Here is a 72,089-nt window from a genome sequence, read left to right on the forward strand (position 1 = left end):
ATCCAACACCCCCCCCACACAGGCACTGACTCCCATCCAACTCCTCCCTCACACACAGACACTGACCCCCATCCAACACCCCGCTCACACACAGACACTGACCTACATCGAACTCCCCCTCACACACACAGACATTGACCGCCATCCATCTCCCCCCCTCACACACAGACACTGACCCCCATCCAACTCCCCCCTCACACACAGACACTGACCCCCATCCAACTCCCCCCTCACACATAGACACTGACCCCCATCCAATCCCCCCTCACACACAGACACTGACCCCCAACCAACTCCCCCCTCACGCACAGGCACTGATCCCCATCCAACTCCCCCTCACACACAGACACTGACCCCCATCCAACAACCCCCCCACACAGACACTGACCCCCATCCAACTCCCCCCTCACACACAGACACTGTCCCCCATCCAACAACCCCCTCACACACAGACACTGACCCCCATCCAACTCCCCCCTCACACACAGTCACTGACCCCCATCCAACGCCCCCCTCTCACACAGACACTGACCCCCATCAAACACCCCCCCCCACACAGGCACTGACCCCCATCCAACTCCCCCTTCACACACAGACACTGTCCCCCATCCAACATCCCCCTCACACACAGACACTGACCCCCATCCGACTCCCCCCTCACACACAGTCACTGACCCCCATCCAACGCCCCCCTCACACAGACACTGACCCCCATCCAACTCCCCCTCACACACAGACACTGACCCCCATCCAACTCCCCCTCACACACAGACACTGACCCCCATCCAACTCCACCTCACACACAGACGCTGACCCCCATCCAACCCACCCTCACACACAGACACTGACCCCCATTAACTCCCCCCTCACACACAGACACTGACCCCCATCCAACTCCCCCCTCACACACAGACACTGACCCCCATCCAACTCCCCCTCACACACACAGACACTGACCCCCATCCGACCCACCCTCACACACAGACACTGACGCCCCATCCAACCCACCCTCACACACAGGCACTGATCCCCATCCAACTCCCCCCTCACACACAGACACTGACCCCCATCCAAGTCCCCACTCACACGCAGACACTGAACCGCATCCAACACCCCCCTCACACACAGACACTGTTCCCCATTCAACTCCCCCCTCACACACAGACACTGACCCCCATCCAACACCCCCCCTCACACACAGGCACTGACCCCAATTAAACACCTCCTCACACACAGACACTGACCCCAATCCAACTCCCCCCTCACACACAGACACTGACCCCCATCCAAGTCCCCCCTCACACATAGACACTGACACCCATCCAACACCCCCTCACACATAGACACTGACCCACATCCAACACCCCCCTCACACATAGACACTGACCCCCATCCAACTCCCCCCTCACACATAGACACTGACCCCCATCCAAGTCCCCCCTCACACACAGACACTGACCCCCATCCAACACCCGCCTCATATACAGGCACTGATCCCCATCCAACACCCCTCTCACACACAGAAACTGACCCCCCATCCAACTCCCCCCTCATACTCAGACACTGTCCCCCATCCAACTCCCCCCTCACACACAGACAATGTCCCCCATCCAACTCCCAGGACATACAGGCACTGACCCCCATCCAACTTCCCCCTCACACACAGACACTGACCCCCATCCAACACCCGCCTCACATAAAGGTACTGACCCCCAGCCAACACCCCTCTCACACACAGACACTGACCCCCATCCAACTCCCCCCTCACACATAGACACTGACACCCATCCAACACCCCCTCACACACAGACACTGACCCCCATCCAACACCCCCTCACACACAGACAATGACCCCCATCCAACTCCCCCCTCACACACAGACACTGACCCCCATCCAACTCCCCCCTCACACACAGACATTGACCCCCATCCAACACCCCTGTCACATAAAGACACTGACCCCCATCCAATCACCCCTCAGATACAGGCACTAATCCCCATCCAACACCCCCCTCACACACAGACACTGACCCCCATTCAACTTCCCCCCTCACACAGACACTGACCCCCATCCAACCCACCCTCACACACAGACACTGACCCCCATCCAACTTCCTCCCTCACAAAGACACTGACCCCCATCCAACCCACCCTCACACACAGACGCTGACCCCCATCCAACCCACCCTCACACACAGACACTGGCCCCCATCCAACTCCCCCCTCACACACAGACACTGACCCCCATCCAACTCCCCCTCACACACACAGACACTGACCCCCATCCAACCCACCCTCACACACAGGCACTGATCCACATCCAACTCCCCCCTCACACACAGACACTGACCCCCATCCAACTCCCCCCTCACACACAGACACTGACCCCCCATCCAACACCCCCTCACACACAGACACTGTCCCCATCCAACTACCCCCTCACACAGACACTGACCCCCATCCAACCCACCCTCACACACAGACACTGACCCCCATCCAACTTCCTCCCTCACAAAGACACTGACCCCCATCCAACCCACCCTCACACACAGACACTGGCCCCCATCCAACTCCCCCCTCACACACAGACACTGACCCCCATCCAACTCCCCCTCACACACACAGACACTGACCCCCATCCAACCCACCCTCACACACAGGCACTGATCCACATCCAACTCCCCCCTCACACACAGACACTGACCCCCATCCAACTCCCCCCTCACACACAGACACTGACCCCCCATCCAACACCCCCTCACACACAGACACTGTCCCCATCCAACTCCCCCCTCACACACAGACACTGACCTCCATCCAACTCCCCCCTTACACACAGACACTGACCCCCATCCAAGTCCCCACTCACACACAGACACTGTCCCCCATCCAACTCCGCCCTCACACACAGGATACTGTCCCCCATCCAACTCCCCCCTCATACACATACACTGTCCCCCATCCAACTCCCCCCTCACACACAGACACTGTCCCCCATCCAACTCCCCCGACACACAGGCACTGACGCCCATCCAACTTCCCCCTCACACACAGACACTGACCCCCATCCAACTCCCCCCTCACACATAGACACTGACACCCATTCAACACCCCCTCACACATAGACACTGACCCCCATCCAACTCCCCCCTCACACATAGACACTGACACACATCCAACACCCCCTCACACATAGACACTGACACCCATCCAACACCCCCTCACACACAGACACTGACCCCCATCCAACTCCCCTCTCACACACAGACACTGACCCCCATCCAACTCCCCCCTCACACACAGACACTGACCCCCATCCAAGTCCCCCCTCACACACAGACACTGACCCCCATCCAACACCCGCCTCACATACAGGCACTGATCCCCATCCAACACCCCTCTCAAACACAGAAACTGACCCCCATCCAACTCCCCCCTCATACACAGACACTGTCCCCCATCCAACTACCCCCTCACACACAGACACTGTCCCCCATCCAACTCCCCGGACACACCGGAACTGACCCCCATCCAACTCCCCCCTCACACACAGACACTGACCCCCATCCAACACCCCCTCACACACAGACACTGTCCCCATCCAACTCCCCCCTCACACACAGACACTGACCTCCATCCAACTCCCCCCTTACACACAGACACTGACCCCCATCCAAGTCCCCACTCACACACAGACACTGTCCCCCATCCAACTCCGCCCTCACACACAGGATACTGTCCCCCATCCAACTCCCCCCTCATACACATACACTGTCCCCCATCCAACTCCCCCCTCACACACAGACACTGTCCCCCATCCAACTCCCCCGACACACAGGCACTGACGCCCATCCAACTTCCCCCTCACACACAGACACTGACCCCCATCCAACTCCCCCCTCACACATAGACACTGACACCCATTCAACACCCCCTCACACATAGACACTGACCCCCATCCAACTCCCCCCTCACACATAGACACTGACACACATCCAACACCCCCTCACACATAGACACTGACACCCATCCAACACCCCCTCACACACAGACACTGACCCCCATCCAACTCCCCTCTCACACACAGACACTGACCCCCATCCAACTCCCCCCTCACACACAGACACTGACCCCCATCCAAGTCCCCCCTCACACACAGACACTGACCCCCATCCAACACCCGCCTCACATACAGGCACTGATCCCCATCCAACACCCCTCTCAAACACAGAAACTGACCCCCATCCAACTCCCCCCTCATACACAGACACTGTCCCCCATCCAACTACCCCCTCACACACAGACACTGTCCCCCATCCAACTCCCCGGACACACCGGAACTGACCCCCATCCAACTCCCCCCTCACACACAGACACTGACCCCCATCCAACACCCCCCTCACACACAGACACTGACCCCCATCCAACACCCCCCTCACACACAGACACTGATCCCCATCCAACACCACCCTCACTCACAGACACTGACCCCCATCCAACTCCCCCTCACGCAGACACTGACCCCCATCTAACTACCCCCTCACACACAGACACTGACCCCCATCCAACTCCCCATGACACACACAGACACTGACCCCCATCCAACTCCCCCCTCACACACAGACACTGTCCCCCATCCAACTCCCCCCTCACACACAGACACTGACCCCCATCCAACTCCCCCCTCACACACAGACACTGACCCCCATCCAACTCCACCCTCACACTCAGACACTGACCCCCATCCCAACTCCCCCCTCACACACGGACACTGACCCCCATCCAACTCCCCCCTCACACACAGACACTGATCCCCATCCAACACCCCCCTCACACGCAGACACTGACCCCCATCCAACTCCCCCTCACACACACAGACACTGACCCCCATCCAACTCCCCCTCACACACAGACACTGACCCCCATCCAACTTCCTCCCTCACACAGACACTGACCCCCATCCAACCCACCCTCACACACACAGACACTGACCCCCATTAACTCCCCCCTCACACACAGACACTGACCCCCATCCAACTCCCCCTCACACACACAGACACTGACCCCCATCCGACCCACCCTCACACACAGACATTGACGCCCCATCCAACCCACCCTCACACACAGGCACTGATCCCCATCCAACTCCCCCCTCACACACAGACACTGACCTCCATCCAAGTCCCCACTCACACGCAGACACTGAACTGCATCCAACACCCCCCTCACACACAGACACTGTCCCCCATCCAACTCCCCCCTCACACACAGACACTGTCCCCCTTCCAACACCCCCCTCACACACAGACACTGTCCCCCATCCAACTCCCCCCTCACACACAGACACTGTCCCCCATCCAACTCCCCCGACACACAGGCACTGACGCCCATCCATCCAACTTCCCCCTCACACACAGACACTGACCCCCATCCAACTCCCCCTCACACATAGACACTGACACCCATCCAACACCCCCTCACACATAGGCACTGACCCCCATCCAACTCCCCCCTCACACACAGTCACTGACCCCCATCCAACACCCGCCTCACATACAGGCACTGATCCCCATCCAACACCACTCTCACACACAGAAACTGACCCCCCATCCAACTCCCCCCTCATACACAGACACTGTCCCCCATCCAACTCCTCCCTCACACACAGACACTGTCCCCCATCCAACTCTCCGGACACACAGGAACTGACCCCCATCCAACTTCCCCCTCACACACAGACACTGACCCCCATCCAAGGCCCCCCTCACACACAGACACTGACCCCCATCCATCATCCGCCTCACATTCAGGCACTGACCCCCATCCAACTTCCCCCTCACACGTAGACACTGACACCCATCCAAAACCCCCTCACACACAGACAATGATCCCCATCCAACTCCCCCCTCACACACAGACACTGACCCCTATCAAACTCCCCCCTCACACATAGACACTGACCCCAATTAAACACCCCCTCATACACACAGACATTGACCCCAATCCAACTCCCCACTCACACACAGACACTGACCCCCATCCAACTCCCCCCTCACACACAGTCACTGACCCCCATCTAACACCCCCCTCACACACAGACACTGACCCTCATCGAACTCGCCCTCACACACAGAACTGACCCCCATCCAACACCCCACTCACACACAGACACTGATCCCCATCCAATACCCCCCTCACACACAGACACTGACCTCCATCGAACTCCCCCCTCACACACACAGACATTGACCCCCATCCAACTCCCCCCTCACACACAGACACTGACTCCCATTCAACTCCCCCTCACACACACAGACACTGACCCTCATCCAACTCCCCCCTCATTCACAGACACTGATCCCCATCCAACTCCCCCTCACACACAGACACTGACCCCCATCCAACAACCCCCCCACACAGAGACTGACCCCCATCCAACTCCCCCCTCACACACAGACACTGTCCCCCATCCAACACCCCCCTCACACACAGACACTGACCCCCATCCAACTCCCCCCTCACACACAGTCACTGACCCCCATCCAACGCCCCCCTCTCACACAGACACTGACCCCCATCAAACACCCCCCCCCACACAGGCACTGACCCCCATCCAACTCCCCCTTCACACACAGACACTGTCCCCCATCCAACACCCCCCTCACACACAGACTCTGACCCCCATCCGACTCCCCCCTCACACACAGTCACTGACCCCCATCCAACGCCCCCCTCACACAGACACTGACCCCCATCCAACTCCCCCTCACACACAGACACTGACCCCCATCCAACTCCACCTCACACACAGACGCTGACCCCCATCCAACCCACCCTCACACACAGACACTGACCCCCATTAACTCCCCCCTCACACACAGACACTGACCCCCATCCAACTCCCCCCTCACACACAGACACTGACCCCCATCCAACTCCCCCTCACACACACAGACACTGACCCCCATCCGACCCACCCTCACACACAGACACTGACGCCCCATCCAACCCACCCTCACACACAGGCACTGATCCCCATCCAACTCCCCCCTCACACACAGACACTGACCCCCATCCAACTCCCCCCTTACACACAGACACTGACCCCCATCCAAGTCCCCACTCACACGCAGACACTGAACCGCATCCAACACCCCCCTCACACACAGACACTGTCCCCCATCCAACTCCCCCCTCACACACAGACACTGTCCCCCTTCCAACACCCCCCTCACACACAGACACTGTCCCCCATCCAACTCCCCCCTCACACACAGACACTGTCCCCCATCCAACTCCCCCGACACACAGGCACTGACGCCCATCCATCCAACTTCCCCCTCACACACAGACACTGACCCCCATCCAACTCCCCCCTCACACATAGACACTGACACCCATCCAACACCCCCTCACACATAGGCACTGACCCCCATCCAACTCCCCCCTCACACACAGACACTGACCCCCATCCAACACCCGCCTCACACACAGACACTGTCCCCCATCCAACTCTCCGGACACACAGGAACTGACCCCCATCCAACTTCCCCCTCACACACAGACACTGACCCCCATCCAAGGCCCCCCTCACACATAGACACTGACCCCCATCCATCACCCGCCTCACATTCAGGCACTGACCCCCATCCAACTTCCCCCTCACACGTAGACACTGACACCCATCCAACACCCCCTCACACACAGACAATGATCCCCATCCAACTCCCCCCTCACACACAGACACTGACCCCTATCAAACTCCCCCCTCACACATAGACACTGACCCCAATTAAACACCCCCTCACACACAGACACTGACCCCCATCCAACTCCTCCTCACACACACAGACATTGACCCCAATCCAACTCCCCACACACACACAGACACTGACCCCCATCCAACTCCCCCCTCACACACAGTCACTGACCCCCATCTAACACCCCCCTCACACACAGACACTGACCATCATCGAACTCGCCCTCACACACAGAACTGACCCCCATCCAACACCCCACTCACACACAGACACTGATCCCCATCCAACACCCCCCTCACACACAGACACTGACCTCCATCGAACTCCCCCCCTCACACACACAGACATTGACCCCCATCCAACTCCCCCCTCACACACAGACACTGACTCCCATTCAACTCCCCCTCACACACACAGACACTGACCCTCATCCAACTCCCCCCTCATTCACAGACACTGACCCCCATCCAACTCCCCCCTCACACACAGACACTGATGTCCATCCAACTCCCCCTCACACACAGACACTGACCCCATCCAACTCCCCCCTCACACACAGACACTGACCCCCATCCAACTCCCCCCTCACACACAGACACTGACCTCCATCCAACTCCCCCCTCACACACGGACGCTGACCCCCATCCAACTACCCCCTCACACACAGACACTGATCCCCATCCAATACCCCCCTCACACACAGACACTGACCCCCATCCAACTCCCCCTCACACACAGACACTGACCCCCATCCAACTCCTCCCTCACACACAGACACTGACCCCCATCCAACACCCCCCTCACACACAGACACTGACCCCCATCCAACACCCCCCTCACACACAGACACTGACCCCCATCCAACTCTGCCCTTACACACAGACACTGACCCCCATCCAACACCCCCCTCACACACAGACACTGATCCCCATCCAACACCACCCTCACTCACAGACACTGACCCCCATCCAACTCCCCCTCACGCAGACACTGACCCCCATCTAACTACCCCCTCACACACAGACACTGACCCCCATCCAACTCCCCATGACACACACAGACACTGACCCCCATCCAACTCCCCCCTCACACACAGACACTGTCCCCCATCCAACTCCCCCCTCACACACAGACACTGACCCCCATCCAACTCCCCCCTCACACACAGACACTGACCCCCATCCAACTCCACCCTCACACTCAGACACTGACCCCCATCCCAACTCCCCCCTCACACACGGACACTGACCCCCATCCAACTCCCCCCTCACACACAGACACTGATCCCCATCCAACACCCCCCTCACACGCAGACACTGACCCCCATCCAACTCCCCCTCACACACACAGACACTGACCCCCATCCAACTCCCCCTCACACACAGACACTGACCCCCATCCAACTTCCTCCCTCACACAGACACTGACCCCCATCCAACCCACCCTCACACACACAGACACTGACCCCCATTAACTCCCCCCTCACACACAGACACTGACCCCCATCCAACTCCCCCTCACACACACAGACACTGACCCCCATCCGACCCACCCTCACACACAGACATTGACGCCCCATCCAACCCACCCTCACACACAGGCACTGATCCCCATCCAACTCCCCCCTCACACACAGACACTGACCTCCATCCAAGTCCCCACTCACACGCAGACACTGAACTGCATCCAACACCCCCCTCACACACAGACACTGTCCCCCATCCAACTCCCCCCTCACACACAGACACTGTCCCCCTTCCAACACCCCCCTCACACACAGACACTGTCCCCCATCCAACTCCCCCCTCACACACAGACACTGTCCCCCATCCAACTCCCCCGACACACAGGCACTGACGCCCATCCTTCCAACTTCCCCCTCACACACAGACACTGACCCCCATCCAACTCCCCCTCACACATAGACACTGACACCCATCCAACACCCCCTCACACATAGGCACTGACCCCCATCCAACTCCCCCCTCACACACAGTCACTGACCCCCATCCAACACCCGCCTCACATACAGGCACTGATCCCCATCCAACACCACTCTCACACACAGAAACTGACCCCCCATCCAACTCCCCCCTCATACACAGACACTGTCCCCCATCCAACTCCTCCCTCACACACAGACACTGTCCCCCATCCAACTCTCCGGACACACAGGAACTGACCCCCATCCAACTTCCCCCTCACACACAGACACTGACCCCCATCCAAGGCCCCCCTCACACACAGACACTGACCCCCATCCATCATCCGCCTCACATTCAGGCACTGACCCCCATCCAACTTCCCCCTCACACGTAGACACTGACACCCATCCAACACCCCCTCACACACAGACAATGATCCCCATCCAACTCCCCCCTCACACACAGACACTGACCCCTATCAAACTCCCCCCTCACACATAGACACTGACCCCAATTAAACACCCCCTCATACACACAGACATTGACCCCAATCCAACTCCCCACTCACACACAGACACTGACCCCCATCCAACTCCCCCCTCACACACAGTCACTGACCCCCATCTAACACCCCCCTCACACACAGACACTGACCCTCATCGAACTCGCCCTCACACACAGAACTGACCCCCATCCAACACCCCACTCACACACAGACACTGATCCCCATCCAATACCCCCCTCACACACAGACACTGACCTCCATCGAACTCCCCCCTCACACACACAGACATTGACCCCCATCCAACTCCCCCCTCACACACAGACACTGACTCCCATTCAACTCCCCCTCACACACACAGACACTGACCCTCATCCAACTCCCCCCTCATTCACAGACACTGATCCCCATCCAACTCCCCCTCACACACAGACACTGACCCCCATCCAACTCCCCCCTCTCACACTGACACTGACCCCCATCCAACAACCCCCCCACACAGAGACTGACCCCCATCCAACTCCCCCCTCACACACAGACACTGTCCCCCATCCAACACCCCCCTCACACACAGACACTGACCCCCATCCAACTCCCCCCTCACACACAGTCACTGACCCCCATCCAACGCCCCCCTCTCACACAGACACTGACCCCCATCAAACACCCCCCCCCACACAGGCACTGACCCCCATCCAACTCCCCCTTCACACACAGACACTGTCCCCCATCCAACACCCCCCTCACACACAGACTCTGACCCCCATCCGACTCCCCCCTCACACACAGTCACTGACCCCCATCCAACGCCCCCCTCACACAGACACTGACCCCCATCCAACTCCCCCTCACACACAGACACTGACCCCCATCCAACTCCACCTCACACACAGACGCTGACCCCCATCCAACCCACCCTCACACACAGACACTGACCCCCATTAACTCCCCCCTCACACACAGACACTGACCCCCATCCAACTCCCCCCTCACACACAGACACTGACCCCCATCCAACTCCCCCTCACACACACAGACACTGACCCCCATCCGACCCACCCTCACACACAGACACTGACGCCCCATCCAACCCACCCTCACACACAGGCACTGATCCCCATCCAACTCCCCCCTCACACACAGACACTGACCCCCATCCAACTCCCCCCTTACACACAGACACTGACCCCCATCCAAGTCCCCACTCACACGCAGACACTGAACCGCATCCAACACCCCCCTCACACACAGACACTGTCCCCCATCCAACTCCCCCCTCACACACAGACACTGTCCCCCTTCCAACACCCCCCTCACACACAGACACTGTCCCCCATCCAACTCCCCCCTCACACACAGACACTGTCCCCCATCCAACTCCCCCGACACACAGGCACTGACGCCCATCCATCCAACTTCCCCCTCACACACAGACACTGACCCCCATCCAACTCCCCCCTCACACATAGACACTGACACCCATCCAACACCCCCTCACACATAGGCACTGACCCCCATCCAACTCCCCCCTCACACACAGACACTGACCCCCATCCAACACCCGCCTCACACACAGACACTGTCCCCCATCCAACTCTCCGGACACACAGGAACTGACCCCCATCCAACTTCCCCCTCACACACAGACACTGACCCCCATCCAAGGCCCCCCTCACACATAGACACTGACCCCCATCCATCACCCGCCTCACATTCAGGCACTGACCCCCATCCAACTTCCCCCTCACACGTAGACACTGACACCCATCCAACACCCCCTCACACACAGACAATGATCCCCATCCAACTCCCCCCTCACACACAGACACTGACCCCTATCAAACTCCCCCCTCACACATAGACACTGACCCCAATTAAACACCCCCCTCACACACAGACACTGACCCCCATCCAACTCCTCCTCACACACACAGACATTGACCCCAATCCAACTCCCCACTCACACACAGACACTGACCCCCATCCAACTCCCCCCTCACACACAGTCACTGACCCCCATCTAACACCCCCCTCACACACAGACACTGACCATCATCGAACTCGCCCTCACACACAGAACTGACCCCCATCCAACACCCCACTCACACACAGACACTGATCCCCATCCAACACCCCCCTCACACACAGACACTGACCTCCATCGAACTCCCCCCCTCACACACACAGACATTGACCCCCATCCAACTCCCCCCTCACACACAGACACTGACTCCCATTCAACTCCCCCTCACACACACAGACACTGACCCTCATCCAACTCCCCCCTCATTCACAGACACTGACCCCCATCCAACTCCCCCCTCACACACAGACACTGATGTCCATCCAACTCCCCCTCACACACAGACACTGACCCCATCCAACTCCCCCCTCACACACAGACACTGACCCCCATCCAACTCCCCCCTCACACACAGACACTGACCTCCATCCAACTCCCCCCTCACACACGGACGCTGACCCCCATCCAACTACCCCCTCACACACAGACACTGATCCCCATCCAATACCCCCCTCACACACAGACACTGACCCCCATCCAACTCCCCCTCACACACAGACACTGACCCCCATCCAACTCCTCCCTCACACACAGACACTGACCCCCATCCAACACCCCCCTCACACACAGACACTGACCCCCATCCAACTCCCCCCTCACACACAGACACTGACCTCCATCCAACACCCCCCCCACACAGGCACTGACCCCCATCCAACTCCTCCCTCACACACAGACACTGACCTACATCGAACTCCCCCTCACACACACAGACATTGACCGCCATCCATCTCCCCCCCTCACACACAGACACTGACCCCCATCCAACTCCCCCCTCACACACAGACACTGACCCCCATCCAACTCCCCCCTCACACACAGACACTGACCCCCAACCAACTCCCCCCTCACGCACAGGCACTGATCCCCATCCAACAACCCCCCCACACAGACACTGACCCCCATCCAACTCCCCCCTCACACACAGAGACTGTCCCCCATCCAACACCCCCCTCACACACAGACACTGACCCCCATCCAACTCCCCCCTCACACACAGTCACTGACCCCCATCCAACGCCCCCCTCTCACACAGACACTGACCCCCATCAAACACCCCCCCCCCACACAGGCACTGACCCCCATCCAACTCCCCCTTCACACACAGACACTGTCCCCCATCCAACACCCCCCTCACACACAGACACTGACCCCCATCCAACTTCCCCCTCACACACAGTCACTGACCCCCATCCAACGCCCCCCTCACACAGACACTGACCCCCATCCAACTCCCCCTCACACACAGACACTGACCCCCATCCAACTCCCCCTCACACACAGACACTGACCCCCATCCAACTCCCCCTCACACACAGTCACTGACCCCCATCCAACGCCCCCCTCACACACAGACACTGACCCCCATCCAACTCCCCCCTCTCACACAGACACTGACCCCCATCCAACACCCCCCCCACACAGACACTGACCCCCATCCAACTCCCCCTCACACACAGACCCTGACCCCCATCCAACTCCCCCCTCACACACAGACACTGACCCCCATCCAACTCCCCCCTCACACACAGACACTGACCCCCATCCAACTCCCCCCTCACACACAGACACTGACCCCCATCCAACTCCCCCTCACACACAGACCCTGACCCCCATCCAACTCCCCCCTCACACACAGACACTGTCCCCCATCCAACTCCCCCCTCACACACAGACCCTGACCCCCATCCAACTCCCCCCTCACACACAGACACTGACCCCCATCCAACTCCCCCCTCTCACACAGACACTGACCCCCATCCAACTCCCCCTCACACACAGACACTGACCCCCATCCAACTCCCCCCTCACACACAGACACTGACCCCCATCCAACTCCCCCTCTCACACAGACACTGACCCCCATCCAACTCCCCCTCACACACAGACCCTGACCCCCATCCAACTCCCCCCTCACACACAGACCCTGACCCCCATCCAACGCCCCCCTCACACACAGACACTGACCCCCATCCAACTCACATAACCATATTCCAGGGTGCGATTTGACTGCCAGGCAGCAGATGTTCTGCTTTGTGCATACAGTGACAGTATCATGACAACTCTGATGGTCATAGTGGCAAAACAAACACCTCAGAATATATGACCCTCCTTCTGTGCTGTCCAGAATCTTTGATTTTATCTTCCACATCCCTTGAAGCGTCTTCCCCTTACTTGAGGGTGAACATGTCTCTATTTCTTTCAGGGGCCAATCCTGGACACACCATAAATTATCGCTTTGCCTACATGCCTTCAGAGTGCACAATGCATTAAAAGCAGCTTGTATCTGTGTGCCATCTTTAACGTAACGAAATAACCCAAGGGGCTTCTCCAGGCTGTCACAAAGTGAAATCTGACACCAAGTCACAAACGGAGATATTATGGCAGTATTTTGATTGAAGTAATCGATTTCAACTGAGAAGCTGAATGATGTTAGCGTTACTGAAACCCCCTCTATCAACACCCACGGGATTACCATTGACCAGAAACTCCACCAGTCTCGTCACATAAACCCAGTGGCTGCAGAGCGGGGCAGAAGCTAGGAATACTGCAGTGAGTAACCACCCCCTGACTCCCCCAAAGCCTGTCCACCATCTCCAAGGCACAACTCAGGGGAGTGTGATGGAATACTCCCCACTTGCCCTGGATGGTGGCAGCCCCAACAACACTCAAGAAGCTCAACACCATCCAGGAGAAAGCAGCCCCCGCTTGATTGGCACCACACCCACAAGCATCCAATCCCTCCCCCACAGACGCTCAGTAGCAGCAGTGCGGACCATCTACAAGATGTACTGCTGGAATTTACCAAAGATCCTCAGACAGCACACTCCAAACTCACGACCCCTTCCATCTGGAAGGACAAGGGCAGCAGATACATGGGAACACCATCCCCCCTAGAGTCACCATCCTGACTCGGAAATATATCCGCTGTCCCTTCGCTGTTCCTTCACTGTCGCAGGGTCAGAATCCTGGAATTTCCCCCTCCCTCAGGGACATTGTGGGTAAACCCACAGCAGGTGGGGCAGCAGCAGTTCAAGAAGGCAGCTCACCCCCCCACCTTCTCAAGGGGGGCAACTAGGGACGGGCGATAAATGCTGGGACCAGCCAACAACCCCCACATCCCACGACAGAGAGAGAAAAGTAAGATGTTATGGAGTATCTTACAGAATGACACAGAGATTGCAGAGTTTTGGATGGAGATAACTACAGGCAGTGTGATGGACAGCCTAAGGCAGTGTGATGGACAGCCTAAGGCAGTGTGATGGACAGGTTAAAACCATGGCTGCTTCAGGAGGGTTCGCAATGGGCAGTCTTACCCCTAATAAATGAAGAGGCAGGGATTAATTCCATCGGCCCGTATCTGACCAGTCCTTATCAGTGATTTGTGTGGAGTTTAGTTCCATTTGGACGCTACATGGTCAGCGTGGATCAAAGCAAAATTCCACGACGGCCAGGACCCTGAAACAAATTAACGTTGCTATGTTTAGATATTGTTGGTTTGACCTGTGTCAATAAAAGTGGTGCCATTTTGTGGACACAGAAGAACATAGAACATATGAAAAGTACAGCGCAGAACAGGCCCTTCAGCCCACGATGTTGTGCCGAGATTTAATCCTAATGTAAAATATAGTAACAACCTACACACCCGTCAACTCACTGCTATCCATGTGCATGCCCAGCAGTCGCGTAAATGTCCCCAATGACTCTGCTTCCACCACCACGGCTGGCAACGCAGTCCATACATTCACTCCTCTCTGCGTAAAGAACTGACCTCTGACAGCTCCTTTATACTTTCCTCCTAATATCTTCAAACTATGACTTCTCGTACCAGTCAGTCCTGCCCTGGGGAAAAGTCTCTGGCTATTGACTCTATCTATTCCTCTCATTATCTTGTCCTCTCGATCAGGTCACCTCTCTTCCTCCTTCTCTCCGGAGAGAAGATTCCAAATTTATTCAACCTTTCTTCATACGGCAAGCCCTCCAGTCCAGGCAGCATCCTGGTAAACCTTCTTTGCACCCTCTCTGAAGCCTCTGTATCTCTCCTATAGTAGGGCGACCAGAACTGGACACAATATTCCAAGTATGGTCTCACCAGGGGCTTGTAGAGCTGCAGCAAAACCTCGCGGCTCTTAAACTCGATCCCCCTGTTAATGGAAGCCAAAACACCACCTGTAATGTTCTATGTTCTATAAGGGTATGGAATGCTTTGCCTGCAATGGTAGCAGATTCGCCAACTTTAAGTACATTTAAGTCGTCATTGGACAAGCATATAGATGTACATGGAATAGTGTAGGTTAGATGGGCTTCAGATCGGTATGACAGGTCAGCGCAACATCGAGGGCCGAAGGGCCTGTACTGCGCTGTAATATCCTATGTTCCATGTTCTATGTTCATATGCTTTTTTAACAACCCTATCCACTTGGGTGGCAACTTTGAGGGATCTATGTACTTGCACACCCAGATCCCTCTGTTCCTCCACACTGCCAAGAATCCTGTCTTTAATCCACATTCCGTATTTGAGTTTGACCTTCCAAAATGCATCACTTCGAATTTATCCAGGTTGAACTCCATCTGCCATTTCTCAGCTCAGTTCTGCATCCTGTATGAGGCGCTGCAGCCTGCAGTAGCCCTCGATACTATCGACGACACCTCCACCCTTTGTGTCATCTGCAAATTTACTAACCCACCCCTCAACCTCCTCATCCAAGTCATTTATAAAAACTACAAAGAGCAGAGGCCCAACTACAGAGTCCTGCGGGACCCCACTCAACACTGTCCTCCAGGCAGAATACTTTCCATCTACAACCACTCTCTGCCTTCTGTCAGCCAACCAGTTCTGAATCCCGATAGCCAAATCTCCCTGCATCCCATACTTCCTGACTTTATGAATAAGCCTACCATGGGGAACCCTATCAAATGCCTTGCTGAAGTCCATATACACCACATCCACTGCTCGACCGTCGTCGACCTGTCTTGTCACCTCCTCAAAGAACTCGAATAAGATTTGTGAGGCCCCTCAAAGCCATGCTGACTGCCTTTAATCACACTATGCTTTGCCAAATAGTCATAAATCCTAACCCTCAGAATTCTTTCCAAAACTTTGCTGACCACAGATGTAAGACTGACTGGTCTGTAATTGCCAGGAATTCCCTATTACCCTTCTTGAAAAGAGGAACAACAATCGCCTCCCTCCAATCCTCCGGTACGACTCCTGTGGAAAGTAAGGAGGCAAATATCCTCGTCAGCGGCTTAGCAAACTCATTTCTTGCTTCCTGGAGAAATCTGGCCTGGCCCTGGGGACATATCAATCTTAATGTTTTCCAAATTTTCTTGCACCTCAGCTTCATCAATCTTGATCTAGTCAAGACTGTATCCCAGCTCCTCTAAGGTTTCATTTACAACAAGTTCCCTTTCCTTTTGTTGAAAACTGAAGCAAAAATCTCATTTAGGGCTTCCCCTATTTGCTCAGACCCCACGCACATGTTCCCTCCGCTATCCCTGACTGGCCCTACCTTCTCCCTGATCATTCTCTTATTCCTCACGCATGAGTAAAATGTCTTTGGGTTCTCCCTAATCCTTCTTGCCAAGCCTTTCTCGTGGCTCTCCTCAGGCCATTTCTGAGCTCCTTTCTAGCAAGCCTGTAATCCTCTAAAGCTGGGCTAGATCCTTGCTTCCTCCACCTTACATAAGCTACCTTCTTCTTTTTGACGAGAAGATCCTCTGTTCTCGTCATCTGAGGTTCCTTAATCTTACCCCTTCTTACCTGTCTCAGAGGAACAAATTTGTGCATCACTCACAACAACTGCTCCTTAAATAGTCTCCACACATCTGCTGTGCCCTTTCTGTGGAACAATTGCTCCCAGTTCGTACTTCCCAACTCCTAGTCTGATAGCGTCATAATTTCCTTTTCCCCAATTAAATATCTTCCCTCAGTAACTGCTCCTTTCACTCTCCAAGGCTCTGGTAAATGTGAGGCAGTTGTGATCACTTTCACCAAAGTGTTCTCCCACCACGAGATCTGACACCTGTACTGGCTCGTTGCTGAGCACCAAATCCAAAATGGCCTCTCCCTTCGTTGGTCTGTCTACATGCTGAGTAAGGAAACCCTCCTGAATGCACATGACAAAAACGGCTCCATCCAAACCATCTGCACTTAGGAGGTTCCAGTCGATATTGGGAAAGTTGAAATCACCCGTAATAACAACCCTGCTACCTTTGCATTTTTCCAGAATCTGCTCGCCTATGAGATCTTCAATCTCTCTACTGTTGTTAGGTGGTCTGTAGAAAACCCCCAATGTAGTGGCTGTTCCCTTTCTGGTCCTAATACTGGCGCAGTAGACAAACCTTCCTCAACAGCCTTCATTTCTGTAGCTGTGATTCACTTTCTGATTAGCAATGCTTCACCCCCTCCTCTTTTTCCACCCTCCCTGTTCTTTTTAAATGTTCTAAACCCTGGAACATCAAGCAACCATTCCTGCTTCTGTGAAACCCACGTCTCCGTTATGGCCACAACTTTGTAGCCTCAAGTACTGGTCCATGCTCTAAGTTCATCACTCTTATTTCTGACACTCCTTGCATTAAAGCAGACACACTTTAACCAATCCCTTTGTTTCATCGCGTGAGAAACTTCCTTTTAGATTCAATATATCCTGTCACTGTCCCGTCTGCAACCGTCCCCCTCTCAGACATGTGGCTCTGGTTCCCACCCCCTGCCAAACTAGTTTAAACCCTCCTGAATCACACGAGCAAATCTCCCACCCAGGACATTGGTCCCCTTCCAGTTCAGGTGCAACCCGTCCTTCATGTACAGGTCCCACCTTTCCCAGAAGGTATCCCAATGGTCTAGGTATCTGAAGCCCTCCCTCCTGCACCAGCCTTGCATCCACGTGTTAAGCTGCATTCGCTGACTGTTCCTCATCTCACTATCTCGTGGCACCGGTAGCAAACCTGAGATCACTACTCTACTCGTCCTGCTCCTCAGCTTCCAACCTAACTCCCTGTAGTCACTTTTCAGATCCTCAATTCCTTTCCTAGCTATATCATTGGTGCCAATATGTGCCATGATTTCTGACTGCTCACTCTCCCCTTTCAGAATCTTGTAAACCCGATCGGCGACATCTTGGACGCTGGCACCAGGGAGGCAACATACCTTCCGGGAGCCCCGTTCCTGACCACAAAATCTCCTGTCAATCCGTCTAACTATTGAGTCCCCTACCACTAATGCTTTTCTATTTTCCCCCCTTCCCTTTTGAGCCTCAGTGCCAGGCTCAGTGCCAAAGACCTGACAACTGTGGCTTTCCCCCTGGTAGGTCATCCCCACCAGCAGTATCCAAAATGGTATGCTTATTACTGAGGGGAACGGCCACAGGGGATCCCTGCTCTGACCGTCAGTTCCCTTTCCTCCCCCTGACAGTAACCCAGCTGTCCTTATCCTGTGGCTGGGGAGTGACCACCTCCCTGAACATCCTCTTAATTTCCCCCTCAGCCTCCCGGATGATCCCTAGTTCATCCAGCTCCAGCTCCAGTTCCCTAACTCGGTTTTCGAGGAGCTGGAGTTGGGTGCAACTTCCCGCAGATGTGGTCGGCAGAGACATGGGTGAAGTGTCTCCCCCCCCGCCACATTCTGCAGGAGGAACGTGCAACTGGCCTAACGTCCATAATCCGTTACTCTGATAGCCCACACAGAACATTCTTCAGCTCTGATCTCCAGCATCTGCAGTCCTCACGTTCTCCACACGGAACTAAACAAAGGAAGAGAAGGGGAAACAAAGAAACCTGAAAACTTACCTAGTTTACAGACTCTTGGTAGTTAGATCTCACCCACTTAAAAACCTTCCCAGAAGGAGGTAGCTGCCATCTTTGATGCCTGCCCTGAGATGCGAATCAATTCTTGGAAGAGGCTGAACCAGGCCCTGTTTGTGGTTTGGCGGGAACACCCCCTCCCTGCAGCTGAGGGCTTTCCTAAAAAAAAACATTCTGCTTTCATACCCGCATAGGTGTGGGTGCCTGCAGCCGCACAACCAGAGGTGTTGCAGACTAACGCTGTCCAAGGTCCAGGGCTACAAGCTGAGGGACTTGCTAAACCTTGGGACAGGCTAGGAGCAGAGAGAATGCCCACTGTGTCTAGTCTTTCAACCATGGGGCTCTGTTAAGTTTAGTCCACTCTAATGTGAATATAGATCGTTCCTTGTGGTGTTTAGCAAATAATTTTTTTTTGTTGCCACTGAGAAATGAAGTTCCATTGTGAAATGTTGAAGTTCTATTTCCTTTTCTGCAATGTCTGTACTGATCTGTGTGCTGTGGTTATTTACTCCTGGATCATTTATGACTGAAGTGGATTTTTGGACTAAAATAAAAACCTGCACTCTGCTTGAGTATCCCGGATTTAAAGTGTGCCCATGTGTGGACAGTTCCCGGGGTGCTCTGGATCCTTTCCCAAACCTGTCTCTCCCACACACAAAAGAAAACGCTATTTCCTCAGACGACACTTACAGAGCCCACTCCAGATCAACCTTTCGATCCACTCGCCCTCTGCGGGGTCGAATGAAGTGAAGCACTTTGTGCCTTTTTTTATTTCCAAAAGTATTGTTCGCTCATTTTAAAAAAAAAAAAATCTGTAAGTACATATAAATATTTCACAGCAGTTCTGCGCAGTTTTTGCAAAGGGAAGAAAGAATATTGGAATTTGACATTCTCCAAGATCGCAAAAAAAAAACCCAAGGCCATTTTGACTGAAGCAGTGAACTAATTATGTTCATTCTGAGGCACCAGCAGAGTCTGATGACTGAACAGGTCCTTGTTATTCTGCAGCTGAAAGACCTTTTTGCTTTGGCTCTTTCAATTGTGTGCAGTATGGAAGGTGAGGATTATGCAGCAGACTCAGTCTGGGCTTCACCACAGGAAATGACATCATCAACCCAAAGAAACCCAAACACATAAATAGAAAGCAGGAGATTTTAGTGTTGTTTCGCCTGAGGCCCACGGAAGATGTTACCTAGTAGGGTGACGAAACGTCTGGAAGTGAACCTTGCAGCTCAGTGAGCAAACCTGCATCCAGAGCCTCAACCTGAGCTACAAATCTTCTCAAAGTCCGCTCTGCCTGGGGTGTAATGCAAGGCTTCCCAATTATCAATCCAAGCACTGAGGCCTCATCTTCAGCAGGGCGATCATCAGCTCCATGACACTTCTGGTTGAAGAATGGGCTGTATTTTATCTGCGCTCTGCCTTAGTCAATGGGATCAGTAGTGAAGTCATGGGCCCCAGTTGCAAGTAGCCCTTGTCTGCCAGTAACCATCTTGCTCTAGAATTGCAGGTTTTTACTTTGGTTCAAGAATACACTTTATTCATAAATGATCCAGGAGTAAGTAACGATAGCATACAGATCAGTACAGACATTGCAGAAAAGGAAATGAAATTTCAACATTTCTCAATGGAACTTCAATCCAGTTTCAGCAAAAAATATTACTTGCTAAACACCCAAGGAACTACTTACATTCCCATTATAGTAGACCAAACTTAACAGAAGAAGGGCTTATGCCCGAAACGTCGATTCTCCTGCTCCTTGGATGCTGCCTGACCTGCTGCGCTTTTCCAGCAACATATTTTCAGCTCTGATCTCCAGCATCTGCAGTCCTCACTTTCTCCTCAAACTTAACAGACCCCCATTATATCCTGGTTGAAAGACGAGAGACAGTGACCATTCCCTCTGCTCCTTGACTGTCCCAAGGTTTAGCAAGTCCCTCAGCTTGTAGCCCTGACCCTCAGAACATGAACATTGAAGAATTTCAGCATGATGGAAGCTCCCATTCCACCTGCCCTTCAAGACAGTTCCCTGTATTCCATGAGATCTAACCTTGCTAACCAGTCTCCCATGGGGAACCTTGTCGAATACCTTACTGAAATCCATATAGATCACATCTACCACCCTTCCCTCATCAATCCTCTTTGTTACTTCTTCAAAAAACTCAATCAAGTTTGTGAGACATAATTTCCCACGCACAAATCCATGTTGACTTCCTGAAGAAGGGCTTATGCCCAAAATGTCGATTCCCCTGCTCCTTGGATGCTGCCTGACCTGCTGCGCTTTTCCAGCAACACATTTTTCAGCTCTTGTCTTTAATCAGTCCTTGCCTTTCCAAATAAATGTACATCCTGTCACTCAGGATTCCCTCCAACAACTTGCCCACCACTGACATCAGGCTCACCAGTCTATAGTTTCCTGGCTTGTCCTTACCGCCCTTCTTAAACAGTGGCACCACGTTTGCCAAACTCCAGTCTTCCGGCATCTCACCTGTGACTATCGATGATACAGATATCTCAGCAAGAGGCCCAGCAATCACTTCTCTAGCTTCCCACAGAGTTCTAGGGTACACCTGATCGGGTCCTGGGGATTTATCCACCTTTAACCATTTCAAGACATCCAGTACTTCCTCCTCTGTAATCTGGACATTTTGCAAGGTGTCACCATCTATTTTCCTACTGTCTATATCTTCCATATCCTTTTCCACAGTAAACACTGATGCAAAATACTCATTTAGTATCTCCCCCATTTTCTGCAGCTCCACACAAAGACTGCAGTCATCTGCCAGACGTTAGACTGCAGACACCAAACACCAGGCAGATGTGAGTCTCCAGATGCCAGTGAATCATACAAACATCACTTACATGTACTCTCACATGAACCCACAAACCTACAAGAACGCAAAAACACACGCATACAGGCACCTCAAGTTTACAAAAGGCACAAACTAATTTGACACTTTTTAACAATTAAGGTTAACTACAGTTTAACAGCAGAGGCTTAGGTTTATATTACAAAAGATGTGTTCTGGAGACAGTCACTGGACTCGAAATGTTAACTCTGCTTTCTCTCTGCAGACACTGCCAGACCTGCTGGGTTTCTCCAGCAACGTCTGTTTCTATTGGTCTCAGAATCTCCTGTAACCACAGTTCATTGTTTATTCTGAGGTCCAGATGACGCATTGAACAGAGGAAAATGCCATGGCGATCTGACATCACTCAGGATGGTATCAATAAAGCACTTTTTTGCTATAAGGTCACAGAGGAAGATGATCTTCCAGGTCAAAGTTGGGTCAAAGAGATAAGTTTGAAGGCGCACCTTTCAGGGGCAGTACAAGGGCTCAGTGATTAGCATTCCTGCCTCGGGCAACGTCTGGTGGAGTTTGCACGTTCTCCCAGTGTCTGTGTGGGTTTGCTCCGGATGCTCCAGTTTCCTCCCACAGTTTTGCAGGTTAGGGTGGATTGGCAGTGCTAAATTGTCCCATAGTGTTCAGGGATGTGTAGGTTAGGGTGGATGGTCCATGCTAAATTGTCCCATAGTGTTCAGGGATGTGTAGGTTAGGGTGGATTGGCTGTGCTAAATTGTCCCATAGTGTTCAGAGATGTGTAGGTTAGGGTGGATTGGCCGTGCTACATTGTCCCATAGTGTTCAGGGATGTGTAGGTTAGGGTGGATTGGCTGTGCTAAATTGTCCCATAGTGTTCAGAGATGTGTAGGTTAGGGTGGATTGGCTGTGCTAAATTGTCCCATAGTGTTCAGAGATGTGTAGGTTAGGGTGGATTGGCCGTGCTAAATTGTCCCATAGTGTTCAGAGATGTGTAGGTTAGGGTGGATTGGCCGTGCTAAATTGTCCCATAGTGTTCAGGGATGTGTAGGTTAGGGTGGATTGGCCATGCTAAATTGTTCCATAGTGTTCAGGGATGTGTAGGTTAGGGTGGATTGGCCGTGCTAAATTGTCCCATAGTGTTCAGGGATGTGTAGGTTAGGGTGGATTGGCCGTGCTAAATTGTCCCAAAGTGTTCAGGGATGTGTCGGTTAGTGTGGATTGACCGTGTGGGAAAAGACTTTGTCTATTTATCCTATCCATGCCCCTCATAATTTTATCAACCTCCATAAGCTCGCCCCCTCAGCCTCCGACGCTCCAGGGAAAAAAGCCCCAGCCTGTTCAGCCTCTCCCTGTAGCTCAAGTCCTTCACCTCTGGCAACATCCTTGTAAATCGTTTTTGAACCCTTTCAAGTTTGACGACATATTTCCGATGGGAAGGAGACCAGAATTGCATGCAATAGGTGGAGATTATACCCAAAAAACAAGCCACATGGACCTGTGCCTTTGCAGTAAAGCGATGATGTATCACAGGTCCAATCTCATCACATGAAACAACATCAAACTCAGGCTCTACACTGGGTATACAGCCTGTGACAATCACTGCTTCTATTATTGTTCGCAGGTAATGGCAAAATGGAATCCTACCGTGCCCGTGGAAGCTCTACGTTCTTCCCTGGAGTTGATGAGGATCAATATAAGACGGCAAAGGTTTACCAGTGGAATGTATCGAGTGGTATTACAAAGAGTGGATCCAGAATCGGAGTGTGTTGTTTCACGCTGGGGTGACACAACCTTCCTTATTAAAAAAAGTACACTGGTCGCGTTGACGTCTTCCCATCCAATGGATCATTCATCCTTCACCATTTAACTCCTTCAGACTAGGGTCTTTATATACTCTCCATCAACCTACACAATAATATCATTCAAGCAGTCCAGCTATGGATAATAGGTAAAAACAGGGACTGCAGATGCTGGAAACCAGATTCTAGATCAGAGTGGTGCTGGAAAAGCACAGCAGGTCAGGCAGCAGCCGAGGAGCTGGGAAATCGACGTTTCCGGCAAAAGCCCTTCATCAGGACTAGAGGCCGAGTGCCTGCAGGGTGGAGAGATAAATGGTGGAGGGAGGAGTGAGGGGGGAGTCGGGGGAGAAAGTAGCATAGAGCACAATAGGTGAATGGGGGTGGGAATGGAGGTGATAGGTCACCCCCGTTCACCCAGTGTACTCTTTGCTACCTTCCCCCACCCCCCTCCCTGACCTATCACCTCCATCCCCACCCCCATTCACCTATTGTGCTCTATGGTACTTTCTCTCTACCCCCACCCTCCTCTCAGGGTCGGTGTGGACTGGTCGGGCCGAAGGGCCTGTTTCCACAGTGTAAAGAATCAAATCTAAATCTGTTGTAATAAAGACCAACATGTCATTTGCCTTTCTAAATTCTTATTACAGTTTCATGTTAGATTTTGGTGACTTACTGACATGGATAATATTTGAACTACGACACTTCCAAATTTCTGTTACGACGTGGGGTAAACCCTCCTGCTAAATTTAAAACCAGCAACACAGAAAAGATTTATCCCATGTAGTAATCTGTAAAGATTCAAGTGGCCAAGAACTAATTAAAATAAAATTTTAACAACTTCATTTCTTAAAGTATAACAGAAAATAATTAACTAACCTCTCTTCTACCCTCCTTTCTATAATACTAGCGCGATAAAACTCCCAATTAAGATTTACAAAACCACACTTCTTACCACAAAACCAGGCAGCTTTTGGCCTTCTATTTAGATCTTCCTGTGTCATCTTTTCTTCTTCTGAGGAATTTTTGCGTCACAGGTTACTGATCGAAAAGGTACTTTTAAGGGAGCTATTATCAGGCAGTCTGTTTACATGCTGGGCTGGTCAGTTCTCCTCTCAACTGTTAAATTTTCCCTGGTCTTATACCCCTAAAGCATCGGATTGTGTCATTGGCTTTTAAGATTGTCAATATACTAAATTCAAACTGAATTGGGGTTTGGGATATAATTTAAACTCATTGGCCAAATTTCAATTTGTTTTCGTCTCCAGGCAATGAGCTAATTGAGTTGTTTGACTCAGCGTTACATAGATTGTTGCCTTATTGAGAACACTTGGTGCTGTGATCGGTAGTTCTGCTGCTTTTAACTCTCTCAAAATATACCCACATTTCTCATTGTTTAAAAAAAATTCTACATCTCTGTTCTTCCTGCCAAAGTGGATGAGCTCACATTTATCCCCTGTTTCAATTTATTGACTGCTACATCACTACAGCAAGTCAGAGTGTACATCTACAGAAACATTTGTGTGATCTTTCATCTACCATGTGCGAGCCCATTTACTCAGCCTGTCTGAATCTCCCGAAACCTCTTTGTTTTCTCCTCACAACTTGTGCTTCCATCTAGTTTTATGATTAGATTCCCTACAGTGTGGAAACAGGCCCTTCGGCCCAACAAGTCCATACTGAACTACCGAAGAGTAACCCACCCAGACTCATTCCCCTACTAATGCACCTATCATTATGGGCAATTCACCTAACCTGCACATTTTTGGATTGTGGGAGGAAACCCATGTAGACACGGGGAGAACGTGCAAACTCCACACAGACAGTCCCCCGAGGCTAGAATCGAATCTGGGTCCCTGGCACTGCAAGGCAGCAGTGCTAACCACTGAGCCATCGTGCTGTCATCAACTGCCTACTAACCTCTTATGATTGACGTACACGGACAGCCAGTTCTCTTGGTACCTCAGCTTTCTGCAGACTTTCTCCATTTAAGACTTTCTACTCTTCATCTTCACTTCTTCCTGCTAAGGTGTGCAATCTTATAACTGTCCACTCACACAACTCACCTGTATCCATTTGCAGACTCCTTGTACCCTTTTTATCATCAATGATTTTGGCTGCATTACAGCTGGCCCTTTCACCTGTGAAACTTGTACCAGGCATCCGGACAGCCACCTGCCTGCCCCGCGAGGTATGTTTATGCTGGTCAGGCTGCCCATTTACCTGCAGGCCAATTGAAGTTCTTAACTAACTAGTTAATGAGCTCTTCCTTTCACCAGCTTTCAATTTGATGGATGAGCTGGGGTGAGGGAATGGTACTGTTTCCCCCATTCCCCACCCCCCCCCCCCCCCCGGCCCCGATCCTTCAGATCGCCCTTGCAACCTCTTCCAACTCCCAATTTTTAATAATTTTAATAAGACTCCACCATCTGCCATGGCAGCTTTCGAATGTGGGTACCCAGGACATTACCTGAGTCTCTGGATCGCTAGGCCCACCATCTCCCCATTGTTAATGTGTCACTCTCTGCTATCACTGTTAATGTGGAAGGTGAAGAGGGTAGCTCACCACCATCTTCTCAAAGGCAACTAGGGATGGACGATAAATGCTGCCCAGCCAGTGACACCCACATCTTGTGAATGAAGAGAAAAAGCAATTTGGTTTCAGTAACCGCCGTAGGCACCAAGGTATTGTAATACCATCAGCTTGCTCTGAGAGGCACTACATTTCTGTACCAATCTGGTATCTTTGACAAGACGTCAATGAGACAACAGAATCCAATTTATTAACCCGTCAAAAGTTTGACCCGTCAAATCACAATGCTCTTGTTAAGTTGACGAGTAAAAGGATTACTGGCAAAATGGATTAATCCAAGACAGAAAGTGCTGGAAATACTCAGGAGGTCTGGCAGAACCTGCAAAGACAGAAAAATTGATATTTTGAGTCAAATCTGTCTCTTCAAGACCTCATGTAGTGACCCAGCAGCACATTGCTGGAAGGGGTGCGGTCTTGTTGAAGGAGCCATTTCCCTGATGACAGCGTGGCCCCACTGCCAACCCCATTAGTTTGGGATGAGACTGAGGATCCCCACTTTGGAGAGAAGACCAGAAAATCGTACTGGTTTCCCAGTGAACATTCTTCTAACTGCTTTGAAACCGTATCATCACACCCTTCATCGTGTTCCTGACTGTGACTAAACTGACGACAAATTCACGACCATGTTCCTGATGCAACTGTCCCATAAAACTGGTTGGGAAACACTTCGAAGGAGACATTGTGTAAATACATACTCTTCCTTCTGTACACATTTGCTAGTGCTGTGAAGGATAGGTTCAGGGATAGGACAATTCTTTAATGAGTATTTCTCCCTTTCAGATAAGCTATCAGAATCTTCCATATTGAGCACCTCCAGCTTCCTCCATTCAACCATCATGCTGACCTGTAATGTCTCCGGACAGTCTCATGAGTATCAATGGCAGAAAGATGGAGGGAGCATCTCTGAACATCACCGGCTAATAGAAGGGGGGCAAAAGTCTCATCATTCTAAATGCTGGGGAAGGTGACTGTGGGATGTATACTTGCATCGCAATTAATCCTGTCAGCTCTATCCAAGCTCACTATACATTAACTATCGATGGTAAGCTCTGGTCTATGGATGACCTTTTGCCGGTGAAGTTTACACCCTCTTTCCACTGACGGTGGGTTTTCTAATGCGGTCTGTGCACATCGACACTAGCTACGTGGATCAACATTAATATTTGAAATAGAGCATAATCTCTTAATAGAGTGAAGAGATAAAGCTGCATTGTTGGGCCATCTGAGAAAGGATTGTGAACGTCTGTTTTAATTTGATTTACGATTGTCACATGAACCTAGGTACAGTGAAAAGGTGAGTTTTGTCTGTACTTCCAAGAGTTAAGTGAAATTCCCATTCCCAGATGTCTTATTGCAGGGAATGTTTGACGTAGAGACCATTCTTGAAGGGAGAGACGGCTGATATTACAATGTTACAATTTGCAAGTATTACATGCACAAAGTCATATTTTGATGCAGATTGCTGGGAATTCCAGACTTTGATGGTTATTGAAAAAAAAGACACGTTGCAAAGTGGTTGCACTCATCAGGAGAAAGGCAAGAATGCCACATTTCACAGAAACGGTGATTTTTATTTTTTATTTTTTTTTTCTCTTTTTTTTTCCCTTAACCCCCACACTACCACCTAAGTGCGGTAGTGCTTATTTTATCCCCAGCACCCATGGTGTGTGTGTGCAGGTGTGAGACACAGTGAAACGGTGATTTTTATTGGGTGAGAAACAGGATGCTGATTGGTTGGCAATTGTGTGCTCATGGCCAAGGCATTGCCAAAGAGATTGGGCAAGAAGCACATAACCCAAGCTTTAACTTTAACTTTAAACTCAAGTAGGGCAAGTCAAGTTACATTCACCAATCTGCTAATTGACAGTGTCTTCTGAACTATTGGTTGAGTTAAAGAGTATAGTGCTTGGACAAAGTCCCTTTTAGCTGCAGAGGACTGAGCCCTGTATACAAATATAAGCAGCTTCTGGTATGTGCAAGTGAGTCATAGAGATGTACAGCACAGAAACAGACCCTTCGGTCCAACCCGTCCATGCCGACCAGATATCCTAACCTAATCTAGTCCCATTTGCCAGCACTTGGCTCATATCCCTCCAAACCCTTCCTGTACATATACCCATCCAGATGCCTCTTAAATGCTGGAATTGTACCAGCCTCCACCACATCCTCTGGCAGCTCATTCCATACACGTACCACCCTCTGTGTGAAAAAGTTGCCCCTTAGATCCCTTTTAAGTCTTTCCCCTCTCACCTCAAACTGATGCCCTCTAGTTCTGGACTCCCCCACTCCAGGTAAAAGACTTTGCCTATTTACCCTATCCATGCCCCTCATGATTATATAAACCTCTGTAAGGTCACCCCTCAGCCTCCGACGCTCCAGGGAAAACAACTCTAGCCTATTCAGCCTCTCGCTATAGCTCAAACCCTCTAACCCTGGCAACATCCTTGTAAATCTTTTCTGAACTCTTCCAAGTTTCACAACATCTTTCCGATAGGAAGGAGACCAGAATTTCACGTAACATTCCAACAGTGGCCTAACCAATGTCCTGTACAGCCGCAACATGACCTCCCAACTCCTGTACTCAATACTCTGACCAATAAAGGAAAGCATACCAAACACCTTCTTCGCTATCCTATCGCCCTGCTACTCCACTTTCAAGGAGCTATGAATCTGCACTCCAAGGTCTCTTTGTTCAGCAACACTCCCTAGGACCTTACCATTCCGTGTGTAAGTCCTGCCCTGATTTGCAAGTTGATTGAAAAGCTTCAGTTGGTGTTTGGAGTGTTTCTTGGATAGTGGGTGGCACGGTGGCACAGTGGTTAGCACTGCTGCCTCACAGCGCCAGAGACCCGGGTTCAATTCCTGCCTCAGGCGACTGTCTGTGTGGAGTTTGCACGTTCTCCCCGTGTCTGCGTGGGTTTCCCCCCGTGCTCCGGTTTCCTCCCACAGTCCAAAGATGTGCAGGTCAGGTGAATTGGCCATGCTAAATTGCCCATAGTGTTAGGTAAAGGGGTAAATGTAGGGGGATGGGTTGCGCTTCGGCGGGTCAGTGTGGACTTGCTGGGCCGAAGGGCCTGTTTCCACACTGTAAGTAATCTCATCATTTCAGTCAGTGCCGCCCAAGTATGGAGTCCCAATAAACTGGGAAACTATGTTCTGAGATATGAGTTTGGCCTAACTGAGTACCATCAGTACTCTGGCTGGCAGTGACAGCTGAAGGGTTGACTGTTTGATGTGGTCCACCAGTGGTTTGGGTGTTTAGTCTGTGTACTTGATGTTACGCCAGCACTGATAATGCTTAGAGTACATTGTTTGTGGTCTGATAGCAGCATCGTGTAAATGGAGCAAACTCCTGGTGCTGCCGCTGGCTCGTGGTGCAATGAAATGGTTAGTTTCACCTGTTCGATGGTCCTTTTTCTTTGAGGTGCCGCACCCTTCCAGGCCAAGCTGAGGTAGACTGGGCTCTTTTCAGGATTGAGTTACTCAGGTCGTATTTAGCGGTAAGGTCAATCCCTTAGCACTTTGGCAGTGAAACAGAAGTTTGTACACAAAATGTACGTGACAGATACAGTATAAAGTGGATTTATCCACTTTGGTGGCAAAAACAGGATGGTTGATGAATGAATGGCGACAGTTTGGGATAGGGTGAGGTACAGAGAGACCAGGGTGTCCTTCTACACCAGTCGCTGAAGCTTTATTAGTGCAGCAGGCAATGAAGAAGGTAAGTGGTGTGTGGGCCTTCCATAGCGACAGGATTTGAGTACAGGAGCTGGGATGTCCGGCTGCAATTGTACAGGGCCTTGGTGAGACGGCACCTGGAGTACTGCGTGCAGTTCTGGTCTCCTTATCTGGGGAGGGCAGCGAAGGTTTCCCAGACTGGTTGCTGGGATGGCAGGGCTGATGTATGGGAGAGACTGGTCTCTTAGGACCGTCAGCGAATGGAAGTCTCAGATTCCATCTTAACTGGAGCCACTCAGAGACGAGAGGTGTGGTGCTGGAAAAGCACAGCGGGTCAGGCAGCATCCGAGGAGCAGGAGTATCGACGTTTCGGGCATAAGCCCTTCATCACGAATGATGATGAATTATGCCGGAAACGTCGGTTCTTCTGCCCCTCGGATGCTGCCTGACCCTGCTGCGCTTTTCCAGCACCGCAACTCATGACTCTGATCTCCAGCATCTGCAGTCCTCCCTTTCTCCTGGAGCCACTTTAAGTGCGACAGGTGGACGAAAGCACACAATAATTATGTCAACACCAGCCGTGCCCTTGGCATCGCTCCACATCGCGAATCAGCTGGCCAGCCAACTGAGCTAACCATGATTTCAGATTAGATCTGAGTGTATTGAAGAGGTACGGAGATGATTCAGTTATTTTGGCAATACAGTGGTGAAACTTGGCACATCACAGCAAATCATTTTCAAGGGTAAATGAGGCCTAATACCGAAAGCATTACATCAGCTGATTGTGACTGTTTGACACCAGGGTCACGGGGTCTATTAAACTATCAAAACAGCGAGCACATGAAGGTCTATTACAGGAGGGAAGTATTCAGTAAATGGGAGAACCCTTAGAAACATTAATATACAAAGGGAACTAGGCATGCAGGTACACAGTTTCCTGAAAGTGTGAACACTGTGGATAAGATGGTCAAGAAGGCGTATGGCATGCTTGCCTTCTTTGGTTGAAGTGTAAAATTGGCAAGTCAGCTTGTAGAAGTTTAGTCGGGACACGTTTGGAATATTGCGTACATTTCTGGCCGTCACACTGTAATGCTAAAACATTAAATGGGAATATCTCATTTGCTACTACGATCAAATTAAAGTATCCATCAATCTTTCCCATTCAGAAAAAGAAAAAAAAAGGATTCTGGGTAATCCAAGATGGAGGACGGGAAAAATTTATGTCTGTTCGAGCTGCTCCTTTTTTGAGGTATTTTAGGTGCTGGAGGTGATTTCCTCAAATTCCAGGAGCAGCAACTACTGTTTTGTACATGAGCCGCCAGAAGATGTGGTGGAGGCTGGTACATTTAAAAGGCATCTGGATGGGTATACGAATAGGAAGGGTTTGGAGGGATATAGGCCGGGTGCTGGCAGGTGGGACTAGATTGGGTTGGGATATCTGGTCGGCATGGACGGGATGGACTGAAAGGTCTGTTTCCGTGCTGTACATCTCTGTGACTGTAAAAGATTTTGTGCCAACCCAGATGCCGGGGAATCAACTGAATCATTTGCATAATGATTCAGTTGATTCCCCAGGATTAGGGCATTAGCATTTGCACTGTCTCCGAGAATGATTAGACTAGATTCCCTACAGTATGGAAACAGGCCCTTCGGCCCAACAAGTCCACACTGACCCTCCAAAAAGTAACCCACCCACCTCTGACTAATGCACCTAACACTATGGGCAATTTAACATGACTAATTCACCTGGCCTGCACATGGTTGGACTGTGGGATGAAACCAGAGCTCCCGGAGGGGACCCATGCCGATACGGGGAGAACGTGCAAACTCCACACAGACAGTTTTCCGGGGTGGGAATTGAACCCGGGTCCCTAGCGCTGTGAGGCAGCAGTGCTAACCACTGTGCCGCCCCTCTCAGCCTACCACCAGTTAACAAGGTTAAGAACATTCATTGTATAACAGTAAAGGCCTTGGTCTCTGCTATTGATACTCGTTGATTGTCACGGTCACCTAATTAATATGTACATTGCCTTATATGGATGCTCCTCCCTGTAAAATGATTATATAAATCATTAAGCAACTGCTTTTCCAGAGAAGACCGGGAACCCATGTCCCTGTGCACATAGGTGATCGTTCTCTCTCTCTCTCTCTCCCTCCAGGGCCCGGAATAAAGATGAAGGAGGTAAAACTATACTGTGTCTCTGAGCGTTTTGAGGAGGGAAATGGGACAACAACACGACCAAAAAGGACGTGGAGGTTTTGGACAGGGTCCAGAACTGGTTTACCAGGACGTTGCTGTGTTTGGAGGGTATTCTCTCTGAGGAAAGATGGGACAAACTTGGTTTGTTTTCACATGAACGTCAGAGGCTGAGGGGTGACCTGGTAGAGGTTTACCAAATTACAAAAGGCATGGGCTGAATGGACAGTCTTTCTCCTGGGGTAGAAGCGCCAGTTGCTAAGGGACATTAGTTGAAGGTAAAAGGGGTGAAGTTTGAAGGAGATGTAGGAGGGTGGTAAGTGTGTGGAATGTGCTGCCAGAGGTGGTTACAATGGCAACATTTAAGAGGCATCTTGACAGATATGGGAAAAGACCGAGAATAGACTTTATCCAGGCCAAAGGTGTTTTAGTTTGGACAGGTGTTATGTGTCGGCGCTGCCTTCGTAAGCCGAAGGGCCCGTTCTTGCGCTGTACTGTTCTTTCGTTCCTTATGGCCTGGCTTGGGATGAGTCAGGATATTCAATGGCTCGTGAGACATGCCAAACGCAGCAACCCCAGCAGCAAGGGAGAGAGAGCTTCCAGATCCACGTTCCATCTATCCCCTGGATGAAAAGAGCCCACACCTTGTTTATGGTGCAAGGCGAAGATGACATCTTTGAGGTAGATTCCTTCTCCAAATTTCCCATTGTTTGAAGACTTAGCCGCAACGTGAGTGCAACCCTTGCTGACACGCAGCCTGCTACTTTCAACTCCTTCTGTGCCATGGAGCAGATCATCTCTGACAACGGACCACGGCACGCTGGCAAATTACTTCAAGATGCCTGCTAAGTGGGGAGTGGCCAATGAAATCGTAATGTTATGCACTGTCCCCCGTCAAACGGTCAAGAAGAGCACTTGGTGCGTACTATCTAATCAATGATCTTCAAGTCTCAGCGACGTTTTCCTCAGAGCCTGCTTCTTGGGGTTCTGCACCACATCATCGACTGCAGCGGATTATGAAGGCAGCTCACTACCACCTTCTCAAGGGGGGCAACTAGGGACGGGCAATTAAATGCTGGGCCCAGCCTGCGAGGCCGGCATCCCATGAATGAATCAAAGCATAATACAGTTTCAACAATTAAAGTGTCTCTTTCCATTCCAGTAAGTAATCTTTCAAACTTTAGGAGTTGAGTAGTCTTGGCCTTGAGGCGAAACTCGTATTGTCTTCTGCCTGAGGCAGTCAGCTTTCTAAATGCTGCCATTATCAATCCACATTCCTCCATTTTGAGGCCCGTTGAGGCAAGAAGCACTGCTTCAGTGCCTTAGAAAGATCCATTCTGTTGCCCAGGGCTACGTATATTCTAAAAGTCTCTTTTTTTGTGATTTGAGACTGAAACATAGTTCGATAGGATTCAAAATATTCCGCTGTGACAGACGTGATGTTCAGAAAAGGGTTACACCCGAGATGTTGCCTTCTCCCCCTCCTGATGCTGCCTGGCTTGCTGGGTTCTCCCAGCCTCCTGCCTGTCTACTTTGGATTCCAGCATCGGCAGCTCTTTTTGTCTCTGATGATGTACTGTGCAGAAAACATTTCAGCTTAACTTCCTGTGCACAACTTTTACCACAGAAATATCCTTTCAAAACACGTTTTCATAAAAAGCCAATGGTATCAGATGACATGTTTGTAATACTTGTAATTATTAATGTGTAGGTTAACAGCCTCGGTGTTGAATAATTGGTCTAAGTGATGCTGTTGCTTCATGCTTCATGTCTGTCCTTGTGATTGCAACCTTCGCTGTTTGGAACTTGGTGTGCATCAATTGTTTCTTCAGAAATGCAGGTCATAGAGTCACAGAGTCATAGAGTCATAGAGTCAGAGAGTCATAGAGTCATAGAGTCAGAGAGTCAGAGAGTCATAGAGTCATAGAGTCAGAGAGTCATAGAGTCATAGAGTCAGAGAGTCAGAGAGTCATAGAGTCAGAGAGTCATAGAGTCATAGAGTCAGAGAGTCAGAGAGTCATAGAGTCAGAGAGTCAGAGAGTCATAGAGTCAGAGAGTCATAGAGTCAGAGAGTCAGAGAGTCATAGAGTCAGAGAGTCATAGAGTCATAGAGTCAGAGAGTCATAGAGTCAGAGAGTCATAGAGTCATAGAGTCAGAGAGTCATAGAGTCATAGAGTCATAGAGTCATAGAGTCATAGAGTCAGAGAGTCAGAGAGTCATAGAGATGTACAGCATGGAAACAGACCCTTTGGTCCAACCCGTCCTTGCCGACCAGATATCCCAACCCAATCTAGTCCCACCTGCCAGCACCCAGCCCATATCCCTCCAAACCCTTCCTATTCATATACCCATCCAAATGCCTTTTAAATGTTGCAATTGTACCAGCCTCCACCACTTCCTCTGGCAGCTCATTCCATACACGTACCACCCTCTGCGTGGAAATGTTGCCCCTTAGGTCTCTTTTACATCTTTCCCCCTCACCTTTGCCCTCTAGTACCCAGGGAAAAGACTTTTCCTATTTATCCTATCCATGCCCCTCCATGATTTTGTCAACCTCTATACGGTCACCCCCTCAGCCTCCGACGCCTCCAGGGAAAACAGTTCCAGCCTGTTCAGCCTCTCCCTGTAGCTCACACCTTCCAACCCCGGCAACATCCTTGTAACTCTTTTCTGAACCCTTTCATTTGCATGGGACAGGGTTTTGAGCTTCATTTGATGGAAATGGCTTCTTTCCGTCCCTTCATTGTGATTGCCATCTCAACCGTGGGCCTAGCTGAAGTGATTCAGCAGAGCTTCACGTCATTTTAACTTCATTGAATTCACTTCTGGATAATCAGAAGGTTTTTTTTATCATGAGGTTTTTCTGAACCATACGGCCCAAGATTTGAGTTGAATGAGTAAACGGCAAGAAGAATAATAACAGGGAAGCTCCAGTTGACTTTGGTTCCCAGATGAGGGAGGATAACTTTGGTTGGATTCCCAGTTCTAATGGCTATTCAACCTGGATTGAAATTGGTGGAGAACAGTTTGTGGAAATCTAACATGGGGGCTCCTTACTCACTGATGTAAGTGAAAATCGCCTCCTTATAACAAGAATGTGAGGGTTACTCTGAGAAGGCCAGGCCTTGGGTTGTGTTACTGACTGGTGGAGGAGTTTGGTTCAAATAGGTAACAGCTATGTTTGGATAAATGCCAGAAAATGTTCTGCCCTCGAACAATAAATGATTCCTGGTATAGTCCTTAAAGTAGGGAGTTGGAACTGGAAATCTCACACTTGTGCAGGAGTTGGTCAGATGGAGTGATGTAGGTACAGTTGTCACCCCCCCCCCCCCCCCCCCCCTTGGAATGTGGGGAACACATTCCAAGACCTACCGTAGATCCCCAAACCTGTGGATAGGTACAAACCCATTTGGGAAACGTACCTTCTCGGCAGCTTCCTGTTCCCTAGTTCCGGAGTGTTCCCTTTAATATGTTTGTAAAAATCTATACATAGGATTGACAGGCAGAAATAGACAAACATCCCCCTCCCCCGTCTTCTTAACATTAACTTGCGAGCATTTTATAACGTTCCAGTGCAGAAACCGGACGTCTGACCAATCAAGTTTGTATTGAGAGGATTGAGTCGAGAGTGTGTTGCTGGAAAAGCACGGTGGGTCAGGCAGCATCCGAGGAGCTGGGGAGTCGACGTTTCAGGCATAGGCCCTTCATGAGGAATGAGGCTTGTGGGTGGGGGGGGGGGGGGGTGTGGAGACATAAGTGGGAGGGGGTGGGGCTGGGGGGAAGTGAGGGCTGAGAGTAGACTCACTGAGATCCTTGTAGAGCGAGAGAGAGAGAGAGAGAGGAGGAGAACTTCTTCAGGGTAGGTATCTAAGGAAGAGGCTTCCGTGTTTTTCCAACAGCACCCTCTCGACTCTGATCTCCAGCACCTTCAATCCTCACTTTCTGCTAATTGACAGTATTGACCCCATTTTCCTGTTTGCTCCCTGGAATTTTAAATGTCCCTTTGTTTTGGGATTTTACACATCGACCTGAGAGAACGGACAGCACTTTGATGGTATGCTGTCACCTGAAAGACCCAGTGTTCCCTGGGCACCGCACCGGAACATCGAGTCCTCAAGTCTGTAAGTGTGCAACTTGGAAGCATGGCTGACTGAGCAGGAAGTAGGAGCCAGGCCTGGTGATAACCAAGGTGGGGAAGATTCACTGAAGGGAAATAATCTCTGATCAAAAGGCAGATCTTCCTCTTCGGTGCTAGAGTACATGGTTGGCTGCAGTGAACCAATGGATAGTCAGCTTCTCATGGCTTTGTTCAGTGGTAGTGACCCCATCCCTAAGTCAGGAGGCCTAGGTTCAAGTCTCGCCTGCTCCAGACACGAGAGAGAACAGTTCAGAACACGTCAATGAACAATATCCAATCAGAAGGTAATCATTTAAAAGCAAAAATGAACAGACAGCAGATCACAGGCTTGAACATGTGGTGATCCTGTCTTTCACACCCAGGGCAGGCTGTGCTGAACAGTACAATCGCACTGAGGTAGGTCAGTACAGCTGTTGCTGCTGCTCTCTGTCTGTGTCAGCATGATATGTGTGCCCCTGCTCCCCTCTCTCTGCCCCAGCTGCTCTCTCTCTGTCCCAGCTCCTCTCTCTCTGTCCCAGCTGCTCTCTGCCTGTCCCAGCTGCCCTCTGCCTGTCCCAGCTGCTCTCTGCCTGTCCCAGCTGCTCTCTGTCTGTGCCAGCTGCCCTCTGCCTGTCCCAGCTGCCATCTGCCTGTCCCAGCTGCCCTCTGCCTGTCCCAACTGCTCCCTGCCTGTCCCAGCTGCTCTCTGCCTGTTCCAGCTGCCCTCTGCCTGTCCCAGCTGCTCTCTGCCTGTCCCAGCTGCCCTCTGCCTGTCCCAGCTGCTCTCTGCCTGTCCCAGCTGCTCTCTGTCTGTGCCAGCTGCCCTCTGCCTGTCCCAGCTGCTCCCTGCCTGTCCCAGCTGCTCCCTGCCTGTCCCAGCTGCTCTCTGCCTGTCCCAGCTGCCCCCTGCCTGTCCCAGCTGCTCCCTACCTGTCCCAGCTGCCCTCTGCCTGTCCCAGCTGCTCCCTGCCTGTCCCAGCTGCTCCCTGCCTGTCCCAGCTGCTCTCTGCCTGTCCCAGCTGCCCCCTGCCTGTCCCAGCTGCTCCCTACCTGTCCCAGCTGCCCTCTGCCTGTCCCAGCTGCTCCCTGCCTGTCCCAGCTGCTCTCTGCCTGTCCCAGCTGCCCTCGGCCTGTCCCAGCTGCTCCCTGCCTGTCCCAGCTGCTCTCTGCCTGTCCCAGCTGCTCTCTGCCTGTCCCAGCTGCTCCCTGCCTGTCCCAGCTGCTCTCTGCCTGTCCCAGCTGCTCTCTGCCTGTTCCAGCTGCCCTCGGCCAGTCCCAGCTGCTCTCTGCCTGTCCGAGCTGCTCTCTGTCTACCCCAGCTGCCCTCTGCCTGTCCCAGCTGCTCTCTGCCTGTTCCAGCTGCTCCCTGCCTGTCCCAGCTGCCGTCTGCCTGTCCCAGCTGCTCTCTGCCTGTACCAGCTGCTCTCTGCCTGTCCCAGCTGCTCCCTGTCTGTCCCAGCTGCACTCTGCCTGCCCCAGCTGCTCTCTGCCTGTCCCAGCTGCTCCCTGTCTGTGCCAGCTGCTCTCTGCCTGTCCCAGCTGCCCTCTGCCTGTCCCAGCTGCTCTCTGCCTGCCCCAGCTGCCCTCTGCCTGTCCCAGCTGCTCTCTACCTGTCCCAGCTGCCCTCTGCCTGTCCGAGCTGCTCCCTGCCTGTCCCAGCTGCCCTATGCCTGTCCCAGCTGCCCTCTGCCTGTAACAGCTGCCCTCTGCCTGTCCCAGCTGCTCTCTGCCTGTCCCAGCTGCTCTCTGTCTGTGCCAGCTGCCCTCTGCCTGTCCCAGCTGCCCTCTGCCTGTCCGAGCTGCTCCCTGCCTGTCCCAGCTGCCCTCTGCCTGTCCCAGCTGCCCTCTGCCTGTAACAGCTGCCCTCTGCCTGTCCCAGCTGCTCCCTGCCTGTCCCAGCTGCCCTCTGCCTGTCCCAGCTGCCCTCTGCCTGTCCCAGCTGCTCCCTGCCTGTCCCAGCTGCTCCCTGCCTGTCCCAGCTGCTCTCTGCCTGTCCCAGCTGCCCCCTGCCTGTCCCAGCTGCTCCCTACCTGTCCCAGCTGCCCTCTGCCTGTCCCAGCTGCTCCCTGCCTGTCCCAGCTGCTCTCTGCCTGTCCCAGCTGCCCTCGGCCTGTCCCAGCTGCTCCCTGCCTGTCCCAGCTGCTCTCTGCCTGTCCCAGCTGCTCTCTGCCTGTCCCAGCTGCTCCCTGCCTGTCCCAGCTGCTCTCTGCCTGTCCCAGCTGCTCTCTGCCTGTTCCAGCTGCCCTCGGCCTGTCCCAGCTGCTCTCTGCCTGTCCGAGCTGCTCTCTGTCTACCCCAGCTGCTTTCTGCCTGTCCCAGCTGCTCTCTGCCTGTTCCAGCTGCTCCCTGCCTGTCCCAGCTGCCGTCTGCCTGTCCCAGCTGCTCTCTGCCTGTACCAGCTGCTCTCTGCCTGTCCCAGCTGCTCCCTGTCTGTCCCAGCTGCACTCTGCCTGCCCCAGCTGCTCTCTGCCTGTCCCAGCTGCCCTCTGCCTGTCCCAGCTGCTCTCTGCCTGCCCCAGCTGCCCTCTGCCTGTCCCAGCTGCTCTCTACCTGTTCCAGCTGCCCTCTGCCTGTCCCAGCTGCCCTCTGCCTGTCCCAGCTGCTCTCTGCCTGTCCCAGCTGCTCCCTGCCTGTCCCAGCTGCCCTCTGCCTGTCCCAGCTGCCCTCTGCCTGTCCCAGCTGCTCTCTGCCTGTCCCAGCTGCCCTCTGCCTGTCCCAGCTGCTCTCTGCCTGCCCCAGCTGCCCTCTGCCTGTCCCAACTGCTCTCTGCCTGTCCCAGCTGCTCTCCGCCTGTCCCAGCTGCCCTCTGCCTGTCCCAGCTGCTCTCTGCCTGTCCCAGCTGCCCTCTGCCTGTCCCAGCTGCTCTCTGCCTGTCCCAGCTGCCCTCTGCCTGTCCCAGCTGCTTTCTGCCTGTCCCAGCTGCCCTCTGCCTGTCCCAGCTGCCCTCTGCCTGTCGCAGCTGCTCTCTGCCTGTCCCAACTGCCCTCTGCCTGTCCCAGCTGCTCTCTGCCTGTCGCAGCTGCCCTCTGCCTGTCCAAGCTGCCCTCTGCCTGTCCCAGCTGCCCTCTGCCTGTAACAGCTGCCCTCTGCCTGTAACAGCTGCCCCGCCAATGCCTGTAATCTGTGCCCTCATGCCTTTGTCCCCTCTTCAATTTCTATGATTTCAACGTGTGGCCGTGCCTGGGTCCAGGGATCCCGCTCTGAAATCCCTCTGCATCTGTATGGCCCTTTCCTCCTTCTTATGGAGAACCACTGAACGGTTTATAGTGTTGGAGGTCATGGTGTGGCTCACCCTGTCTGTGCTGACTGTGCTAAAAATCACACAACGTCAGGTCACAGGCCAACAGGTTTGTTTGGAAGCACAAGCTTTCGGAGCACTGATCTTAACCACCTGATGAAGGAGCGTCGCTCCGAAAGCGAGTGCTTCCAAATAAACCTGTTGGACTGTAACCTGGTGTTGTGTGATTTTTAACTTTGTCCACCCCAGTCCAACAGCAGCACGTCCACATGCCCGAGAAAAGAGGTGCCCAGTTAAATCCCACTGTTAATTTCTTTGGCCTGTGGCCTGGTTCGTTGCAGCATTTTCAGGTACGTCAAAGAATTGTCAAATGCAGTGTGGGTCTGTGCCTTGACCATCCCTCCAGACAGTGAGTTCCAGACCCCCACAATCCACTGGGTGAATGCTGTCCGTTTCCACCACTTACTAAGTGACCCCTTTGCTCAGGCAACCATGCCTTTTTCATTCACCCGACCGCGACCCCTCGTCACTTTAGGCAGCTCAGGTAGATCTCCCCATAGCTTCCCTCTGATCTAAAGACCAGTCCATCCAATCCGATTAATGATGTGCTTATGATCTTGTATCACTCCTGTAATGTCTCTGCAGGTATTTGATCCTGTTAAAGATGCTGTGTAAATTCAAGTGATTGGTTCTGAATTCATATTGAGTATCTCCCTGATGCGTTTGTTGCTTGTAATTTCAGATGCAGGATGCAGTGTTACCAGTTTGACCTGGAGCAGGCTGGTCCTGTTGCTGGTGATCGGTGGTGTAATATTTTCTATGGTCCCAGCAACATTGTTCTGTAAGTATCAAACACACCCATGATGCTCCTCTACTGGATTCCCACTGATCCGCTGAATCATAGGCATGTCTCGTCGGAAAGGGTGTTGCTGGGAAAGCACAGCAAACCAGGTAGCGTCTGAGGAGCAGGAGAGTCAACGTTTTGGGCATAAGCCCTTCATTAGGAAAGTGGAGGGGAGGGGAAGGGGGCACGAGAGATAAGTGGGGGTGTGAGGGTGGGGCTTGGGGGCAAGGTAGCTGGGAAGGTGAAAGGCGGTGGAGAGGGTGGAGCAGATGGATGGGAAGGAAGATGGACAGGTCAAGAGGCCGGTGCCGGTGGGAAGGGTTGGATCTGGGATGAGGTGGGGGCAGGGGAGATTTGGAAACTGGTGAAGTCAACATCGATCACGTGTGGTTGAAGGGCCCCAAGACGAGGCGATCTTCCTCCAGGCGTCGGGTGGCTTGGGTTTGGCGGTGGAGGAGGCCCAGGACTTGCGTGTCCTTGACAGAGTGGGAAGGGGAGTTGAAGTGGTCGGTCACAGGGCGGTGGGGTTGTTGGGTGCGCGTGTGTCCCCGAGATGTTCTCTGAAACACTCCGCGAGTTAGCGTCCTGTCTCCCTGATGTAGGGGAGACAACATCGAGAGCAACGGACACAGTAGACGAGGGGGATGGGAGTGCGGGTAAATCTCTGCCGGATGTGGAAAGATCCTTTGGTTCCTTGAATGGAGGTGAGGGGGGGGGGGGAGGGTGGGGAGGTGTGGGTGCAGGATTCACACCTCCTGTGGTGGCAAGGGAAGGTGTTGGTTGGGTTGGTGGAGGGCGTGGGCCTCACAAGGAAGTGGTCTCTGTGAAACGCCGATTGTGGTGGGCAGTGAAATATCCCCTTGGTGGTGGAGTCTGTCTGGAGATGGTGGAAATGGCGGAGGATAATGCCGTATATCTGGAGATTAGTGGGGTGGAAGGTGAGGACCAGGGAGTCCTATCCTTGTTGCAGTTGGAGGGGTGGGGTTTGAGGGCACAGGTACAGGAAGTGGAGGAGATACGCTGGAGGGCATTGTTGATCATGTGGGAGGAAATAGCAGGATATCTGGGATATCTTGGAGTAGAATGGCTCCTCCACCTCAGCTGCTGTGTCCATTGCTCTCAGCATGGTCTCCTCTATGGGTGGCACAGTGGTTAGCACTGCTGCCTCACAGCGCCAGAGACCTGGGTTCAATTCCCGCCTCAGGCAACTGTCTGCATGGAGTTTGCACATTCTCCCCGTGTCTGCGTGGGTTTCCTCCGGGTGCTCCAGTTCCCCCCACCCCCCCACAGTCCAAATAATGTGCAGGTTAGGTGAATTGGCCATGCTAAATTAGCCATAGTGTTGGGTGAAGGGGTAAATGTAGGGGAATGGGTCTGGGTGGATTGCTCTTCGGAGGGTCGGTGTGGACTGGTTGGGCCGAAGGGCCTGTTTCCACACTGTAAGTCATCTAATCTACTTCGGGGAGACAGGACGCCACATCGTAGAGTGTTTTAGGGAACATCTCTGGGACGCACGCATCAAACAACCCCGACCACTTCAACCCCCCCCTCCCACTCTGACAAGGACATGCAAGTCCACGGCCTCCTCCACCTCCAAATCCGAGCCACCCGACGCCTGGAGGAAGAACGCCTCATCTTCCGCCTTGGGGCCCTTTAACCACCCGCCATCGACGTCAGCTTCACCAGTTTCCTCATCTCCCCCACCCGACCTCATCCAAGATCCAACCCTCCATCTCGGCACTGCCCTCTTGACCTGTCCTACCTGTCCATCTCCCTTCCCCCCTATCTGCTCCACCTTCCTCTCTGACCTATCGCCATCACCCCCCCCCCCACCTGCATCCAGCTATTGTCTTCCAAACTACCTTACCCCCACCACCCTTCTCTTTATCTGTCATCCCCCTTCCCCCTCCACATTCCGAGGGCTTATGCCCAAAACGTCCTGCTCCTTGGATACCGCCTGACCTGCTTCACCAGCGCCACAGTCGCCAATCTAACTCTCCAGCATTTGCAGTCCTCACTTTCTCCGACTTATAGGCAAATCCAAACATTGTGCTATCTTTGAAGATCTCATTTTGTGCGTTTTATCTGATTCAACATACAGGAAAACATTTAATTCCCTCACACTCGATTCCTGTTGCGAGGAATACTTTTCCTGGTTGAATATATTTTCTCCAGGGACAGCAAATGGCAATGCTTCAGTCAGCCAGTGAGGGCGCCAGAGTCTCAAAGTCGTCATTCCCAGTTCATTCATGGGACTTGGAGATGAATGGTTAGTTTTTAAGGAATTCAGTTACTGTGGAAGCTTCAACCAATGATTCTCGCTGTCACTTTAAGTTTTAAAATGGAACAGGTTTAATAAGAAAACTTGAGTGCGTTACTTGTTCTGTCTTGGTTGTAAGCTCGCTCGCTGAGCTGGAAGGTTCAATTTCAGACGTTTCGTCACCACGCTAGGTAACATCATCAGTGAGTCTCCAGTGAAGCACTGGTGTGAGTGACCCGCTTTCTATCTATGGGTTTCGGTTTCCTGGTTAGGTGGGTCCAATACTAGAGGGCATAGGTTTAAGATGAGAGGGAAAAGGTTTAAAAGGGATCTAAGGGGCAATGTTTTCAAACTGAACAGGGTAAGTGTATGGAATGAGCTGCCAGGGGAAGTGATGGAGGCTGGTACAATTGCAACATTTAAAAGGTATCTCATTGGGTACATGATTAGGAAGGATTTAGAAGGATATGGGCCAAGTGCTTGCAAATGGGACTAGGTTAATTTAGGAGGTCTGGTCGGCATGGACGAGTTGGACTGAAGGGTCTGTTCCTGTGGTGTACATGTCTATGACGCTAATGAAATACACTTTTTAAAGTTATAGTGTCATCACAGCAGTGACTTTGCTGACCTTCCCTTCCAGCCTGTGACTCTTTTGTCCCGTCCAATTGCAGCGTCCCTCTTCCCTATCTGCCGGGCACCCTCTGTCTCGTACTCCCCTCTCTCCCGGAGGAGCGACCCTCTCTTCCCAACTCCCTGCCCCCAAAGACTCTTTCTTCATCTGCCGTCTTTGCCCATCCATCACCCTCTAAGCGCAGTCCCTGACCCAATGATCGGAAACATTACACTGACACCCTCGCGATAAAAAACAAACTGGAGAGTGCTTTCGGAATAGCGTTGAGTTGATTTGCTTTTCCAACTGATTCAAAGGAAGGTGGATGAAGTTTTTTGATGTAAAAGGAATTAGTTTGCGTTGTTACTAGTTGTCAATCTCTAATGCCAGCCAGCACCTACTTTAGTTGAACTTGTCTTTTGCCCTGAAATGCACAAACATCTCACAGGGTCTACACTTCGTGCTTTCTCTGTCGTTTTTCCCAGATATCTCAGGAGATGTTTGCATCTGGAATATTATCTCTAGTTATTTGTTTCAAGCAGCAGGACTCTGGTCTCAGATGATGTCAAAACAGTGAAAACCTGATGACAGAAACACAACTGAAGAGAATGGGGGAAGGAGGCAGAATTCAAGTGAAAAAGGTGGTCAAATTCAGATTGAACCTGCATCAACTAGTGTATCCTGGAGTATGTTCACCACCAGATGGAGCGAGTGGAATTTCAATTCAATCACTCAATTCACTCTGGGATTGAAGAGTTGTCTTAGCGATGGTGAACACCAACCAATTGTTGACTGCCATTGACTGTCATCCAGTTCACTAAGGTCCTACTCGCAGATACTGACACCTACCAGCAGGTGGTGATAGACCCGACTCCACGGCGAGAAGCCTGCATTACAACATCCCTGAGGAAACTACTCAACACAGGTGACGTTAACAAAAAAAATGAAGCCTGAAGGATCCAACACACCCCATTTCTACAGATTACCAAAGTACATAAACAAGGCCCCCCCCGCTGGCTCCAGACCCACAGTCTCGCTTCCTGGTACACCGACATACAGACTAGCAAAGGAACTGCAACATAAACTGAACCACCCTGTAGAAGAGTCAACCCACTCCACCCACTCCACCCACTCCACCCACTCCACCCAGGAATTCCTTAACATCATCAAAAGACACCAAGGTAGAGGACGACGAGGTCATGATTTCCTTTGACGTGATGGCCCTATTCACATCCATAAGCATCACCCTGGCCACAGAAACACTGGCCTCACTGCTAGATGAACCGAGGACACAAACGCCTGACAGCACCAACTCCATCAGCAAGGACAGCATCCCCAAACTAGCAGACCTGTGCCTCACAGCCCACTTCACCTTCAATGACAAGATCTACAAACAAATCAATGGGACGCCTATAGGATCACCAATATCAGGACTCAGAGCAGAAGCAGTTATGCAGAGGTTAGAATGAACAGCCCTTCCCATGATCCAGCACAAGTTTTGGGTCTGCTATGTGGATGACACCTTTGTCATCATGAAACGCAACAAATTAGAAGAAACCCACAAACACATAAACAACACCCTTACCGGTATAAAGTTCACCAAAGAGGAAGAGAGCAATAACAAACTCCCCTTCCTGGATGTTACAGTAGAACGAAAACCAATGGAGAGCTGCAGACCAGCGTCTTACAGGAAAGCCACACGCACACACACTGACCAGATACTCAACGACAGGAACAATCATCCCAACACCCACAAATGGAGCTGCGTCAGGACATTATTTAAATGAGCCACAACCCACTGCAGTACCCAGGAACTACGAGAAGCTGAGGAAAAATACCTATGCATCGTATTCAGGATCAACGGGTACCTGATAAGCAGAGTCAGCCGATTCCTACACAACACACCCTGAGACCCCAGCCACCCTGCCTTACATTAAAGACATCTGGGAGATGACGACCAGACGACTCCAGCCCCTAGGCATCATAGTAGCACACACACCTACCACCACACTGAAACAGCTCCTAATGAATTTAAAGGACCCCCTACTAACAGCCAGCAGAATGAACATCATATACAAAAGTACCCTGCAAGGACTGCAACAAACATTACATGGACAGATGGGCAGGAAACTACCCACCAGGATACATGAGCACTAACTACCCACCAGGATACATGAGCAGTAACTACCCACCAGGATACATGAGCAGTAACTACCCACCAGGATACATGAGCACTAACTACCCACCAGGATACATGAGCACTAACTACCCACCAGGATACATGAGCACTAACTACCCACCAGGATACATGAGCACTAACTACCCACCAGGATACATGAGCACTAACTACCCACCAGGATACATGAGCACTAACTACCCACCAGGATACATGAGCACTAACTACCCACCAGGATACATGAGCACTAACTACCCACCAGGATACATGAGCACTAACTACCCACCAGGATACATGAGCAGTAACTACCCACCAGGATACATGAGCACTAACTACCCACCAGGATACATGAGCATTAACTACCCACCAGGATACATGAGCACTAACTACCCACCAGGATACATGAGCACTAACTACCCACCAGGATACATGAGCACTAACTACCCACCAGGATACATGAGCACTAACTACCCACCAGGATACATGAGCACTAACTACCCACCAGGATACATGAGCACTAACTACCCACCAGGATACATGAGCACTAACTACCCACCAGGATACATGAGCACTAACTACCCACCAGGATACATGAGCACTAACTACCCACCAGGATACATGAGCACTAACTACCCACCAGGATACATGAGCATTAACTACCCACCAGGATACATGAGCATTAACTACCCACCAGGATACATGAGCACTAACTACCCACCAGGATACATGAGCACTAACTACCCACCAGGATACATGAGCATTAACTACCCACCAGGATACATGAGCATTAACTACCCACCAGGATACATGAGCACTAACTACCCACCAGGATACATGAGCACTAACTACCCACCAGGATACATGAGCAGTAACTACCCACCAGGATACATGAGCAGTAACTACCCACCAGGATACATGAGCACTAACTACCCACCAGGATACATGAGCACTAACTACCCACCAGGATACATGAGCACTAACTACCCACCAGGATACATGAGCACTAACTACCCACCAGGATACATGAGCACTAACTACCCACCAGGATACATGAGCACTAACTACCCACCAGGATACATGAGCACTAACTACCCACCAGGATACATGAGCACTAACTACCCACCAGGATACATGAGCACTAACTACCCACCAGGATACATGAGCACTAACTACCCACCAGGATACATGAGCAGTAACTACCCACCAGGATACATGAGCACTAACTACCCACCAGGATACATGAGCACTAACTACCCACCAGGATACATGAGCACTAACTACCCACCAGGATACATGAGCACTAACTACCCACCAGGATACATGAGCAGTAACTACCCACCAGGATACATGAGCACTAACTACCCACCAGGATACATGAGCACTAACTACCCACCAGGATACATGAGCAGTAACTACCCACCAGGATACATGAGCACTAACTACCCACCAGGATACATGAGCACTAACTACCCACCAGGATACATGAGCACTAACTACCCACCAGGATACATGAGCACTAACTACCCACCAGGATACATGAGCATTAACTACCCACCAGGATACATGAGCACTAACTACCCACCAGGATACATGAGCACTAACTACCCACCAGGATACATGAGCACTAACTACCCACCAGGATACATGAGCACTAACTACCCACCAGGATACATGAGCACTAACTACCCACCAGGATACATGAGCATTAACTACCCACCAGGATACATGAGCACTAACTACCCACCAGGATACATGAGCACTAACTACCCACCAGGATACATGAGCACTAACTACCCACCAGGATACATGAGCACTAACTACCCACCAGGATACATGAGCACTAACTACCCACCAGGATACATGAGCACTAACTACCCACCAGGATACATGAGCACTAACTACCCACCAGGATACATAAGCACTAACTACCCACCAGGATACATGAGCAGTAACTACCCACCAGGATACATGAGCATTAACTACCCACCAGGATACATGAGCACTAACTACCCACCAGGATACATGAGCATTAACTACCCACCAGGATACATGAGCACTAACTACCCACCAGGATACATGAGCACTAACTACCCACCAGGATACATGAGCACTAACTACCCACCAGGATACATGAGCACTAACTACCCACCAGGATACATGAGCACTAACTACCCACCAGGATACATGAGCACTAACTACCCACCAGGATACATGAGCACTAACTACCCACCAGGATACATGAGCACTAACTACCCACCAGGATACATGAGCATTAACTACCCACCAGGATACATGAGCACTAACTACCCACCAGGATACATGAGCACTAACTACCCACCAGGATTCATGAGCACTAACTACCCACCAGGATACATGAGCACTAACTACCCACCAGGATTCATGAGCACTAACTACCCACCAGGATACATAAGCACTAACTACCCACCAGGATACATGAGCACTAACTACCCACCAGGATTCATGAGCACTAACTACCCACCAGGATACATAAGCACTAACTACCCACCAGGATACATGAGCACTAACTACCCACCAGGATACATGAGCACTAACTACCCACCAGGATTCATGAGCACTAACTACCCACCAGGATACATGAGCATTAACTACCCACCAGGATACATGAGCACTAACTAGCCACCAGGATACATGAGCACTAACTACCCACCAGGATACATGAGCACTAACTACCCACCAGGATACATGAGCACTAACTACCCACCAGGATACATAAGCACTAACTACCCACCAGGATACATGAGCACTAACTACCCACCAGGATACATGAGCACTAACTACCCACCAGGATACATGAGCACTAACTACCCACCAGGATACATGAGCACTAACTAGCCACCAAAAGATATGACCAACTATCATTAATATCCATAAACACAGACAAAGAGGGACACCAGTTTGACTGGGACAATACATCCATCCTGGGACACGCTAAACAAAGACACGCATGGGAATTCCTTGAGGCCTAGCTTTCAAACTGGAACTCCATCAATAAACCCATCGATTTGGACCCCATTTACCAACCTCTGAGAAACAGAACCGGGGAGTGGGAGGTTATGTTGCAGCTGTACAGGACATTAGTTAGGCCACTGTTGGAAAGATGTTGTGAAACTTGAAAGGGTTTGGAAAAGATTTACAAGGATGTTGCCAGGGTTGGAGGGTTTGAGCTACAGGGAGAGGCAGAACAGGCTGGGGCTGTTTACCCTGGAGTGTCGGAGGCTGAAGGGCGACCTTATAGAGGTTTACAAAATCATGATAGGGTAAATAGACCAAGTCTTTTCCCAGGGGTGGGGGAGTCAAGAACTAGAGGGCATAGGTTTAGGGTGAGAGGGGAAAGATATAAAAGGGACCTAAGGGGCATAGAGGGTGGTACATGTATGGGGTGAGCTGCCAGAGGGAGTTGTGGAGGCTGGTACAATTGCAACATTTAAGAGGCATCTGGATGGGTATATGAATAGGAAACGTTTGGAGGGATATGGGCCGGGTGCTGGCAGGTGGGACTAGATTGGGTTGGGATATCTGGTCGGGCGTGGACGGGTTGGGCCGAAGGGTCTGTTTCCGTGCTTTGTGACTCTAAGTGATATCATCCATCACAAAAGAATAGCATAAATAAATAAATAGCACACATAAATAGCAAGTGGGACAGAACACCATTGGAGACTCACTGATGATGTTACCTAGCATGGGGATGAAACGTCTGAGACCACATCTCCCAGCTCAGCGAGTAAACCTACAACCTGATGGCTACCAAATTTCAATAGTGGTCAGCGATGCTGTTTGCTAACTCTATGGAATCTGCATTCATCACCTGCAGACTCCCCTCCAAACCACACTCCACCCTGCTTTAGAACTATATTAGCGTTCCTTCACTGTCACTGTCTCAAAATCCTGGAGTCCGTGCCTAAGAACAGTGTAGCTGTCCCCACACCACAGAGACAGCTGCAGTTGAATGAGGGCTCAGTGGTTAGCACTGCTGCCTCACGGCGCCAGGGACCCAGATTCGATCCCAGCCTCGAGCGACTGTCTGTGCGGAGTTTGCACGTTCTCCCCGTGTCTGCGTGGGGTTCCTCCGGGTGCTCCGGTTTCCTCCCTCAATCCAAAAGATGTGCAGGTCAGGGTGGACTGGCCATACTAAATTGCCCGTAGTGGTCAGGGATGGGTAGGTTAGGTGCTTTAGTCGGGAGTAAATATACAGTAGGGGAGTGGGTCTGGGTGGGTCACTCCTTTGTGGACTTGTTGGGCTGTAGTGTCCATTTCCATACTGTAGGAAATCTAACCTATTGAAGAATTATCAATATAGAGTTTGCTTCTCTGCTGCCCAAGACATATTGGCTGCTGATCAACATCATTTGATCTGAAATGTTCAGTTTCTTTATCCATAGCTGCTGGGCACATCAATATTGTTTTGTTTTAGTTGGGATTCTCAGTATATTGAGTGTGAGCACATGTACATGTCACCCACTGTACATTATTAGTATCAATGCAGCTCAAATGTAATGAAATTGAATGATGTGATATATTTTGGTAGGAAGAACAGGAAGAAAGTACAATGAGACAGTAAAATGAAGGGTGTAGTTGTCATGGTGATGTGGAAGGAGAGAGAATGGGAGCTTTATCTGCTTCAGTTAATGAAGAGAAAGACTTTTATAAAGTCTATGGGCTGTATAAACAGAGGCAGAGTAAAATAGCAAGGAAATTATAACAAACTCTTAGTACACATTGTTTCAGCAGGGCACAGACCTGGAAAGAAAGGCTGTGAAGATATTGTGATAAGGTGTAGCCATTGTTGGAAAGGTCATGAACCAGGAAGCACTGACGGACAAACTAACCAATGAGGGTATGAGGACTTTTCCTGATGCAGGATCTGGAATGGTCTGCCTGAGAGTTTGCTGGAGACGGGTCCGATTCCAGCTTTCGAAGAAGCATTGACTCAGGAGCGAGCAGGGCTTTGGGAGGAAAGGGCTGGGTACCGAGGACAATCCCTGCTGTTGGGCTGAGTGGCCTCTGGCTGGACTGTGAACCTTCTGTGCACATCCTGTGCAATCCCTTACTCACTCACTCACTCACTCAGTCACTCGCCCTGAATGGATGTGGGTCTGTGGCTGGTTTCTGTTCCTTCTCTTTCCCCCTCAGTGCAGCGATCCAGAAAAGGAGAGACACTGACCACCAGAGACCTGAGAGACGGTGAGATGTTCGAGTTGGAAATCAGGGACTGGTACGACTCCCTACCTAACACCTACGTTCAGTCTATTCCAACAGACAATTAAAACACATTAAATTGACTGAGTTCCAGCTAGAGGGTTGAAGGTTAATATATTCGGTTTGGCTGTCCATACATATGTTTCTGGAAATATCTTACCTCTTCCAAGTGTGGGATTCTGTTTTATGATGCTTCCTTTATCCATTATGTTTACGTGTAATAAATGCACTAAAAGTGTTAATGTCTCTGACACACTCATTATCGCCCCCCCCCGTGATTTATCCAGCACTCACTCGGACTCTCTACAGGCGTTGCTTCGACAGAGGAGATTATCCCGCTCTCTTTTCCAGATTAAACTATCGTGCTGGGGGAAAAATCCTTCACACACAAATTATTTACCCTTTGTCTAAATAGCTGTGGGTTCAGTTTCTCAATCCCTTGTGTGTATTTCCCCCCCTGTAGATAAAGCAGGAAATACACGCCAGTCACGTGAGACCTGTTTAGCTGCTCATTTCTAGTGACCATTTCCCGACTGAAGTGAAACACAGGTCCTTCACTTGTCACGCAACGTGAGAAATGCCACTAATCACCCATCCTAACCTAGGGCATCGAGCCGGTGACCTGGAGCTGGGCTGTCTGATCAGACATGGATGTTCAGTGTTTGTAGGAGTAGCTCACCCCCAAGGGGCAGAATAAATCTGAGAAGTGACCATCTCCAGGCTACCTTTACAACTCAACCAGCCAGCCACCCAGAGCTAACATGTATCTTAGACATGTCCCCTCGCTGCTCCTCCGACGGAAACACAAAAAGTCAATTAGCCAGAGGGGAGGTAGGATCATCTCAAACATGGAAATTCTAATGGTAGTGTTCTTACCTTTAGGCTCGGAGACCGGGTTTAAGTCCCACCTGGTCCAGAGGTGTATAGTGTTATGACGCGGGGTAAACCCTCCTGCTTAATGTAAAACCAACAGCACAGAAAAGATATATCCCGTGCAGTAATCTGTAAACATTCAATTGGCCAAGGACTATTTAAAGTAAAAATTAACAACTTTATTCCTTAAAGTATAACAGAGAATAATTAACTAACAACTATATACAATTTCTTTCTCCAACCTATCTTTTAGCTTCCCTTCTATAATGCTAGTTTGATAAAGCTCCCAATTAAACTTTACAAAACAACACTTCTTATCACAAAACCAGGCAGCTGTAGGTTCTTGTCTTCGAAACTTCCTGTGTCTTCTTTTCTCCTTGTTAGGAATTTCTGCATTACAGATTACTGGTTGAGAAGGGACTTTTAGGAGAGAGCTATTTTCAAGCAGTTGGGTACATGTTAGGCTTGGCAGTTCTCCTCTCAACTGCTCAATTCCACCTACCCCCCTCCACCCCCCCCCCCCCCCCCCACCCCCGGTCTTATACCTGCCATTGCCTTCTAAGATTGTCAATATATTCAATTCAAACTGGATTGGAGTTTGGTATTTTTTTCGGGGTATAATTTAAACTGATTGGCTGAATTCAAATTTGTTTTTGTCTCCCGGCTACTCAGCAAGTGCTATTTGTTCTTCATCAAAATGTTACTTAGTAAATTCTCCAGCACTAGGTGTCCTAGCCAAGTCCTTCACTCTCTTAAAGGTACACCCACATCTTCATAACACCTCAATCCTTAAGAAAAACATGAACCACCATAATGCAAAGATGGCTTCATTTTTTTCTCTCCCTTTTAAACATATTACCCTAACATACCGGTAACTTTCATATAAGTTCACCTTAACTTCTTCCCATATATATATATATATATATATACACATAAAACATTACATAAAGACAAATCTCCTCTAAACTCTATCATTTAATCCACGATAACGTGTCTGCAATGACATTCTTCCGACCCCCAACATGTATGATTTTAAAATTAAAAGTCTGTAACATAAGACTCCAATGAAATAGTCTCATGTTCTTATCTTTAAAACCTTCTAAGAATGTAAGCGGATTGCGGTCAGTGTACATCTCTGAACAGATTAATTAGCAAAACGTATTATGCTATTTGGTTGAAGTCATTTTTAAAATTAAAAATCCTGCTTTTAATTTTTGCAGTAATACGTTATGCCTTGCATTTCACATGTCCCTGGTCTCTCAGAGCAGAACAATGCAGAGGAGGCCATTCAGTCCCTCAAAACCGATCCTCCATTCATTCAAGGTCAAGTTCTCCTTCAAAGCTTCTTCCATCATTCTTCTCCATACAGAACCTTTGAATGTACTGCCCTTGCAAGTTGCAACACCATCTCCTACCTTACCTTGCTAACCCAAAGTCCTTGAATGTGTTCTTGCCTCTCATATACATGCCTATCATTCCTGGCAAGTCAATGTTTTGAATCCCTTCCCTGTGAGGTTTGTGTCCTTGCCAGTGAAACATTCAGGAACAGCTCTTCTCAAAAGGCACCAAATTACATCCTGTGTGACTGTGACAGGGGGTGTACTGTGTGTCCTCCATTGTTCCCCACTGATCTGTAACCTTTGACAGTGTTGACATCTCCAAAATCTCTCCGCTATTGTCCAGCTGGTGGGACTGCTCTCTCCATTTGCCTTATTCATCCCTGTGTTATGAAGGTGTTAGAGGTACCGAACCTCTGAGAGAGTTAAAGGCCAGCAGAACTATGTGACACAGCACCAAGTGTTCTGAATAAGGTAATGGTGTAACATTTGGTCAAACAGCTAGATTAGATGGGTTGCCTGGAGACAAAAACAAATTCAAATTTGGCCAATCAGTTTAAGTTATGCCCCAAAATGCCAAACTCCCATCAAGTTTGAATTTAGTATTTTGACAATATTAACACTGATGCTTTGGAATATAAAACCTGAAAAAAATTGAACAGTTGGAGGAGAACTGCCAAGCCACCAACATCTGCAGACTGCCTGTAGAATACCTCTCTTAAAGGTACCTTTATCTATCAATGCCCTGTGAAACAGAAATCCCTAAGAAGAAGAAAAAAAAGTCAGAGGAAGATACACAGAAGGTTTGAAAGCTGGCTGGTTTTGAAATTTGAATTTTTTTTTGGTAAATCATAATTGGGGCTTTTATCTGACTTAAATTGTCAAGGGGTGGTAAAAGATAGGTTAGAGAAAGGAGTTGCAAATAATTGTTAATTAAATATTCTTTGTTAGACTTTAAAACAAAAGCTGTTAATTCTTACTTTAAGTAGTGACTTTTAGGAATAGTTTCTTACCTCTGGGATTTTAACAGATTACAGCACAGGTTAAATCTTTTCTGTGTTGCTTGTTTAAATTAACAGGGAGGTTTGCCCCGCGTCGTAACACTGCAATGTGAACGCTATTGGCAAAGCCAGCTCTTTCAGTGCTCTTCAGAAGGTGGTGGTAAGCTGACTTGTTAAACCACTGCGGTCCATCTGATATTGGTATCCCCAAAAAGGGTGTTACTGAAGGACTCCAGGATTTGCTTGGAAAGGAACTTGCAGGTGGCAGTGATTTCTTGCCTCTTGTGCTTGGTGGCAGAGGTCATGGGTTTGAAAAGAGCCTGAGTGAATGCCAACTGAATGGGCTGTTTTACCTTGGATGGCATCGTGGTTCTTGTATGTTCTGCAGTAACATACATCCTGGCCAATGAACAGCAAGCCATTGTGAACATACAAACATATGAATTAGGGGCAGTAATGTTTTTTATCCTTTAAGCCTACTCTGCCATTCAATAAGATCAAGGTTGATTTGTTTATGTTACAGATTTTATGTTCTCATCTGTCCCTAGTAACTCCTTGTTCTGTTGCCTAACAAGAGCCTGTCTACGTCTGCCTTAAAAATATCCAATGAGGCACAGTGGCTCAGTGGCTGGGTGGTTCAGTGGTTAGCACTGCTGCCTCATAGCACTGGGGGCCTGGGTTTGACTCCCACCTCGGGCGGCTGTCTGTGTAAAGTTTGCACATTCTCCCTGTGTCTGCGTGGGTTTCCTCTGGATGCTCTGGCTTCCTCCCGCAAGAAGTGCAGGTTAGGATGAATTAGCTGTGCTAATTTGCCCGTACTGTTCTGGGATGTACTGGTTAGGTGCATTAGTCAGGGGTGAACGGATCTGGGTGGGTTATTCGTCGGAGGGTCGGTGTGGACTTGTTGGGCCGCAGGGCCTGTTTCCCCACTGTAGGGCTTCTATAACTCTGCTTCCACTGCCGTCTGGGGTCCCAAAATCACATGACCCTCTGAGGAAAGAAAATCCACCAATTGTAGTCCTTCTAATCTAATGTGCACCCTAACATTCCTTTCCATATATAGACCAATGCTGAATTACTTCCTAATATTTTTTTCTTATTTAACCTGTCAATCTAGTCAGATATTGTTACACACCCTCTGAGCAGGTAGGACTTAAACTCAGACTTTTTGGCCCAGGGATAGGGACACTACCACTGCACCACAAGGGGGCTCCCCGAATCACTTTTCAGCTGAGCTTCCTACTTCAGTCATCACTTTTACAAGCACCTACTCAGAGCCTTGTTCAGGCAAGATGTTTCATGGGATCTTTAACATGTATTCACGGGACATGGACTAGGCAGCGTTTGTGGCCCAGAGGGCAGTCAAGAGTCAACCCCCATTGCTGTGGGCCTGGAGTCACATGAGTGCCAGACCGTGTAAAAATGGCAGTTTTCCTTCTTGAAATGGCATTAGGTGGGTTTTTCTGACAATTGACAATGGATTTATGGTGATTATTTGACCCTTAATTTCAGATAGTTTAATTGAATTCGCATTCCACCATCTGCTGTGGCAGGATGTGGACCTGGGTCCCTAGGACATTACCTGGGTCTCTGGATTAACAGTCCGGTGATAGTCTAGGTTAGAGTGGTGCCGGAAAAGCACCTCTCTAATCTAGACACATGAATTCCTGATGAAGGGCTTTTGTCCGAAACGTCGATTTTCCGGCTCCTCGGATGTTGCCTGACCCGCTGTGCTTTTCCAGCACCCCTCTGATCTAGACTCTGATCTCCAGCATCTGCAGTCCTCACTTTTGCCGAATCCAGTGATAGTCCCAACAGGCTGTTGCCTCCCCTGACAGATAACTATTAAGCAGCTCCTGTTTAACAGTCTTTTTGAATTTACTTATCAGCCGTTAGTTCCAGGCCAGAATCTGATTCTTTCTCGAAAACTGAACTCGAAAACCTCTCACAGTTAGATTCCTCACTCTGATTTGAAACCTAATTCTTCCTTGAGCTGTTTCGCTATCTTAAAGGTACCTGAAGAAACCTGACAGTGGTGAGAGATATCCGATACTCTTCACCAGGATGTGTATTAGTTACTCACTACCTGACTGTGTGGTACATATCTCTGTCTGTACAGCATATTGAATTTTACGTTTGTATATCCGATTTAGAAAGTTTTAACCTACATTTTGTAGCATGATTCATATTATTGGCGAAGCATTAACGGTGGAAGATATATCAATGCTTTGTATAGGACAATGAGCTGCCAGAGGATGTGGTGGAGGCCGGTACAATTGCAACATTTAAGAGGCATTTGGATGGTTATATGAATAGGAAGGGTTTGGAGGGATATGGGCCGGGTGCTGGCAGGTGGGAGTAGATTGGTCGGCATGGACGGGTTGGACCGAAGGGTCTGTTTCTGTGCTGTACATCTCCATGACTCTATGGCTGTGGTCACATATCACCCCTGTGCAATATGGTGTATTCTATCTTTATAATGTGGGGAATATATCACCCTCTCTCAACAGTGTGCTAAATTTTATATTGAGTGGAGAGTGTTGAATATCTCTCTTTTTCTCTCTACAGTATGTTACCTTACATATCAGATTGTGATACATATCAGTTCGGAGAAGTGTATAAAAGAGGCAGAGTAGGCTATTCAGTCCATCAAAGCCTGCTCCACTATTCAACATAATCATGGCCTATCTTCGATCCCAACTGGATAGTCTTACTCTCTCTCAATCTCTCTCCTGTATATTCTTTAGAAACCTACCTGTTTCTTTTTAAAGTATATTTAGAGACTGGATTCCTACAGCCTTCTCAGTTCCACACGGTCAATACCTTACATGGGTGAAGAAATTCCTCTTCAGCTGAGTCTGAAAAGGCCTTCCCCTTTAGGTTAAAGAGACCAAAACCGCACACAAAATTCACTTTGCCCCACCTTGGCCCTGTACAGCTGCAGTGAGATTTCCCCGCATCTGTACTCAAGCCCCCCCCCCGACCACGAAGGCTAATATTTGACTTGCCTTTCTAATTGCTTGCTGCATCTGTCGGCATTTGCACCAGGTGCCCTTTGTACATCAGCGTTTCCCAATATATCATCATTTAAATAATACTCTGCTTTTCTTACTGAAGTGGCAACTTCACACTTAACCAGGGTTTCCTGGATCTGCCATACATTTGCCCATTCGCGCAACTTGGCAAAGTTGCTTGAAGGCTCTTGACATTCTCTTCATTACTAACACTTCGATGTAATCTGAGGTTCTTGAGAAGATTTCTAGATCAGGTTGTGGATGAGGCTGACTTCCTCGCTGAGCTGGTTAAGTTTTGTTTCGCAGATGTTTCATCACCAAACTAGGTGACATCATCAGTGTGCCTCAGGTGAAGCACTGGCGTTCTGTCCTGCTTGCTGTTTATGTGTCCCGGTTTGCTGAGGTGGGTGGTATCACGTCCAGTTCTGTTTCTTAGTGGTTGGTATATGGGGTCTAACTCTACGTTGTTTGTTCATGGAGTTTCAGGTTGAGTGCCAGACCTCCAGGAATTCCAGTGCAAGTCTTTGTTTGGCTTGCCCTAGGATGGATGTGTTGTCCCAGTCGGAGAGAGAGAGAGAGAGAGTTTGAACTTTGGTCATTGATACATAGACAGGAAAGTCAACGTAAAAGGATGGAGGTGAAGGTAGAGAATGGTGAGGAGGATAGTGACGATGAGCAAACCCATCACAGCCAAAAGCCTGGTGGGGATCTGTTTACATATATCCAAGCATTGCCTAGATTTGATGAGAACCACGTAGAAGCCTTTTTCATCTCATTTGAGAAAGTGGCTAAACAAATGAAGTGGCCAGTGACCATATGAGTGCTGTTGATCCAATCAAAGCTGATAGCTAGAACGAGTGAGGTATTTGCATCCCTATCAGAGGAGGTATGTAGGGAGTATGAGGAGGTGACAAAAGTTATCTTAAGCCAGAAGCCGATAGACAACATTTCAGGAATCTAAGGGGGGGGGATGCTAGTCAAACCTACATTGAGTTTGAAAGGATCAAAGTAATTTTGATAGGTGGATAAAGGCATCAAAAATCGATCAAATATATACGCGCTCTTAGAGAGGTCATTATGTCGGAGGAGTTCAAAACTTCACTTCCTGAGGTAGTGAGAACTCAGGGGGAAGAGCAGAGAATTAAAACAGCAAGATCAGCAGCTGAAATGGCTGATGGTTGTGAGTTGGTTCATAAATCAAAGTTTGGCTTCCAACATCAGTTTCAGTCAGCGAGGAATAGAAACTGAGGAAAAGAGAAATCCTCACGTTGAAAAAGGAAAGCAGATCTCAGTGAAGATCATAAGGATAGCTTACCACAGGGTAAAAACGAAACCCGTGAAGGGGACTGAGAAGCTAAAAAGGTTAAATATTTTCACTGCAATAGAGTAGGCCATGTGAAATCATAGTGTTAGTGGTTAGAAAAAACACTAGGAAGATGGATGTGGGAAAACGGGATGAGCCAGTGAGTTTTACCGGAGTGGTAACTGAAAGTACAGTGGAGCCTAAAAAAGCTGCTCAAGAATGTGGAACCTGGTTGGAGGTCAATTGAGAAGGAAGTGCCAGATCTTAAACCATTTCATAATAGAATAATCAGAGAATCTCTACAGTGTGGAAACAAGCCATTTGGCCCAACAAGTCCACACCGACCCATTCTTCTACCCCATTACTTTACATTTCCACTGACTAATGCAACTGGCCTACACATCCCTGAACTCTTTGGCAATTTAGCACGGCCAATTCACCTGACCTGCACATCTCTGGACTGTGGGAGGACACTGGAGCACCTGGAGGAAACCCACGCAGACACGGGGAGAATACGCAATCTCCACACAGACAGTCACCTGAGGCTGGAATTGAACCCAGGTCCCTGGCGCTGTGAGGCCATGAAGCTAAGGTTTACTGACATAGGCCAGGAGCAGCAAGTAAAGAAATTACAGTATTAAGAGAGATGGGGTAATGTCAATCTTTGATGTTGAGAGATGAGGAGCTATGTAATCCAGAAGGACTGTTGCAGGAAGTGCGAGTATGTGGAATTCATGGTAAGACAAGAAGGGTTCCATCATGTCGAGGGAGGTTAGAGTGTCCAGTGAAAAGTGCAGAAGAGGTGCTAGGTGAACTGGAGAAACTCTCAGCTCTAGAAATACAATTTACCCTTGGTAATGATACAGCTGGATCAACTGGACAGAAGTTCAGTAAGTTGTATTACCAATGGATTATAGCAAGGAGGTATTACGGGTAGCACATGAATTACAGGTAGGACATGAATTACAGGTAGCACACGAATTATAGGTAGCACACGAATTACAGGTAGCACATGAATTACAGGTAGCACCCTGAATTACAGGTAGCACATGAATTACGGGTAGCACATGAATTACGGGTAGCACAAGGAGGTCATTTTGGGGTGAGAAGAACTTAACCCAAAATACCAAAACATTTTGACTGGCCTGGACTGCATAAGGATGTTGCTAGACATGTCAAGTAATAGGGAAACCTGAGGCCATAAAATAACCCAACAGCTTTAATACCCATTCACGTACTTGAGGAAACTTTTACCAGAGTCTGAATTGAGAGCGTAGAACTAAAGCAAAAATTGAGAATCAGTATTTGTTAACAACAATGGACGTGTCCCTGAGATTTCCAGAAGACATTCTATTATACAACATCACAGCTAAAAGGATTGTAGAAGAGTTACTCAAAATTTTCACTAGATATGGACCACCCATAGAGATGGAAAATTATTCAGGGATGTTATACATAGTTTAGGAATAGAACAATTCAAATCAATTGTGTACGATCCAGAATCAGAGGGAGTGAGAGAAAGGTGGTATCAAACTTTAAAGACTGTGTTAAGGGCTTATAGTCAAGACAATCAGATGATTGGGATAAAAGAATTCCATTTGTATCTTTTGCCATCAGGGATGCACCAGATGAATCAACCAAATTCAGTCCATTTGAATTAGTTTTTGGGCATGAGGTGAGAGGATCACTGAAATTCATTAAGGAGAAATAAGTGAATCAGACTTTAGAGAACACATATTTGGAATCTGTGTCAACTTTTAGGGAAGGGCTAAATAGAGCAGTGGATTTGACTAGATAGCATTTAAAAATATTGCAGCATCCGATGAAGCAGGAAGCAGACAAGAAATCCAAAACTCACAATTTTGATGACAGAGATAAAATGCTAGTGTTACTTCCAATGGCAGGTTAACCTTTAAAAGCAAGGTTTAGTGGATCTTATCGAATCGAAAGGAGATTGATTGAGGTGAACTATTTGATAAGAATGCCAGAAAGGAAGAAATCTCGTGCAGTGTGTCATGTGAATATGCTGAGCAGGTATTTTGATAGGAAAGGAACAGGAGAAATGTGTTACTGGGTACAACACAGAGTGAAGAACCACATTCCGAGGATTCTGAATTGGACATTCCTCAAAATGAATTGGACGATGGTTGAGTTCTCAAGATTTGGGATAAATTGTTGTGTTACCTTCCAGAGGAAAATCAGAATGACATATGTGGGAATAAGCTGGCAAGTACTAATCTAATTATGCATGACGTAGATATAGAAAATACTGTTCCAATGAAGCAATGTATGTAAATATTTGAAGAGGGGGGCCGCGGATTCTGGCCTGGCCTATAATGCTGCTGCCACCCACACTCCCAGATGTTGAAGCTGTACTCTTCTCTTGAACGACCACTTGGAGGAAGCTTTAGGGGTGTCAAGGACACAAAGTGGGTGGGGACTCCAATCTTCACAACGAAGATTGGCTCAGCAGCACCACCAGTGACTGGGATGATTGAGTCCGAAAGGACAGAGCTGCTCAACTGGAGCTGTGGCAGCTGGTGAGGGAAACAACAAGAGGGAAAAACAGACTTCAATCTCATCCTTAGCAATCAGTCGGCTGTACTGATTCCTGACAGTATCAGCTCCCAATCCCCGCGAGAATTATCCGTCTTCACGTCGATAAAACCTTTCACCATATTGCATGGCACCATGACAATGCTAAATGAAACAGAAGTCAAACCAATCCAGAAACTGAAGTCTGGACACTCATGAAGTGGTGAGGGCCATCAGAAACGGCAGATTTGTACCCCAACACAATCTGCAACCCCATGACCCAGCATATCCCCCATTCAACCATTACCATCAAGCCAGCGGATCAACCCAAGTTCAATGAAGCATACAGGAGAGCATGCTAGGATCAACACCAGGCATACCTGAAAAACGGTATTACCCCGATGAATCTAAAAATGGCTTTGGAATATCGCGTGCAATTCTGGCCTCCTTCCCATCGGAAAGATGTTGTGAAACTTGAGAGGGTTTCAGAAAAGATTTACAAGGATGTTGCCAGGGTTGGAGGATTTGAGCTACGGGGAGAGGCTGAACAGGCTGGGGCTGTTTTCCCCGGAGCGTCGGAGGCTGAGGGGTGACCTTATAGAGGTTTACATAATCATGAGGGGCGTGGATAGGGTAAATAGACAAGGTCTTTTCCCTGAGGTGGGTGAGTCCAGAACTAGAGGGCATAGGTTTAAGGGTGAGAGGGGAAAGATATAAAAGAGACCTTGGGGCTACCTTTTCACACAGAGGATGGTAGGTGTATGGAATGAGCTGCCAGAGGATGTGGTGGAGGCTGGTACAATTACAACATTTAAGAGGCATTTGGATGGGTACATGAATAGGAAGGGTTTGGAGGGATATGGGCCGGGTGCTGGCAGGTGGGACTAGATTGGGTTGGGATATCTGGTCGGCATGGACGGGTTGGACCGAAGGGTCTGTTTCCATGCTGTACATCTCTATGACTCTATGACTATACTTGTGTGTCAAACAGCAATAGAAACAAGTGACAGAGCTAAGTAATTCCCCAGTCAATGATCAGATGTAAGTTATGTGATCCTGCCACATCCAATTGTGAACAGTGGTGAATAACAAAACAACTCACTGAAGTTGTCCTCAATGATGGGGGAGCCCAGCACTTCTGTGCAAGTGATATGGTTAAAGCATTTACAATAATCTTCAGCCAGTAGCGCTGAGTCGAGGGACCATCTTGGTCCCCAGCAGGGGTCTAGGGTCACAGGTACCACTTTTCCCCCAGTTTGATTCAGTCTATATGATATCGGGGAATGGTTGTAGATACTGGATTCTGCAAAGGCTATGGACCCTGACAACCTTCCTGCAATCGGACTGAACACTTGTCCTCCAGAACTTACTGCACTCTAGCTAAGCTTCTCCAGTACAGCTCCAACCCTGGCATCTACTCAACTATATGGAAAATTGTCCAGGTATGCCACAGACGCAAAAAAGTAGGACAAATCCAACTTGATCAATGACTGCCCCATCAGCCAACTCTTGATCATCATTAAAGTGATGGAAGGTTTTTTTTTATTTCAAAAATATACTTTATTCATAAAATAATTTGATGGTCTGTACAGTTGGTCATGCCCTACATATGTAAACATGTACATACAGAGATCAGAGTTTATCATTTTTATACAGGTCTGTACATTTTTCAATCATATGCCCATATAATTAGCTGAGGCGTCAGCAGAGCCCAAGTGACTGCATGGGCCCCCTGTTCTTCGTTAGGCAGGCAGACTTTACACAGTGGTCTTTCCCCACCGCGCCTTGGCGGCAGCTGCCCCAAGCTTCAGCGCGTCCCTCAACACGTAGTCCTGGACCATGGAATGTGCCAGTCTGCAGCACTCAGTCGGGGTCAACTCCTTCAGCTGGAGTGATGGAAGGTGTCATCGACAGAGCTATCAGGCAGCACCTGCCCAGTGATGCCCAATTTGGGTTCTGTCAGGGTCACTCAGCTCCTGACCTCATTACAGTCAGTCTTACTTCAAACACAGATGAACAAGCTGAATTCCAAGGCAAGGTTAGACTGACAGCCCTAGACATCAAGACGGAGTTTGGGGAAGACATTGTAGGCCGGGGCCCTTCGTCAGGATAGGGAATGGACTAATAACTGGATGGGGTGTGGGGGGGGGGGTGCTGGGGCAAAGGTAGGTGGGATAGTGATAGGTGGATGCAGGCAGGGGGTGGCTGTGATTGGTCAATGGGAAGGGTGGAGTGGATAGATGTGAAGGAAGATGGATAGGTAGGGTCAGGTCAAGGGAACGGGTAAGAGAGGAAGGGCTGGACTTAGGATGAGTTGGGGGAATGGGGAGATTTGAAAACCAGTGAATTCAATGTTGAGGCCAGATAGTTGTAAGCTCTAACATAGGAGCAGGGGTACCCCTCTCTACTTAATTCAAACCCTTCCTGACAGCAATAGCAAATCTCCCTGGAAGAGTGTCAGCCCCAATCCTGTGAGGTGTAACCCTTTTATCCTGTGGTAAAATGAGTCAGAGCTTAGACAGGCAGGACGTAAAGCTTATAATAAAATAATTACAAGTCTCATCTTTCCCAATGCCTCAGAAATCCATTTTGCTCCCTGCTACGCTAATTCTCCAGCTGCGCGTTCAATTAGTCATTCCTACTATAACAATTACATCATTTAAAAGGTATGGATGGGTATATGAATAGGAAGGGTTTAGATGGGTATGGGACAAGTGCTGGGAAATGGGACATGATTAGATCCGGATATCTGATCGGCATGGACGAATTGGACCGAAGGGTCTGTTTTATGCTGTACATCTCTCTGACCAATAAAGGAAAACATACCAAACACCTTCTTCACTATCCTGTCTGCCTGTGACTCCACTTTCAAGGAACTATGAACCTGCACTCCAAGGTCTCTTTGTTCAGCAACACTCCCTAGGACCTTACCATTAAGTCTATAAGTCCTGCCCTGATTTGCTTACCCAAGATATAGGGCCTCAGGTTAATTTAAATTATACTCCTTCTTTTTGCTACCTCCTAATGTGATTCAGAATCTAATTCCATTTTTTAATGATCACTTTGCACTGTTACAGGTGAAAAATATGATTTGCTGGGGTTGGTTTTGCTCCCCTGGCCAATATTCATTGTTGTGCCTGCCACACTGTGGCCATTCCTGTTGAAGTGCTTAGGCCCGAAACGTCGATTCACCTGCACCTCTGATGCTGCCTGGCCTGCTGTGCTTTTCCAGCAACACACACTCAAGACCCTGATCTCCCTCACCTGCAGTCCTCACCTTCTCCTGCCATACAGTGCGTCTGACTGCTCTCTCTAGTGAAGAAACTGCGAGGCAACTGTTAATAACAATAAACAATAATGTTCATTTATTTAGCACAATTAATACTACAACAACAAAATACACTCTAAACTAACAATTTACACTATGCAGAACAATCTCGATTATCCAAATGAGACTGGGGGGTTTTTTGTTCGGATAATTGATCTGATGGTAAACAAGCTGGTTATCCGAGTGTGCCTCGGTTATCTTGCAATGCACGCCATAATGCAAACTCACTGAATGCTGAGTTGCCTAATGCCGTTTTTTCGGGACCTTGAGAACTTGCGAAATTTGGATAATTGATGTTCGGAAAACCGAGGTTGCACTGTAAATCCAATCGAAAATGTGCTTTAACTTCGCTCTGGATCATTCCATGCCACCACACCGGACCTGGGCCTTGATCCATGTGGTGATGGTCATCTGGCCATCGCCTCCCAGTGACCCCAGAGAGTTCCCTCTCGTCACGGTGCGGGGGGGGGGGGGGGGGGGGCTGGTCTCCACTTACTGCCCCTGAGGATGATGCTGAGGCGATTCTTATGTTTCTGGGAGGGGCTTTAGTGTCCTCCAATGGATCAAGCAGGCCATGGTCATCCCGATCGATCGGACCCGACCAGGCGTTGGCACATCGATGGCAGGGTGGTTCTTGGACGCCCATTCCTGGAGCTGTTGGGTAGGTCAGGGAGCCCTCTCCAAATAAGGGTGTGAGGCGTGTGGCAAACAACGTAGTGGGTGGCACGGTGGCTCAGTGGTTAGCACTGCTGCCTCACAGCACCAGGGACCCGGGTTCGATTCCAGCCACAGGCGACTGTGTGTGAGGAGTTTGCACATTCTCCCCCGTGTCTGCGTGGGTTTCCTCCCACAGTCCAAAGATGTGCAGGTCAGAGTGAATTGGCCATGCTAAATTGCCCGTAGTGTTAGGTGCATTAGTCAGGGGTAAATATAAGGTCGGGGAATGGATGAGGGTCTGCTACTCTTCGGAGGGTAGGTGTGGACCTGCTGGGCCGAAGGGCCTGTTTAGATACTGTAGGGAATCTAAACTTGTGTTTCTGCTTCTGCCTCTCCTGGGGATAGTATTCAGGTCAAATCATTCAATACAAATTCAAATATCTATTGTATTGTCTGCAGCTGCTGAGTCAGATACATACAGTCTGTCTGTAGCACCATAGAACTCCTACAGTGTGGAAACAGGCCCTTCGACCCAACAAGCCCACACCAACCCTCTGAACAATAGCTCACCCAGACCCATTCCACTACCCTATAATTACCCCTGACTAATGCACCTAACCTACACATCCCTGAACACTATGGGACAACTTAGCACGGCTAATCCACCCTAACCTGCACATCCCTGAACACTATGGGACAACTTAGCATGGCTAATCCACCCTAACCTGCACATCTTTGGACTCTGGGAGGAAACTGGAGCACCCGGAGCAATGTGCAAACACGGGGAGAATGTGCAAACTCACATAGACAGTCACCTGAGGCGGGTCCCTGGTGCTGTGAGGCAGCAGTGCCCTAAACCTGCCGCAGCCTGTCTGGATTCAGCACATGTTTATTCGCACGGACCCTTTGGTCAAGGCTTGTCTCAATTTCCCAGCATGCCTCATTTATTGTCTACTTTCATAAGTCCACCATTCTGAGCAGCCCTGTCGGTCACATTACCCTTTAAACGATGTCACCAGGGCAGTTCGTCTGGATGTCGTCATCGGCCCGTGGGATCTTGCTGTGTACGAACTGGCGCTATATTTACGACATCATGTTGGTGACCACAAATCAAAGGCACTGGTTGTCGGCCAGTTTGTGAGACCCCGAAAGACGCTTTTTAAATGTAAGTCTCTCTTTGCGAAGTGCTGTGCTCAAGGCCAAGTTCAGCAACTGTCCGGGGCCCACTAAAATAATTAACAAAGAGATGTCACCTCAGAGCATCCAACAACCATCCGCCAACATGTTCACTTTTAGACTTACTGAGGAAACACAAGACAAACTTGGTTTGGGTTACAACCAAGTTTGCACATCGCTCCCTGTAAGACCTAGGAGCAGGCAGAGGTCATTCAGCCCCTTGAAGCAGCTCCTCTGTTTACCATGATCATGGCTGGTCGCATCTCAGCCTCGACTCTGCTTCCCTGCCTACTCTCCATAACCCTTCAATACATTGCTGATAAAAAAAATTGTCTTTCTTTTCCTACGCATTTACGCCCAGCATCCGTCGCGTCCTGGAGGGGTGATCCCCACAGAGTCGTGACCCTTTGAGAGGAGTGATTCTCTGTTTTAAAGCTGCAGTTCCCCGATCGTCAAATTGTTCTAGACTGCCCCACGAGGAAATGTCCACTCGAGATCTACTTTGTCAATCTCCTTTAATGCCTCCCATACCTCAACCAGATCGCCTCTCCTTCTAAACGTGAGGCCCAAACTGCTCAATCTCTCTTCATAAGCCAAACCCCACTTCTCTGGAATGAATCCTGTCAACCTGCTCTGAACTGCCTGCAAGGTAACTACTTACCCTCCTCAGGCAAGGAGATCAAAACTGTACACAGTACTCCAAGTGTGGTCTCACTAATCCCTTGTACGGTTACACATCACGGACCTATCTTAATACTCTACTCCTTTGGCAATAAATGGGCGACATGGTGGCTCAGTGGTTAGCACTGCTGCCTCACAGCGCCTGGGACCCAGGTTTGATTCCCGCTTCAGGTGAAAGTCTGTGTGGAGTTTGCACATTTCCCCCTGGGTGCTCCAGTTTCCACCCACAATCCAAAGATATGCAGGTTAGGGTGAATTGGCCATGCCAAGTTGTGCATAGTGTTCAGAAATGTGCATTAGTCAGGGCTAAATGTAGGGGAATGGGTCTGGGTGGGTTGCTCTTTGGGGAGTCGGTGTGCATTTGTTCAGGTGAAGGGCCTGTTTCCATACTCTAGGGATTCTATAAGTGCCAGAGTTCCAGTTGTGTGCCGTATTACCTGCACACTAGCTTTCTGGGGTTCCTGCACTACGTCACCCAGATCCCTCTGCAGTGAAGCACTCTGACATTTCTCTCCATTTAGATAAGTTGCCTTTCTAATCCTCTGAGCAAAATATGGATAACCTCATATTTATGCATTTTAAATGTCACCTGCCAGACGTTGGCTCATTTGCCTGATCTATCCGTATCGATTTATAATCTTCATTGCAAATTACCCGCCCAGCTATTTTAGGGTCATGGGCAGATTTGTCTACGTAACTTCTACCTTGGTATTCGAGGGTGGCATGGTGGCTCAGTGGTTAGCACTGCTACCTGGTAGTGCTGGGAACCTGGGGCCTCAGGTGGTCATCTGTGTGGCGTTTGCACATTCTCCCCGCGTCTGCGTGGGTTTCCTCTGGGTGCACCGGTTTCCTCCCACAGTCCAAAGCTGTGCAGATCAGGGTGGGATTGGCCATGGTAAATTGACACATAATGTCCAGGGATGGATTAGCCACAGGAAATGCAGAGTGTAGGATAGGGAGGTGGTCCTGGGTGGGATGTTCTTCGGAGGGTGGGTTGAATGGGGCACTGTCAGGATTCTGAGTCACTAATAGACTGGGAATAGTTGAGAACCAAAGCCTGTGGCACCTCTCTGTCAGCCAGGACGATCCATGTGCTCCTGACCCCCCCCTGCTTTGTAAATGCGCAGTACTGCCAACCACTGACGAGAAACATTTGGAACAATCATAACGTTAGAGTTTGCAGCTTGTTTTCATCTCCAAACACTTCCTGCCCCACACAAAATGCTGGAGTATTTCCCAGAACAGAGACAGGAATTTGACATGATTAAGGACTCCTCTGCTCGGAAACACAGTGAAGCACTGAACAAAGTCAGTGTTGTACACATCCTGTGGTCCTTGATTCTGAACTCGAAACTGGGAATAAAGGGCTCGTCTGTGAGGACAGAATGTAATACAATGCAAAGTCGGCTCAATATAGCCTGTCTCCGGGTGCTGCCAGAATGCATGTGAAACATGAAAATTAGAACACACCCAGTTCAATTCTCAGAAATGGGCTTGGCACGTTAAACTTTGCCACTGAGTGAAGTCCAATGGAATCTGCTATTGTTTCACTTGCATTTCTATTGACATAAACCCTTCACTGAAAACAATGTTGGCTTTTCCGCGATGTTTGCTAAGAGCTGTTTCAGAAAAGGTCAAACGTTTTCCTTGGAAGTTGATCTGAAAGATAGAAACCCGGCCGTTTGGCCCATTGGCTGTGGTTTTTCAGTCCGGTTTGAGGCCAGTGCACTGGCAGTGCCTGTGATATCAAAGATGACTAGGCATTAACCTAACTGAAGGAAGTGCGCAGGATCCTCCATCCGCTCCCCCACCCCCCCATCGACTCCACATCCCACTCTCCTCTCCCCTCACCCCAACTCTTCCTTCCTGCCTTCTGCTGCTAATTCCTCTCCCAACTCCTGCTCCATTTTCCAATTCACTGCTGTCCCACTCTGTCCCCTCCAGCTCTTCACTGATCCATCTATCGCTGTCCTCCTTCCCCCTTCTATCCCTTCCTCGTTCTCTTTTTCACCGTTGCCTTTCCCCCCCCCCCCCCCCCCCCCACCTCCCCACAGTCTCTCTGCTGCTGGCCTTACTGCCCCAGGGAGGCAAGAGAGTGCTGAAGGAAGAGGTGAAGGGACTGAGATAGAGCAGGAAACAGGGCTGAGTCTCAAGATGTTTCTGGCCAGTGAAGGGACTTTTGAAAATGCAGCTCCTGGTAAGATTGGACGTGGAGTGTGCATGCCTACACCAAGCAAGGATATCATGTACAGATTATCGCATTTTTATTCCTGTCAGTGATGAATGCAATATTGGTCAGGACATTAGAGATTATGTCCTGCACTCTGAGAGTCATATAGATGTACAGCACAGAAACAGACCCTTCGGTCCAACTCGTCCATGCTGACCAGATATCCTAAATTACTCAAGTCCCATTTTCTAGCATTTGGCCCGTATCCCTCTAAACCCTTCATGTACCAATCCAGATGCCTTTTAAATGTTGTAATCATACCAGCTTCCACCACGTCCTCCGGCAGCTCATTCCATACCCGTACCACCCTCTGTATGATAAAGTTGCCCATTTAAATCTTTCCCATCTCACCTCAAATACACACCTAGTTTTCAACCCCACTACCCTCGGGAAAAGCCCTAGACTATTTACCTTATCCATGCTCCTCTTGGTTTTATAAAGGCCACCCCTCAGCCTCAAATGCTCCAGGGGAAACAGCCTCAGCCTATCACTATAGCTCAAATCCTCCAACCCCAGCAATATCCTTGTAAACCTTCTCTGAATCTGTTCAAGTTTCACAACATCCTTGCGAAGGAGATCAGAATCGCATACAATATTCCAACAGTGTCCTGTACAGCCGCAACATGACCTCCCAACTCCTGTACTCAATACTCTGACCAATAAAGGAAAGCATACCAAACGCCTTCTTCACTATCCTATCTACCTGCGACTCCGCTTTCAAGGAGCTATGAACCTGCACTCCAAGGTCTCTTTGTTCAGCAACATTCCCCAGGACCTTACTATTAAGTGTATAAGTCCTGCCCTGATTTGCTTTTCCAAAATACATCACCTCATGTTTATCTAAATTAACCTCCATCTGCCACTCCTTGGCCCATTGGCCCATCTGATCAAGATCCCATTCTAATCTGAGGTAACCTTCTTCGCTGTCCACTATACCTCCAATTTTGGTGTCATCTGCAAACTTACTGACCATACCTCCTGTGTTCACATCTAATTTGTTTAGATAAATGACAAAAAGTAATGGACCCAACACTGGTGGTTACAGAACAATGTTTGTGCGAAGATTTGTAGCTCGGGTGCTCGTTGTTGTGGTTCTGTTCGCCGAGCTGGAAGAACAATGCTCTGCTCAGAGCTCATTCAGAATACGTGCAGGAGCTGTGTGCATTCAGCTTTGCAGGCAAATGGGATCTCATCCAAAAGGCAGTGTCTCTGAAAATGCAGCTCCTCCCCTCACTTCTGTCTTGGAGTGCTAAGCTTAGTTAATGTGTTAGAATTAGAATCCCTTCGGCCCAATAAGTTCACACTGACCCTCTGAAGAGTAACCCACCCAGACCTATTCCCCTGTCCTATTACTCTCCATATATCCCTGACTAATGCACCTAACCTACACATCCCTGAACACTGTGTGTAATTTAGCATGGCCCATTCGCCTTAATCTGCACATCTTTGGAATGTGGGAGGAAACCGGAGCAAGCCCACGCAGACACGGGGGGAGAATGTGCAAACTCCACACAGACAGTCGCCCGAGGCTAGAATCGAACCCAGGTCCCTGGCGCCGTGAGGCAGCAGGGCTAAGCACTGAGCCACCGTGGCGTTGTTGAGACTTGAACCATAGGCTCAGAAAGAATATGGACTATGATCAATGCAAACATGCAATCACACAATCTAAAACATAAACACATTCAACAACAGGAAACCAATGCGACATCTTGTCACTTGCTGTACGAGATATGACTTGCGATAATCGCTGTACGAGAGATATCGCACAACGCCAGGTTAGAGTCAAGCATATTGGTTTGGAAGTACAAGTGTTTGGAGCGCTGCTCCTTCATCAGGGAGCTTATGGGGCAGGGTCATAGCACAGAGAATTTATAGCAAAAGATCAAAGTGTCATACAACTGATACAAAGTATTGAGCAAAGCTAGATTGCTGTTAAGTCTTTAATCACTTAGAATGGGTTGCAGGTTTCAGTTCATTAATATGCGAATCCCAGAACTTCATTCAAGTCACAGTCCCGCTATAACGTAAGGTTTTATAAATAAAAGTTGACATTTCAGCTCACACAATGCACTAAAGGTCTGAGGATAGAGTCTGTCTGTATCCCAATCTTGACTCAGATTTGTTCTATTTCCAAAGTAGGAATTTATAAAAATGTCACATGAACCGACTGCAAATGCAAATTCAGCCCATAGATTTATTTTCGTGTGTGCACATGTCTGAGCTGAGATGTCACCTTTTTTTATAAAACCTTAAGTTGTCTTGGGAATGTGAGTTGAAAGAAGTTCTGGGATTTGCATATTAATCACTCG

The 72,089-nt window shown here is 49.7% G+C and overlaps 1 pseudogene; it reads left to right on the forward strand.

Annotated features, from left to right (window-relative positions):
* The first annotated feature begins 21,021 nt into the window (after nt 1-21,021).
* Nucleotides 21,022-45,185, forward strand: LOC148140406 (cell adhesion molecule CEACAM2-like; annotated as a pseudogene).
* Nucleotides 45,186-72,089: the final 26,904 nt, after the last annotated feature.

The sequence above is a fragment of the Chiloscyllium plagiosum genome, unplaced genomic scaffold (genome assembly GCF_037043375.1).
Source record: "Chiloscyllium plagiosum isolate Xiang-an unplaced genomic scaffold, Cpla_swu_hap1 HiC_scaffold_35, whole genome shotgun sequence".
Taxonomy (NCBI): Eukaryota; Metazoa; Chordata; class Chondrichthyes; order Orectolobiformes; family Hemiscylliidae; genus Chiloscyllium; species Chiloscyllium plagiosum.